This window comes from Sorex araneus, chromosome 6 (assembly GCF_027595985.1).
Source record: "Sorex araneus isolate mSorAra2 chromosome 6, mSorAra2.pri, whole genome shotgun sequence".
Classification (NCBI taxonomy): domain Eukaryota; kingdom Metazoa; phylum Chordata; class Mammalia; order Eulipotyphla; family Soricidae; genus Sorex; species Sorex araneus.
In genome coordinates, this window is record NC_073307.1 from 163,925,672 (window position 1) to 163,992,274 (window position 66,603).

Consider the following 66,603-nt stretch of genomic DNA (forward strand, 5'->3'; position numbering starts at 1 on the left):
AACATGGGCTCAGGAGGCCTACCCGGCCAGATTGCTGGGAGCACTGGGCTTAATGTATGAATAATCGCCTCCTGGAAGGAATTCGGGAACAGCGGTGGGGTTGGACAAAGGCACTTGGGGCCCAGAAAGGCAAGTTGTGAGGTTGCGAGCACAGGACAGCTTCAAGGAATTTAGCTGTAGCTCTGGCCAAGGGTACACTGGACTGGACGGAAGAATCGGGAACCAGGGGTCAGTCTGGGCCAGAGGGGTGGGGGGGGTGGGCACGACCACAGCCATGGGCAGGCTGGGAAGGTCAAAGAGGAGGAAGCTGCGGCAGGCAGAGGACGGGGCGGTATAGGACGACACTAATGGGGCGCAGGGTCTGAGTGGTATGGGCCTCACGAGCAGCTGGAAGCCGGGGCCTGCCTCTGGGGTCTCCTCTGCCCGCCCTCCCTGCCCTTTCCCAGCCTTTCCCCACTGAACCCAGACCCTACTGCAGGGACGTTTCACAAGGGATGCAAGCCAGGCCCGGCGGTGTGGTTTGCCTGTACAGTATACAACTGTATGGTTTGGTCATACAGTATACACACGTATGGTACAGTATACATGTGTGTCAACCAAAGCTGTAGCCTAGATGTATTGTTATTATGGCCCCAAACCAGAATCTGAAATGCTCAGTTTTACCTCTTTTTTTTCCTTTTTTTGCTTTTTTGGGTCACACCCAGCAATGCTCAGGGCTGACTCCTGGCTCTGCACTCAGGAATTATTCCTGGTGGTGCTCAGGGGACCATATGGGATGCTGGGACTCAACCCAGGTCAGCCACGTGCAAGGCAAACGCCCTCCCCACTGTGCTATCGCTCCAGCCCCCTCAGTTTTACTTTTTTATTGTATTTTCTTTGGGGGCGCTACTCTGAGTGGTGCTCAGGGACTACTCTTGGCTCTTTGTTCAGAAGTATCCTTAGCAGTGCTCAGGGGCCACATGTGGTGCGAGGTTTTGAGCTGAGGTTGCTGTGTGCAAGGCCAGTGCCTTGACCACTCTGCCAGCTCTCTGGGCCAGCTCTCTATTTCCCATTGTTTGCTTTGGGGCCACACGTGGCCATGCTAAGGGCTTACTCCTGGCGCTGCCTCAGGGATCCTTTTTTTTTTTTTCTTTTTGGGTCACACATGGCGATGCACAGGGGTTACTCATGGATTTCATGGATTTGCACTCAGGAATCTCAGGAATCACTCCTGGCGGTGCTTGAGGAAATCTTACCTGGGTTGGCCGAGTGCAAGGCAAATGTCCTACCCACTGTACTATCGCTCCAGGCCCCTCAGGGATCATTCTTGGAGGCCTCAGGGGGTTAGGCCTGGGCCATGTGCAAGGCACGTGTCCTGCACGCTGTACTATCGCTGCACCCCCGTTTCCACCGTTTTTGTTTGTTTTTGGGTCACCCCAGGTGATGCTCAGGGCTTATTCCTGGCTCTGCACTCAGGGATCACTCCTGGCATGCCCAGGGGACCATATGGGATGCCGGGGATCAAACCAGGGTCAGCTGCGGGCTCGGCCAGCGCCCTCCCTGCTCTACTATGGTCTGGCTGCCATTTGTAAGTGGAGACTTTAGTGGCACCGCCACCCTCTTTCTCCAGAGCTTTACTCTGCCCCCACGGAGCACCTAGCCTTGGAGCCCTAACTCCCTCCACCCCTTCCCTACCCCCTGCCATGACGTCTCTGCTCCTGCCTGGGACTGGGACTCCTCTAGGAACTGCCTAGAATTGAAGTCGCCCCCTACTTGGCTGCGAGCCTCTGCCCTGGCTGAGCCCCCCTCCCGCTCCCCTGTGCCCTGTGTGTCAGCGCCCTCTGCTGACGGGGCTGGAAAACTGCCCCGCTGCTCCCCTCACACTCCCCGGATGCCCGAGGCTTCTGCCTTCTGCCTCTTGGGAATCCTGCTGCTGTGAAAACAGACTTGCCAGTACCTGTCTGGGGCCAGCTCTCACTTCCATGGGGGCATTGCTGGGCCGTACGGCAACTCGGGCTTCATTTTCTGTTGAGCCACGGAACCGGTGATCCACGCCGCGCGGCGGCAGAGCTTCCATTCAAGAATTTTGTTTTGCAAAGCCCAGGGTCTCACACAGGCAAGGCAGGTGCCGTGCTGAGCCCAAAAGACTTTGTTTTATCTTTGGGTAGGGGAGGGGGTGGGGCCACACCTGGAGCGTTCAGGGGTTACTCCTGGCTCTGCACTTGGGCATCACTCCTGGCAGGGCTCGGGGAACCAAATGCTGTGCCGGGAATCGAATCGGCCATCCACATGCGAAAGAAGCACCCTAACCTCCGTACTCTGACACCAGCCCACTCTTCAGTGCATTTAAGGTTTTTTTCACTTCCTGGGGCTGGAGCGATTGCACAGCGGCAGGGCAAACAGCCGACCCGGGTTTGAATCCCAGCATCCCATATGGTCCCTCAAGCACCGCTAGGTGTAATTCCTGAGTGCATGAGCCAGGAGTAACCCCTGTGTATCGATGGGTGTGACCCCCCAAAAAATAAATTAAAAAAAAGATTTTTTTCACTTCCTCTGCTTTTAGTTTGTCTGCAGTGGCGGGGGGTGGGGGATGAAATGCCAAGCCAGGTGGCCGTCTCCGTCACCCAGCTACACCTAACAGGAAGGCTTCCTGGGCTTCATTTCTGTTTCTCCCTGTGTTACCTGGGCAACAGCCATCTTCTTTTTTTTTTTTTTTTTTTGCTTTTTGGGTCACACCCAGCGATGCACAGGGGTTACTCCTGGCTCTGCACTCAGGAATTACTCCTGGCGTGCTTGGGGGACCATATGGGATGCCGGGGATCGAACCCGGGTCGACCGCGTGCAAGGCAAACGCCCTCCCCACTGTGCTATCACTCCAGCCCCACAACAGCCATCTTCTTCCCCTGACCGGATAGAGCCAATCATCCAGCCAACAGGGGCACCTCTTTTGACATGGGAAACTCAAGATGACCCTGGGCAGTTTCGTCTCCTCACTAGGAGAAACCACATCTGTACCCCCAGCTGGAAACATCCCTCCCTCCCGTGGGAGGGCAAGGCTGTGGACGGCCCAGCGCCCAGGCTTGCCCGGACCGGAAGCAGTTTGTGAGAGCCGCTAGCTGAGATTGCCAGAGTTGACCGGCCCCCACTTCCTGGCTCCCATCTGCAAGAGAGGCGTCCTCTCCACCGTGCAGGCACCGGGCAGGAGAAGGAACGCGGATCGGCGACGGAGCCTCATCAGACTGAAAGAGCCGGAGTGCTGGGGCTGGGGCGACAGGACAGCAGGGAGGGCGTTTGCCTTGCACGCAGCCAACCTGGGTTCAATCCCTGGCATCCCATACGCTCCACTGAGCCTGCCATGTGATTCCTGAGCACAGAGCCAGGAGTAAGCCCTGAGCACTGCTGGATTGTTTGGCCCCCAAACAATCAAGAAACTCCCCAAAACTGGGAAGTTATTGCTGCTGGGGAGGGGAGGGGAAGCCTTTCCACTTTCTGGTGGTCTAGAAGAATCTATTACTTTTTGTTTTTGTTTTTTTTGGGTCACACCTGGCGATGCTCAGGAATTACTCCTGGTGGTGCTCTGGGGACCATATGGGATGCTGGGAATTGAATCTGGGTCAGCCACGTGCAAGACAAACGCCCTACCCGCTGTACTACACTCTAGTCCCCTATTATTACTTATTTTATTATTAGACCTGGGCCACATCTGGCTGTATACTGGGGCTACTCCCAGCATAGTGCTCTGAAGGTCACTGCCTAGTGGTGGTCGGGGATCGTGTAACGTTGGGGATGAGCCCAGACCTGGGGCAGGGCCTGTGCTTCAACGCTGATTCCTCTCCCGGCCCCTCGGCTGTTCACACTTTTCCTTGAAATATGCATGTACCTGGGGCTGGAGAGATAGCACAGCGGGTAGGGCGTTTGCCTTGCACTTGGCCGACCCGGGTTCAAATCCCAGCATCCCATATGGTCCCCTGAGCATGGCCAGGGGTGATTCCTGAGTGCAGAGCCAGGAGTAACCCCTGTGCATTGCCAGGTGTGACAAAAAAAAAAAAAAAAGAAATATGCATGTACCCCTGAGCACCGAGCCAGAACTGCCCCTGAGCATGGCTGGCTGCATTCCCACACCCCAGAATAACGATGTTCCAAAGTCAGAGAGCTAGCACAGGGGTCGACGCGCTTGCCCTGCACATGGCAGACCCGCTTCGATCCCCAGCACTGCCAGGGTCTCCTGAGCTCTCTCAGGAGCTCTGAGCACGGATCTAAGAGTAGCCTCTGAGAGCCAAACCGCTGGATGTGAACCCACTTGCGCGTTTCCCCGAAATCTCTCCGGCCTGCGGAGAGACAACAGTGGAAAGTGCTCCTAATTGAGTGGGTTTCGTGAGCGGTCCCGACCTGAGAATAAAACTGGTGAGGTTAGAAAGAAAGAGGCTCAAGACAACACATGCTGGTCAAGAGCATCTTTATTACCAATCAGGCTGGTTTTATACCTTTCTTAGCAGGGGGTTGGTACATGAGTTGTCAATCATCAGGGAAGTGTCTTCTCAGACCAAATAAGGAAAAGTTCGGAGTGTCTTTGGTGGGCTACAATATTCTCTAAGAGTCGGTTGAGAAATAGTGGGGAGGGGATGGAGCGGTCACGTGGACAAGGATTTATCTGGCAGGAACATCTGTCAGGCGGAACGTACAAGGTTTCGTAAGCTAGGGTATGGCTTTTACTGTCAAGTAAGGTATTCTACTCTACGGGCCCTTAGGGTCTCGTGGTTAACTGCCCTGGGCTACTTTTACTTCTTGAGTTTAGCTATTTCCTTTGTCACAATGGCACCTGTGCCTCAGGTTATGAAAACTATGAAAACGCTGGTAATGGAATTTTCCAGTTTGTACAGAGTAAAGGTTGAGGGGCTCCCTTTTGTTCAGGGTCCTAAACAGTCCCCAACACCCACTCCCTCCCAAATAACCAAGAGAAAATATGCCAATAGGAGCCTGGAGGAATCAAGCAGGGTCTTAGCCCCCTTGCCTGATAACACATGATCAGGGGTTCAAATCTGGGGGTCCTGTATGCACTGAGCCCTCTCCTGGCAACTCCACGATCTCTGGCCCTAAACACCTTCCAGCCACCCCATGGCAAGATGGCCAGGCGTGTGCCGACACCACAGGAACTGAGTGAGGGCTGGAACACAGGTATCACATACAGGAGGCCCAGGGTCAACCCCCAGGAACCTCATGGCCTCCCAAGAACTTCAAGACTTCAAGGAGTGCCCCCCAATACTTAGGTAGGAGTAGGCCCTAAGCACTGTTGGGTGTGACCCAAAGACCATAAAAAGGGGGAGAGGGAAGAGCCAGGAGATAGGATTGGATCCAACAAGTATGTACATTTGTACCTACTTTATGGGGCATCTATGCACCCCAGTTCAAAGCCCAGCACTACATATGGTCCCCTGAGCCTTGCCAGGAGTAAGTCCTAAGCACAGAGCTGAGAGTAAGCCTGGGGTGTGGTAAAACGCTAATAAAAAATATATTCAGATTCAAGGCTAAATTCTCAGTTTACAGGCATGTAGTTTTTTAGGGGCCACACCCAGAGATGCTCAGGGGTTCCACACTCAGGAATTACTCCTGCGGTGCTCAGGGGACCATATGGGATGCCGGGGATCAAACCTGGGTGGGCCTCGTTTAAGGGAAACTCCCTACCCCCTGTACTATGGCTCAGCTCCAGACGTGTCTTTTTTATTTGTTATTTGGGCTTCACAACGCAGAGTACTTATGGCTGGGGCGATAGCACAGCGAGGAGCGTGTTTGCCTTGCACGTGGCCGACCCGGGTTCGATTTCTCCGCCCCTCTCGAAGAGCCCGGCAAGCTACTGAGAGTATCTCGCCCGCATGGCAGAGCCTGGCAAACTACCTGTGGAGTATTCGATATGCCAAAAACAGTAACAACATGTCTCACAATGGAGGCGTTACTGGTGCCAGCTCGAGCAAATCGATGAGCAACGGGATGACAGTGACAGTGACAGTGATTTGGGCTTCACCAAACAGGTGCTCAGGAGTGACTCCTGGCATGTGTGGTGTCAGCCACATAGAAGGAAGTGCCTTAATTCCTGGTACTCTCTCTCTGCCCTGACATTGTACTGTTTTGTTTGGGGGACCACACAGTGGCTGTGCAGGGATCACTCCTATTGGGTTCAGAGGGGGCCACGCAGGCTGCTAGGGATTGGATGCTGGTTGGCTGTGTGCAAGGCAAGTACCCAACCCGCTGTCCTATGGCTCCAGTCCCTAACATCTATGTTCTTGTGCCCTCCCAGAGCCACTTTTCCTAGTGGAGAGAGGAGGGAAGAGGCAGGGGGCAAGGGAAGACAGTTTTTTTTTCCTCCCTTTGTCTTCTTACAGGGATTTAACTCTATTATGAGGGCTCCACCCTTTTGACTTCATTCAAATCTAAAGACTGGGGGCCTGAGCGATAGTCCAGCAGGCAGGGCACTTGCCTTGCACATGGCTAACCCAGGTTCCAGCGCCACATAATGGTCCCCCAAGCCCCTCCAGGAATAGGCTCTGAGCACAGAACCAGGAATAAGTCTTGGGCAATGCTGGGTGTGACCCAAAAGCAAACAAAAAGAAGAAAAGACACTAACCGAAATGGGGGATATAAACAGAGTATTTGCCTTGGAAGGGGAAACAGAAATGGGCTTATCGTCTGAGGCAGATGGGCTTACTGACCGGATCTGATTTCTTTTGTGTGGAACCCGCAGTTACTGTCACTGAGCCCACTGGCCAGTGCTGTGATTGCTTAGAGGCTATTAGGCCCAACTGGAACGAAAGCGAATGGCTCACTAATGATGGAGAAGTGAATGGTAAAGAGGCGAGAGGGGACGTGCAGCAGGGAAGGAGCCAGGGCGGGGGCAGGGAGAGAGGAGAGCTGAGAAACAGGTGGCGGAAAGAGCTGCACCGAAGCACCCTCAACTGCTCAGTTGTGGGCATTAATTTTTCCTCTTTGCTACGACTCACTCTTTTTTCTCTCCATTTTCTACTCCCTAAAATGGGTATAAATTTGGAAGCTCCGGCGCATATGCTGCCTGAGCCCATGTGCTGCTTGCGCACACGTGGCTGAGCACATGTGTCGCCCGCATCTCCCCTCTTGAGATGTGTACTTTCATACTTTTGTGTCTAAAGCTCGGTTATGTGTAGGGGCTTCCTCCACCCTTGGAGAAGCCCGTATTCTCTCTTGAGTACGTTATTCTTACTATTCTCTCTCCCACTTATCCCTTCTTCCTTCCCTCAGAAACCTCTAAATAAAATCTATTTACTTCACTGCTTGTCTACTCCTGAAATTCTTTTCTGAGAGCAAGACAAGAACCCAGTAACTCTGGGTTCCGGGTGGTAGAGGTGGTTGAGGAGAAAGTGACTGTCTTTCTCCTCCCCACTTCATGTAAGTCACCCGTGGGGCCCACCGACATCATTTTGGCGAGCCAGCCAGGAGTGCAGTGAAGAAACCCACGAGGAAGGAGGTAATCTGTGGAAAATCTGCTCTGGAGGTATGCTCCCTTGGAAATCTCTAGGGGGGATGAGGGAGGAATGTGATAACCTCTGTGTGAATGTGTGTGTGTATGAGCACTCTGATAGGGCCTCCTATCGGGCGTGATTTTGTAGCTTCACGACCTGGCACTCTTAAAGCCCCTCTAAGTCACGGAGCTCGAGTGGGCTGCCTGAGATTCCACGGAGAACGTACAGTCAAGGGTGGCACTGGCATAGCTGCCGGTCGCAAGTCACAATGCTGAACCACTAAGGATAAGTTCTCCACCTGCCAGGCAAGTACCTGAGTGGTCTCTGCAAACAGGCACCCCTCCTTTGTCTCATGTCACCGTTCACTATGGGAGGAACAGGAGGAAAGCCCACCAGTGAGAAGATTCTGGGAAACTAAAGTGAATCAACATCCAGGTAGAACATCCTTTCCCCACCCAGTTGCTGTCCGTTCAAAGGGTTAGCTAGAGAAAAAAAAAAATTTGGAAGCTCCAATGACCTGGGCCTGACACTTTCCTGCTGCCCCCCCCGCACCCCCACAGTGCCGCTTGTGAATCAGGGCAAGGGGTTCAAGGTCAGCGAGGAACCAGAACGCGCGCGCGCCGACCCCTAGGCTCATCGACACCCCATCAGACCCCTCGGACCATTCTTGCAAACGGAAGGCGTGGGAGTGCGCAGGCGCCACGGAGCGCGGGCGGCCACCTCTGCTACGCCTGCGCTGAGGCCGCCGGCCCCGAGTCTCGGCCAATGGGCGCGAAGCTCGTTCTCCGTCGCTCGATCCCGGGCGCGCGCCCAGGAAGCGCCTGCGCAGAGACTGGAGCCCGGCTCCCCCTCGTTCCGAGTGGTCCCGGCGCCTGCGCAGAGAGATTGGAGCCCGGCTTCCCGAAGCGGTTCGCGCCTGCGCAGAGCGACTGGAACCAGGCTACCCGGAGTGGTCCTAGCGCCTGCGCAGAGGGACGAGCCGCCGGGCTCCCCGGAGGGGTTCCGGCGCCTGCGCAGAGGGACGAGCCGCCCGGCTCCCCGGAGCGGTTCCGGCGCCTGCGCGCTGCGGGCTCCGGGCCTCCCGGCCTGAGGCAGAGCGGCAGGGAAGATGGCGGCCGTGGTGGAAAATGTAGTGAAGCTGTGAGTGCCCTTTTCCCCGTCCCCTAGGCCGGGAGGTGTGGGAAGGAGCCTGGGGAGTCGGGACGGGGCGGCGGGCAGGCGGGGAGGAAGGGCGCGGAGCCAGGGACGGGCCCGAGGCAGCCTGGGGGCGACTCCTAGCGGGGAGGGCCGCCGTGGACTCCGAGAAGACGCTGCGCTTCTTTGGAAACTTGTGGAGGCCCCGCGGGGGCCACACGGAGCCGCCGTCTGCGCGCGCCGGGCCGGCGGGGGAGAGCGAGTCCCGGGGCGGCCGGGCCGGGGTCGAGGGGCGGCAGCCCACGTCCCGGGGGGCGGCGGTGGAGCCGCAGAGGGAAGGGAAGGGACTTCGGGGGAGACGGCCCGGGCTCGCCCCCGAGGGCTGCCCCCGAGCTGCCCAGGCCGCCTTGGGTGGACCCCCGGGTGGGCGGCCTGGGGGGCGCGGGTCGGGCTCCCCGCAAAGTTAGTTGCCAGAGTCGGGGGCCCGTGAGCTGCGGGACTTGCTTTGCCCCATTCTCCCCCCCTCCCCCCGCCTCCGCCCCCCAGCTGAAGAGTTGAAGTGGGCTGGGAACCGGTTCCGGAATAGAAGGGGCTGGGTGCAGGGGGGAGGATGCGGGTGCGGGGTTGGGGCTGGATGACAAGGGCCTCGTGATGGTGGGGGGACGGTTGCAGGGGCCTCCCGGGCTCCTCCGCCTTTGTGTGGGTCTGAGCCCCTTTTCCCGGGAGCGGGTTCCAGGGCCCCCGGCTGCACCCCCGCCCGAGCCTCGCGAGGCCGCCCTCCCACTTCCATTAAGCTAAGTGCCTCCTCCTCCTCCTCTTGCGGTTTTTTGCCTTTTTTTTTTTTTCTCTCCCTGTGACTGGCTCTCAGCCTCCCGCTTGCCAGCGCTGTTCTCGCTCCCGGGTCTGCCCACTCCGCTCTCTTTCCCGGCGCGCTCCAGGCTGACATTTCCCTCGGTTTCGAAATGACGCTGTTGATCTACCCTCTATCCGGTCCTCCTTCCTGACTCAGACCCCGGGGGCAGGGGAGCTTTTACCCACGTTTCGTGCCCCCCCCCCCACCTCCCAGTAAAAGAGAATCCAAGTTTCTTACAGGGGGTTGGGGCAGGGCGATGGTCACTGGCCTGGGTGTTGAGGGTCCAAGTTAATGGGGTTTTCCGTGGTGGGAAGTAGAGCAGCAGGTAGGGCGGCCAGGGACCAGGACCTAGAGAGATGGAGAAGGTCCCGGGGGTCCGCAGCATCCCCTGTTCTGCTCCGTGGCAATGAGAAAGGAGCGATCTCCTCAATTCTAGCATTTCCTTGCGGACTTTCAGAGGTGGGGGCTTCTGCGCGCCCCCTGGGCCAGCTGCCTTTCTGCTCCGTCTTCAGCCTGCTGTGTCTTGTCTGTCACAGCTGCTTGTGGGAGAAGAATGTTCCTTTCTCTGAGGTCTCTGTCCTTCCCACAGGAGGGCTTGGGATTGACAGTCCTTTGGGCCTTCTTTGCAGTGAGGGGGATAGTCGAATAACTTTGGCTGGCAGGCTTTGAAACCTGTTGAATCAGGTAACAAGATTTGGAGCTTGACTTTCTTGGGCTTGGAGCTCTGAGTTCTGTTTGGTTTCCCGGCGCTGTGGTGGGCCGGCCCCGCTTGGTGCAGATCCTTTCCCTACGGCTCTTTTTCTGCAGGGGGCAGGGGAGGGTACACCCGACTGTGCTCAGGGGTCACTCCTGGCGATGCTTGGGGGACCATATGGAGTGCCGGGGAGTGAGCCCAAGTTGGCTGCGTGCAGACACCCTACCCGCTGGACTTTCTCTTCGGCCCCCTACTGATACCTTCTTCCCAGCTCCTGTGTGCCTCACCTTCTGAAATGTCAGATCCAGTGAGGGGCTTTGAGAGAACGTTTCTCCTCCATTTCCCTACACGCTGGCCTCCTTGCTGGGACTTTGCAGCTTCAGCGCCGGGGGCCCTTTCTTCAGTTTGACTCCCCGTGTCAGTACCAACTCCCTCTGCAGAGACTCCGGCGCTGCTGTGCTCAGCCTGGTCCCACTTTCCTGTGTAGTGCGGGCGGACGTGACTGCCTCCTCCAGGCAGGCGCTTGGGTGCCCGTGCCTTCGCTCCAGCAGGAGGTGCATGCCTGCCTCGAGTACAGTCCTTACAGCTCCTGCAGTCAGCGCCGCTCCTGTGTGTGCTGTGTCTCAGTGGCCGGGGAGCTGCGTGGCTGTCGGCAGTGACCTGCTGCGGTGCCCAGCGAGAGCCCCTTTCACAGCCCCGAGCAGGCTTTGCTGCTGTAGCTCAGCTTGGGGGCCTCATTCCCTGCTGTGCCCGCGTCTCCCTCACGGCCTGCCAGTGCGTTTGCAGGCTGCCTCCCTCCAGCAGAGGAGTCTGGATCTTGGGGGGCTGTTTATTCGCTCTGTGACTTGCAGCCCGACCAGTCTTTCCGCAAATCTGGGTGCTAGGGATACAGGGGAGCACAGTCTGCCCTGAGTGTATTGTAAGGCCGGCCAGTTGGGGCCAGGGAACTAGCCCAGAGGGCGGGGTGCATTCTTCACACGTATGTGGGAGGCTCAGGTTCAATCCTTGGCACTGCGCAGTTAGATCCCCCTGCAGTGCTGAGAGCAACCCCCAGGAGCAACCCTCTACACCACCAGGTGTGGCCTGAGGACTGGGGGGTGGGGGTCCTGGAGGGCAGGGTTGTCCCAGTAAGTGGGGATGTGCTGCTGTAATCAGCTCACGCTCCAGTATTTGTTAAATCCTGAGGGAGGGGGACAGGATTGGCTTTGTAGACTCACTTCTTAGAGCTGGAGGCTCTGCTGTTGGCTTACCGTATTCAGATCCCAAGGTGAGTGTTTGACGATGACAGTTCTTTCCCTTTTGATTTAGTGGTGTGAGAACAGCAAAGAGCCTCCGAGTGCCATTGAGAAAGCCGGTGTCTGTAGATTAGTACCAGTGAAAAGGCTGTGAGCACAGAGTATATTTGATTTCTGTTGACTGTAAAATTAGAATCAACCAGTTAAATACCTAATTCAAGATCCAAAAGCTAATGGGGCGGGGGAACTGGCTCGGAGAGTTGTGGAGAGTAGGCCTTGCCGGCTCTCTGGACCTGGCACAGCATGGTCCCCTGAGCATCGCCAGGGGTGATCCCTGAGCACTGCCAGATACGACCCGAAGAACAAAGACAGTAGAAAGCATTTAGAACGTACAGGGGCTGGAGGGAGAACACGGCAGGGCAGGCTCTTGCCTTGCAGGAGTAAGCCCTAGGCACAACCAGGTGTGACCCAAACCTCCCCCCCTCCCAAATAAATAAATAAATAACATAAAATGTGGGGCCGGAGCGGGTTGGGAGTTTGCCTTCCATGTGGCCAACCCGGGTTTGATACTGGTCCCCCAGCACTGCCAGGAGTAATTCCTGAATGCAGAGCCAGGAGTGACTCCTGAGCATTGCCTGGTGTGACCCAGAAAGAAGAAAAAAAAAAACATATAAAATGATAATATAGAACAGAGTCCTATAGTCTGTTTTTTCTGAGAACCTGCAATCTCTTTTTTGCCACATACACGGTAGCTCCCATTGCACTTCTCGGCTTGTCACTCTTGGAGATAATTTAATATTAGTAGATGAAGCACTTTCCCCTTTTTATTTGGGGTAGGGGATGGAGTTAGGCCACACCCAGGATGCAGGGCTTGCTCCCAGCTCTGCGCTCAGGGGTCACTCCTGCCAGTGCTCAGGGGACCATGAGGTGGTGCTGGGGATTGAGCCGGGGTCAGCTACATGCAAGGGAAGTGCCTTTCCCCCTACTCTGTCTTTGTTATCTCTCTGGCCCCATACTCTTGTTTTTCTTTTTTCTTGTAAGTGACAGAATTTTATGGTACAGCTCTAACACAGAGTTATATGTTGCTTACATATATTGAAGTTTGTATTGTTTTCTATAATATATGCCGTGTATATACATTGTTATATACTGTATGTTTTGTTTGGGGGCCACACCCAGTGGTGCTCAGGGCTTACCTCTGCTCTGCACTCAGGGGTGACTCCTGGCGTTTGGGGACCATATGGGATCAAATCCAGGTTGGCAGCATACAATCCAGGCGCACTATAGTTCTGGTCCCACTTTTATATTTTGAAACTTGAACCAAACCTGGTGGTGCTCGAGCTTCACCTCAGGGTGCTTAGAGGTTGCTCCAGGAGCCATGCAGTGTTGAGGGCCAAAACTTGGGGCTGGTGCATGCAAAGTGTGTGCTCAGGTCCTGGGGTCGTCTCCCTGCCCCCGCTGTACAAGATCTTGATGAATTATTTCCCCCATTTTTTTTTTTTTTTTTTTTTTGCTTTTTGGGTCACACCCGGCGGTGCACAGGGGTTACTCCTGGCTTTGCACTCAGAAATAACTCCTGGAGGTGCTCAGGGGACCATATGGGATGCTGGGAATCGAACCCGGGTCTGCTGTGTGCAAGGCAAATGCCCTACCCGCTGTGCTATTGCTCCAGCCCCCCCAATTTGATTTTCTAAAAGGAGTGGATGGCTGCCCTCTGCTGCCGAGTCAGGAGGGCAGAGAGAAGCAGCATCTGGGCTAGCACAGGGAAACTGGCCGCGCGAGAGGCCCGCAAACGTGGGTTTCTGCCCGCCTGTGGTTCAGACTGAAGTCTTGAGTAGACACATGATGAAATCATGTGTTCCCGGTGGTAATTTATTTGTAAAGTGCCTTTCCTCATAATGGCTGGCTGAGACGCTGGAGGTCTCACGAGGCTGAACGGCAGGCAGGTCGAACTAAAGAGCCAGACTTGCAGTCCCTTGGGCCTGAGAGAGAAGCAGATGGCGAGGGCGAGCTCGGTGCCAGCCCCCCTCCACCCTGCCTGATTCTGCCTGCAGCCTGGGGGAGCAGTACTACAAGGATGCCATGGAGCAGTGCCACAACTACAATGCCCGCCTCTGTGCCGAGCGCAGCGTGCGCCTGCCTTTCCTGGACTCGCAGACAGGAGTCGCCCAGAGCAACTGTTACATCTGGATGGAAAAGCGGCATCGGGGTCCAGGTGAGGCTCCGCGCTCAGCATCCTGGGAGAGAGCAGCCGCCGTCGCTTAGGGGATGTGCCGGGGATTGGGCTCCTTGCTGTCTGCCCGTGTCCTGAGCACACCGGATCCCTCCGACTTGCTCATTTTCTGTCCTGCAGCGGCTTCTCGAGTTATGTGTTATCCAGTCTCTTAAGCTTACACTGTCTCAAAAAGGGGGTGGGGGAGGATTGTTTTGGGGGGTTCTGGGAGGAAAACTGTATGTTTTGGGTTTTGCGGTTTTTTTTTTTTTTTTTAAATAAACTTGTGTTGTTACTGTTGGACTGGAGAGATAGCACAGCGGGTAGGGCTTTTGCCTTGCACGCGGCCCACCTGGGTTCGATTTCTCCTTCCCTCACAGAGCCTGGCATGCTACCGAGAGTATCCCACCCTCATGGCAAAGCCTGGCAAGCTACCTGTGGCATATTCGATATGCCAAAAACTGTAACAAGTCTCACAATGGAGACATTACTGGTGCCGCTCCAGCAAATTGATGAACAATGGGACAACAGTGCTGCAAATAAACTTCGCCTCTCCTCTCCTCACTGTCCTGACTCCTGGTGTTCTGTGGAACTCAGGGGCCCTTTTGGCCACTGATTGACAGTAGTTCTCATAGCTGGCTTAGGTCTTGATCTCCTTCTCCCCCCTTGCCGTAGGATTAGCTTCGGGGCAGCTGTACTCCTACCCTGCCCGACGGTGGCGGAAAAAGCGGCGAGCCCACCCTCCTGAAGACCCAAGACTTTCCTTCCCATCTATTAAACCAGGTGACGCACGCGCCTCCCTGAGGGGCCTGGCCGTAGCTAGTGAGAGCCCTCGGCACGCTCGCCGTGCCCAGGCATGCTGAAGTGGGAAAGGAGTAAGATGTGAATCCTGCCGAAGAACCCACTTTAGGGCCGGAGTGATAGCACAGTGGGGAGGGCACTTGCCTGGGTTCCATCGCCAGTGTCCCATATGGTCCCTGAGCACTCTAGATGTGGCACCAAAAACAGAAGAACCCAGTGTAGTTGGGAAGACAGGGAGATTGAGACGCTCGGCTACCGAGTCCTCGTGGTGTTTGGTTCTGGAGAGCCAGAAACTTGAAGGCAGCGAGTGGCCTGAGGCCGGGCCGGCCCTGGAGCCCCAAGTGGGCGCCTCACACTGAGCCCGCCCTGCCCGACTGCCTGCAGACACAGACCAGACCCTGAAGAAGGAGGGGCTCATCTCTCAGGATGGCAGTAGCTTAGAGGCGCTGCTGCGCACGGACCCCCTGGAGAAGCGAGGTGCCCCGGATCCCCGAGTGGACGACGACAGCCTGGGCGAGTTCCCTGTGACCAACAGTCGAGCACGAAAGGTACGAGACTAGCACTGATGGTGCCAGCCAACGCCTCTGCCTCAGAGGCTACCCGTGAATGGAATGGATTCAGCAGCGGGGGGCCAGGTGCAGACCCCTGCACCTCTGTTCCTGTGTCGTGACTATTGGAGCCCTGGCCACTTGGCTGTCTCTGCCCAGTCTGTCCCGCTCTTTACCTCCGTGTACAAACGCGCTGACTCACTTTCTTTTCCACAAGAGGTTTTGGTACATTGGTCATGCAGACGACAGGGAAGGTAATGTCTACAGGCGAGGGAGACTGCTCAGCTGACTAGGAAGGAATCTCAGATTTGATCCCCTTAGTACCGCTGGGAGTGGCCTCAGGATACTGAGCCAGGAGAAACTTCTGAGTACTAGCAGGTGTGGCCCCCGACACCAAACTAAATGAGCTAAAGGTAGGGGTAGTACCGGGGGGGCCTGTGCTCGGCAGGCAGTAGCCCCAGCACTAAGACCTCTGAGCACTGCCGGGAGGGCCAAAAGATAGGAAGGTAGAAGAGCTACAAACCTGCCAGGCACCGTGCTAAGTGCCCTCTCTGCAGTCATATGGGGGCTGAAGTCTTCATTTCACACCTGGCAGCGTTGAAGGGAGCAGTTTTAAAATCCTTCCTGACTGCTAGAGAGCTCGCGCCGTGGGTGAGCCGCCTGTCTTTGCAGCCAGCCTGGGTGCAGTCCCCAGCAAGGCAGAGGGTTCCCCAAGCCCCGCCAGGAGTGACCCCTCACCACAGCGACAGGAGGAAGAGTCCTGACATCACAGTCCTGGCTCAAACCCCTCGATGCCTACATAGAACCATCCCGTGAGCTCATACTTACCTTACTCTTGAGGGCTGCACCTGGAGTGGCAGGGATGGGAGCTGGGCCTCCATGGCCCCCTGGCCATCTCCCTGGCCCCACGGCTCTAAGTTAGAGCTGAGAAGTGAGACTGGGAGGGGACAAGAGTCAGGAATACCCCTGGCATCACCTGCTGTCACCCCTAACCAGACAAAGAGGGGCTAGAGTGATGGCACATCGGGGAGGCCGTTTGCCTGTGGCTGACCTGGGTTTGATCCCCAGCATCCCATACAGTCCTCTCGGCACCTCTAGGAGTGATTCCCAAGCCCAAAGCGAAGAGTAACCCCTGAGCATCACTGGGTGTGGCCAAAAAAAAAACCCCATAAAACCCATCCTGCCCTCTCAGCGCATCCTAGAACCGGATGATTTCCTCGACGACCTTGACGATGAGGACTATGAAGAAGACACTCCGAAGCGCCGCGGCAAGGGCAAATCCAAGGTGAGGGCCCCAGTTCGGCCTCCGGCACGGGGGCGGGGGAGGGTCTGCAGACTGCTGCTTCATGGCTTTTTGTGACCTCTGTCCCTTTTCTTGGGAGATCTGCTGCTTGTTCCGGGGGGTTGGGCCCCCGGGCCCTGACAGCCTAGTCAGGGCATCTTGTGGCTCTTGGCAGGGTAAAGGTGTGGGCAGTGCCCGCAAGAAGTTGGACGCTTCCATCCTGGAGGACCGGGACAAGCCCTACGCCTGTGACAGTGAGTGCCTCACCGCGGGGAGGGGCGTGCTCAGATGAGAGGAGGGGGGTTGTGTCCACGCTTAGAGGGGAAACAGCCTGGGCTCCTGTCCTGCCTGGCAGCTTGTGCCCTCTGAGACCCCGCAAGGCCCTGGCCTCTGCTACTGGGTGGGGGCCTGCATGCTCTGGGCCAGATTCCCGCTGTCCTGGGGGCTGGGGGGGTGCGGGGGGGGTGCACACAGCAGGCCGGTCGACTTCCAGGTCTGCCGGCCCAGCTCCAGCCACGGCCCCAGGAGTTGGCCCAGGTCCCCCGTGTCTGTTCTCACTCTCCCCTCTCTGACTCGCCCCACCTCTGTCCCTCCACTCTGAGAGCACCATCGCCGCTGGCCTCTCTCTGGTCTGCTCCGCTTTCCTGCCGCCGCCGCTCCTGTCTCGCGTGTGTCAAGGCCTTCTTCTCATGACTTTTCTTTCTGTCTTTCAGATAGTTTCAAACAAAAGCATACCTCGAAAGCGCCCCAGAGAGGTAGCTCTCTCCACTTCTCAGACTTGTGGTTTTCCTTCCCTTTTCCCTCCTGTGTTTGTCTGCGCCTCATCTGTGCTGCTGGTTTCGCAGTCTCTGGGATGGCGGGGGAGAGGCGGGTGTCCGCTGTGCGCTCCCCGTCACCGTCTGGACGCGCCCCTCCCGCTGCTTGGCCCCGCAGGTCACTCCGGGGCTGCTTGGGCCCACTGCATGGGGCGGCTCAGCAGTGCAGGGGCCGGTTCCCAACAGCCCTCTGCTCCCTCTTCCCCAACACACACCTGGTGGGCGGCTCATGTCCCTGCCTCCCGCCACCTCCTCACCTGTCCTCTCCCCTCTGTCCCCTGACCTGTGGCCCGTGCTGTCACTCTGGAGGTTTCCAGATGCCTCTTGGGAATCTGCTCCTTGCTCGTCGGTGGGGCTGGGCAGGGCTTTTCGGCAAGTGGCAGGCGAGCCTGGCCTCACGGGCTGCTCCCTGCGCCTCTGTCCACTTCAGCAGAGCTGGGTTCTGGGTCAGTTGGGAGTCTCCTTCCCCTTCCCACAAGACTCCAGATACTCCTTCCAGGACCATTCCCAGGGCGAGTGGGGGCGGGGCAGTGTGGACGGGGAGAGCTGGCCGTGGGCTGGGCATTAGCTGAGAAGCAGGGCGGGGGCGATGCAGGGGCCTGCTCCTGGCCGGGGGGAGGTGGCCCTGTGAGCGTCACGTCCGGGCAGGTCAGTGGAAGCCCCCGCCTGGAGGGTTGGGTGAGGCGCGCCGGACCCTCACTGGTTGCATGTCTTCTCCCTGCTCAGTTTGTGGAAAGCGCTACAAGAACCGGCCAGGCCTCAGCTACCACTACGCACACTCGCACCTGGCTGAGGAGGAGGGCGAGGACAAGGAGGACTCGCAGCCCCCCACCCCGGTCTCCCAGCGGGCCGAGGAGCAGAAATGTAAGCTTCAGGCCAGGGCCAGGGCCAGGGCCTGCTGCCAAGGGGTGCGGGTGGCTTCAGAGTTCTTGCTCTCTCCCTGTAGCCAAGAAGGGCCCCGATGGCTTGGCCCTGCCCAACAACTACTGCGACTTCTGCCTGGGGGACTCCAAGATCAACAAGAAGACGGGGCAGCCCGAGGAGCTGGTGTCCTGCTCCGACTGTGGCCGCTCAGGTACCTCCACGCCCGCCGCCCGCACCGCTCCCGCAGGCTTTCCCCAGTGTCCAGGGGCTGTCACGGTCCACCAGGCGCCTTGCTCCTCCCGCCCCCGGCCGCCTGTTTCACTTGCTCCCCCCCCACAGGGCACCCGTCTTGCCTGCAGTTCACGCCCGTGATGATGGCGGCAGTGAAGACCTACCGCTGGCAGTGCATCGAGTGCAAGTGCTGCAACATCTGCGGCACCTCCGAGAATGACGTGCGTGTCCCCCCTGCACGCTCCTTCTCAGTCCCCCTCCGTGGGCTTCCTTGGTCTGGGGAGCGAGGCCCCCCCGCACGCCCCTCCCCAGCGTCCCAGCCAGAACTGGGGTTGGTTTGGCAGGTTTTCATGGCACGCACTGGGTGTCAGGCGCACTCCAGGCGCTGAGGCGCTAAGCTAGACCAGGGAGGGCCCTGCCCTTACCACGTTCACATTCCGTGGGGACAGCAAGGAGCATGGATGTCAGTGACATTCTGGTGATGCGCTGTGAAGGAAAGGAAGCGAGTAACGTTGCAGAGTCGCTGGGTAGCTAGGTTAGGTAGTCAGGGGCCTTCCCACGGAGATGGCGTCACAGGAACCCGCATGCCACTGTGACGGAAGAGTATTCCCAAGAAAAGAGCAGCCTGCGTGAGGCCTGAGGCGGCTATGTGTCGCCAAGTGTCCTGGGGCCGCAGGAACCGGCCCGCCGGGGCTGCAGCCTGCCCCCTGCCCTGTTCTCTCGGATGTAGCCGCAGTCTGCAGCAGCGTCCCCGCTGCTCACCCCACTGCCTGCCTGGAGCCCGTGGTCACTCGCCCCAACCCCTCCTCTCTACAGGACCAGCTGCTCTTCTGTGACGACTGTGACCGCGGCTACCACATGTACTGTCTCACTCCGTCCATGTCGGAGCCTCCTGAAGGTAAGCTGGTGCCACCCGTCTCTGCTCCAGTGCACCTGTTACCAGTTGGGGGCTTTCTCCTGGCCCTGCACTCAGGGTCTCTCCTGGCACGTGGCACTGTATGGGTTGCTGGGGATTGAACTCGGGAAGGGCACTTGCAAGGAAAGCGCCCTGCCAGCTGTGTTCCCACTCTGGCCCTGTAAATCAATTTTCTCAGCAGTTTTTTATTCCAAATTCAAGAGTCCCAGAGCTATAGAGATAGTGTTGGGAGTAAAGTGCTCACCTCTATCCCATTTTTCCTGCTTTGTAGCCAGAGGCTGCGTATGGTCACCTGAGCACTGTGGGTATGGTCCAGTACTCCTACCCCCCAAAAAATCAAATGGTAGGAGTTGGCACTTTAGTTGCTTGGTTCAGAGGCTTTTCTTGCATTTTAGCATCCCGGGGTTCCCACTTGTGCATTATCACCAGGGCTGTGTGGCCTTGTTGAGAGAACGGTCACTGGGAGTGTTGTTTCTTCCTCATCCCATCCAAAAACTCGGCTCAGAGCTTGTCTGACGGACACTCTGGTATCGGCTCTCCAGACTTGATGGCTTAGTGCTCACTGCTCCGTGCCTGACACTTGGGGAGGGACGTGAGCCTGGCTGGAGCCTGCTCCCCGCCCCACGCACTGGCAGTTCAGTTCCTGAAGCTGTGGGTTTAGGGAAGCTGCTGGCAGTAGTGGTGCCACCAAAAAGTTGGGCAGCCACGCACAAATCTTTAAAGTGTGTGGGGGGATTTGGAAGTTGAGCCAAGGAGAGGGCTCTGAGATTTGGAGCATCTCCTAAGCAAGGGGGAACACTGGCTTTGATACCTGGCACTGCATGGTCCCCTGAGTACCATAAGGTACGGGCCAAGGATCATCTAACAAAAATCAGTCCAGTGGTTCCCCTTAGCTGTCAGTGTCCCCAAGGACAGCGTAGTGTCATGAGGAAGCATGCTGAGAGTGGCCAGACTGCTGTCCCATGGAGGGAGGCTTCTGATGTGGCAGTGTGTCGGTGCCCTGCCCGGTTTACCAGTCTGCTTGCGGACAAGTGGCGTGTTTTGTCTTTAGCAGTGAAACAACAACATGCAGGGGCAGAGAGTACAGCGGCTCAGGTGCTTGGCTTGTATGCGGCTGACAAGCACGCGTGCCGCTATGGTCTTCTGAGCCCACCAGGAGTAAACCCTGAATGCAGTGGGTATGGTCCGAAAACAAAACGCAAAAAAAAAAAAATTGCACAGAATTTTATATTAATCATATATGGGGGCCAGAGAGTAGGCCACTGGCCTTGCACACGGCATCCAGCATGGTCCCCCAACCCTCGAGCATCACTGGGTGTGGTCCAAAAAATATAAAACCAACCCGCTGTAGAAGCAGCCTCTCAAAGAAAAGCGTACATCTAGGCCTTCCTGGGGATTGCCTTCTTGGGTTCGGTCCTCAGCACCGCATGGTCCCAGGAGCAGCCCCTAAACCACCAGGTGTGGCCAGCCTTCCCCCACCCCCATGTATGCCTCTCCCAAAAAAGGAACATTCTGGTTCTGGTTTAACACAAGGATCAGGAGGCCCGAGGGGAACGGGCCTCCAGGTGAAGCCAGCTTGTCTCTGGGAATTGTTTCTGGAGCTACTTGAAGACGCAGAGGTTCTTTGGGGCTCGGGGTCCCCGGGCTTCCGCGCTCCTGGAGGGCGTCTGTCCTCCTGTAGCTGACAGCACTGTTGGGGTGGGCTGGGTGTGTGCGATCCCCTCTTACCCGTCTGCTTCCCCGCAGGGAGCTGGAGCTGCCACCTGTGTCTGGACCTGCTGAAAGAGAAAGCGTCCATCTACCAGAACCAGCACTCCTCCTGATGGGCCGCGCTGCGCGCACGCGTCTAGGGCTCTCCTCCTTCTCTCGTCTTTCATACCCACTTCATCCTTCTTCCTCCTCTTTCACAAGTCCAGAGAACCTTGGGGTGGTCGTGCCAACCTGCCTTTGGCAGCAGCAAACTGAGGTGGCGGCTCTGACCGCCTCAGCCCCAGGCCGTCGGGAGAAGGCCAAGGCGCACTGCCCCAGCGTCCCCGCGGGCCCAGCCTCCCGCGCGCTCCTGAATGCATTCACTCTGCCTGCCTTGGGCCCGCGCCCTGGCCGCCACAGGGGCTGCTGGCCTCTGAGAAAGGGTGGGAGAGCAGTTCTCTTCCTTCCCGCCTCCATCTGGTGGCCAGGCGGGGCTGGGCAGGCCAAGGCCATGCTTGCAGGAGCTTTCCTTGCCCATTGCGCTGCTTAGCCTGACCTCTGCTCCCCAGGATCCTTGGCTGAGCCAGGATGCTCTTGGTGACCCCCAGGCTCTGCCCCGCCCCACTGCACCCCAGCGCTGGGGAGTCGCAGCTCACCCAAACTCTGCCTTTTGCTCACCTGACTCGCTCTCACAGGTGGTCCCTAGTGACCGAAGCATTTGGCACCCTTGGAACTTGCTATCTTCTGCCCTCCCCCCTTATTCCTTTGGCTTTGTGGGGACGGGGAAATGTCGGGGCCAAGGCAGCAACTTGGGGGCCGCAGGGAGATGTTGGATAATGTGCCTGTTTTTTAACTTGATGAAAAAGCCTACCTCCGAAATCCCCTTTTTTGTTCTTCCTGGACCCGGGCACTCAGCTCCTGCCCGTAACTGAATTGGAAGCTCTGCCTCCTGCTCTGCCCGGCTCCTGGCTCCCGGGGCCGGCCCAGACAGTCCCTTCTGCCCTTGCACGCTCACTAGCAGCTGGTAAGGTATTCACACCCCAATTCCGCATTTTCTGCCTGGTGACACTGATGTGAAATAGTGGGGGGCCAGTTCCTCCCAGGGTACCCTGGAGCCATGTCCCCTCGGCAATGGGCAGGCCCTAATTCACTTGTTGCTTTGGAGTTGAGGTGTCTTTTTCTTTTCTTTCTTTCCTTAGTCCCTGTACTCTGAACATTAGTACAAATAAATGTTTTTACACAGAGCCCGTGCTGGATGCATTCACTTCAGACTCCCTTTCCTGCTTCGGACAGCTGCTTTGCAGATACCCTGCTGGGGATGGCGAGTTGTTTTGAGTTTGCTTAGTGTAGGAGTTAGTGGGTTTCAGATGATTTGAAGTGCACCTCCCCTCACCCCCATAATACAGCAGTTTTTAAATTGGGTATATTGGTTAATCTCATGGAAAAATTCAAGATATATCCATATCTTATTAAAAGAACTATGGAGGGGCTGGAGCGATAGCACAGCGGGGAGGGCGTTTGACTTGCATGTGGCCGACCGGGGTTCGATTCCCAGCATCCCGTATGGTCCCCTGAGCACTGCTAGGAGTAATTCCTGAGTGCATGAGCCAGGAGTAATTCCTATGCAGTGCCGGGTGTGGCCCAAAAAACCAAAAGAATAATAACTGTGGGGCAGGAGAGCGTACAAGAGATAAATTGCTAACCTTGCATGCTGCTGACCCTGCTACAAATCCCCACACCTGATGTGGCCCCCATGAGCACCCCTGAATATGGAGCCAAGCTCATCCCCCCCCAAAGAATCATAAACATAGTTGTTCTGACTACTACAATATTTAAGTTAGAATCATATTTAGCATCCTGTGTACTTCAGTCTTGGTTGTTTTAAAGAGAAAATTGTGCTGGATTTGATGGCATATTTTTGGCAATGGGTTGACCTTGCAACTTCATAGTTAAGATGTTTCTAGAAGCCTGGTTACTAAGTAGAGAAGAATGATATAAAGAAACTAAGGCCTTCCTTAGGAGCCGAACTAGACAGGAGAGAGTGAGGAGTAGGGCTGTGCTTGAACCCCGCCCTGGAGCTTGGGCGTGTTTCCACGCAGGAATGTTTCTCTGCCCTGCAGCCAGCATCCTCACATGTATCTCACTAGACATGTTGTGAAATTCTTTTTTTTTTTTTTTGGTTTTTGGGACACACCTGGCGATGCACAGGGGTTACTCCTGGCTCTGCACTCAGGAGTTACTCCTGGCGGTGCTCAGGGGACCCTATGGGATGCTGGGATTCGAACCCGGGTCGGCCGAGTGCAAGGCAAACGCCCTACCCGCTGTGCTATCGCTCCAGCCCCCTGTTGTGAAATTCTTAAAAGTTTTTAGAGGCAGACAAGCAGCAGTGGCAGAGTATCCTGAGAGGTTTGGGGAACAGTCTGGAGGTGGCTGTTAACCTGGTGAATGTTGGGAGCCTGTTTGGACCATTCAGAAAAGATGCAGGATGCTCAAGGTTGGGGTGGCATGAGGGGCAGGCCAGGTTCTGGGAGTCGCAGTGGTCCCTGACACCGCATGGTACCATCAGTTGTGGGCAAAAATACAAGTCAGAAAGTAAGTAGAACTAAAACCCAGCCCTGATGGTTGAGTAGACTAAGCCAGAAATGACGGGGGAAAGGGAAAGGAAATTTGGAAAGAGCTTGTGAGAGTGGAGGTTAACAGGACAGGAGGATGAAGGGGGTGGCCAGAAGATGGGGGTTCCCGTTTGTGGCCCCAGCCTTCCACCCTGAGGGGCAGGGAGCAGGCTTAGCTGGGACGCAGAAGCCGTCCGCTCTGGGAGCACCAGACCATGGGTTAAAGGAGCCGTCATCGCCAAGAACATGCAGAAGCAACACCGCTGCCAAGACAAGAAGTGACTGGGGGTCTAAGAACCTGGGCCAGCCCGGCTGTGGCTCCAGGAAAGTTTGTCATAATTGGACTGTTGACCCGAGGCCAGCGCCGGCCCCTAAAGCTTCGCCCGTTTTCTCAGCCACGTTAGCCCGTTTGGGGAAATGAGTCTGAGGCCGCCCAGGGACGCCGCCGGTGCCCCAGTGGCCTCTGGCGAGGACTGAGCTGGGGTCTCCCGCCGCGTCTGAGCTCCGCCCTCCGCCTCCCGCCCCCTCCGAGCTCAGCGATCGTCGCTTCGGAAGCGTCCAATGAGGGCGGGGCGGGGCGGGGCGGATCTGCGTCGGAGCCAATTGGGGCGGGCGGGGGCGGGGCTGCGGCGGTGGAGCCGGGCGGCAGCCCCGCGGTCCTGCAGCCCGGGGAGAGCCCGGCGCGGGCGCTCGGGTCTTCTGTGCGCGCACCCGCCTTCCGCCCGGCCTCGGGACTGGGAGCCGGGGCAGGGGGGGAGCTGCGGGACGAGCGCCTGAGGTGGGTGCGGAGCGGGAGGCCGGGAACGGGAGGCCGGCCGGCGGGCGGGTGTCCAGGCGCCGGGGCCGGCCCGCCGACGGGCCCCGCGTCGAGGTGGGGAAAGGCCGGCCCGGGTTCCGAGCCCCGCACCCGCCCGCTGCCTGCCCGCCGCTCCCCTCCCGCACCACCACGCCCCTCGGGACACCCCCTCTCGCTGTCCACAGCCCCATCACCCCTCTGCTTTGTCGCCCGTGCACCTGCCCTCCGGGCCTGCACCCCCACGCCGGAAGAGACCCTCAAGCTTAGGGCCTCGGCACCCAGGCCCAGATGAGCTGCGCTCCGTCGGCGCCCCCGCCCCTCTTTGTCATCTGTACACCTGTGACCTCAACTCCTGGTCCACTCCCTGACAAGGCCACCCCCGCTCCCTCTCCGGACCAGCTCCCCTCCTCCAGGGCCACTCCCCTTCCTTCACCTGCCCTGCTGAGCACCAGCCAGTCCTGCTGGGCCATCTCCTTTGTTGTCGCTGCAGCGGTCCCCTCCGCTATTCATCCTTCTCCCCCAGTCCTGCTCCCCCCTCCCCACCCAGATCCCCCAGATCCCTTCTCTGACCAGTGAGCTCCCCCGCCCAGCTCAGGGGACCACATCCCTCGCCTCCCACTGTGCGCTCGGGGCCAGCGGGTCTGTCCCCTCCGGGGCTGCCCTCACCTCCAGCCTCAGCCTCTCCCAGCCACCCCAAGCAGCCATGGAGCTGAGCCACAAGAAGAAGCTGCACGCGCTCTCCCTGGCCGAGAAGATCCAGGTGCTGGAGCTGCTGGACGAGTCCAAGATGTCACAGTCGGAGGTGGCGCGGCGCTTCCGGGTGTCCCAGCCGCAGATCTCTCGCATCTGCAAGAACAAGGAGAAGCTGCTGGCCGACTGGAGCAGCGGCACCGCCAACCGGGAGCGCAAGCGCAAGCGCGAGTCCAAGTACAGCGGCATCGACGAGGCGCTGCTCTGCTGGTACCACATCGCCCGCGCCAAGGCCTGGGACGTGACGGGGCCCATGCTGCTGCACAAGGCCAAGGAGCTGGCCGACCTCCTGGGCCAGGACTTCGTGCCCAGCATCGGCTGGCTGGTCCGCTGGAAACGCCGCAACAACGTGGGCTTCGGGGCGCGCCCGGGGCTGCTGCCCCCCTGCCCTCCCGAGCCTCCTCCCCCCAGGCCCCTGGCCCGGGCCCCGGGGCCTCTCTCCCTCGCAGACTTCTCCCCGGAGGATGTGTTTGGCTGTGCCCAAGTGCCCTTGCTCTATCGGGCAGTGCCCGGCGGCCGAGCAAGGGCCTGCGATGAGGTCCGGGTGCTGCTGTGTGCCAATAGCAGGGGCACAGAGAAACGGCGCCTCGTGATCAGTGCGCCCCAGGCGGCTTCTGGATGCTTCTTCGGGGTCACGAGTGAGGCTCTGCCTGCCTCCTTCCACCCAGAGCCGGGCATCCCCTGGTCAGCGTGGCTGGCACAGTTTGACCGGGACATGGGGCGGCAGGGCCGGCAGGTGGCCTTGCTGCTGGCTGCCCACGCCGGGGAGGAGCTGGCAGGTGTCCCCAGGCTCTGCCATGTGCGGCTCTTGCCTCTGCCGGCCGGCGCTGCCCCCTCGCTGCCCAGCGCCGTGGTCCGGGCCTTCAAGACCCATTACCGCCTGCGGCTGCTGTGCAAGCTGGCCGCAGCCCGGGGCCAGAGCCCCTGCACATCACTGGCCCAGGCGGGCGCCCGTCTCACCATCCTCGACGCCCTGCACATGGCCGCGGCGGCCTGGGCCAAAGTCCCCCCCCAACTCATCGTGGGCAGCTTCATTCAGGAGGGGCTGGCGCGGGGCAAGGTGCCCCCGGCCCCAGCCTGCGCCTCTGCGATGCCCTCGGTGCCCAGGGGGCTGAGCCCGGAGGAGTTCGCCCGCTTTGTGGACCTGGAGGGCGAGCAGCCCGCGTCCTGGACGTGCAAAGAGGAGGAGGGCGCCGCAGACCAGGAGGACAGTGCAGGCGACGGCCCGGAGGCCCTGCCCACCCACGCCGATGCCCTCCGCGCCCTGGGCACGCTGAGGAGGTGGTTTGAGTGCAATGGCGCCTCCCCGGAGCTGTTTGAAAAGTTCTACGCGTGCGAGGAAGAGGTGGAACGGACCTGCTGTCTGTGAGGGCTGCGGGGAGCCCTGCAGAGCACCCCAGGACCCCTTCTGTTGTGTTTCCCATGGAAACGCCCAGGGGCTGGTCTCTTTCCTGTGGAAATGGAGCTTTGGTGAAGGGTGCAGAAGGGAGACGGGTGGGAGACTAAGTAGAAGGTCTGGGTGGAAATTTGTCAGGCCCCCTGAGAGAAAACCTGAAGATGGGGTGCCCGGTAATGAGGAGCCTCGGGAGAGAAAGGCCTGACTTGTTTGGATTGTCTGGTTGGGGCCCCACCCAGCAACACTCAGGGCTTACTCCTGGTGGCGGGGATTGAACCCGGGTCGGCAGCTGGCAAGGCCCGTGCCCACCCCGCTGTGCTAATCTCCAGCTCCGACGTCCTGGCTTTTGGAGCAGGGAACTGGAGTCTTGCTGACCAGGCCGATTCCTGAAGTCTGGATTGAAAACACTTGTGCTTCTGGAAACCAAGTTTGGGTTTGGGTCGGCACTTGCTCTTCTCAGGGCTTACTCCTGGGTGCGTGCTCAGGAACCACTCCTGGCGGTGCTTGGAGAAGCATATGGGGTGCCGGGGACCTTACCCGCAGCGGCCGTGCACAAGGCAGGCGCCCTGCTCTGTACTCTCGCTCTCTCTCTCTCTCTGCACCCTGGAAATAAAGTCTTTAGACAACAAGAGGCCGGAGTGGTAATTTAGAGAGGCCGAGGACCACTGCAGGTGGCTGAGCTGTCTGTCTCCAACCCCAGCCCTAACCAGCATCTCAGCAGGAGGGAGCCCAGGGAAAGTAGAACCCCGCCCCCCGCGCCTCAGGAGCCCCCAGTTCTGCCCCCAGTTCTACCAGCCGTGGCGAGGGCTGTGACCGGGAAGCAAAGGAGTGAGGTCCCAGGTGATTGGCTCAGACCTGCATGTGTGTCTCTGTTGCAAGGACTAAAGGGGACTCCTGGGTCCGTCAGCCTGAGGGCCTCCTAGAGGAGGTGGGCAGAGGGGAGGGAAGGAAAGGCCAAGTTTAGCAGCTTGCCTGGGGGAGGCACAAGAGGCCCAGGGAGGTACAAGCACTGCAAGGTTGGTGGGGTGCCCCCCAGGGGGCGGGGCCTGCAAGGCAGATTGTTGGGGGTCTCCTCAGATAGCGGAGACTGAAGGGCTAGTCAAAGGTGTGAGCCCTAGAGGCGGAAGTGGGCTTGAGGCCCAAGGTCCGGGGGTACCTTCCGGGCCATCGCGTCACTGTTCTCTCTGACAGGCCCGGGGCAGCCCCCCTTGCATACCCAGGCCCACTGCTGACGCCCCAGAACCGCTCTGCCCGGCCTCGAATGAGGACCTGCCAGCCTCTCTGCTCAGATTTGGGGGCTCTGGAGTGACCAGGCGTGGCTCTCTGGGGCAACCTCGGAGTTAGTGCCGCTTCCTGCCTCTGGCTGGCTCTGAGAGCCGTCGGTGTCAGCCTGGAGGTTCGTGCTTACCCCAGTACCTGGCTACTGGCTGGAACCAACCCCTCCCCCAGCTCCCTCCTATCCCCGTTTCAACCCCCCTGACTGCCCCCAACTTTCTGTCTCTACCCCGCCACCCTTTCACTCTCCCCCAGATCCACTTCAACAAATTTTGTTTTGGTTTTGTTTTGGGGCCACTCCCAGCGATGCTCAGGCCTGTATGGGATGCCGGGGATCGAACCCAGGTTCGTCACGTGTAAGACTCGTTCTGGCCCTCCCCTCCACCTGTAGCCATTTAACGGCTCACTTTTCTGGAAGCATCTCACCTCAAATCTACCTCTATTTTTTCCCCTTTTGTTTTTGGGGACATACCCAGTGATGCCAGGGGTTACTCCCAACTCTGTGCTCAGGGATTGCACCCTCCAGTGCTGGGGGAACTCAGGCCTCCTGTACGCCACACACGCTCCAGCCCTGAGCTCTGCCTGGCCCCACCTACCCCTTCTTTTATTTATTTTGGCTTTTTGGGTCACACTGGCGATAGTCAGGGGTTCCTCCTGGCTCTGCACTCAGGAATCACTCCTGGTGCTCTGCCGGTGATTGAACCTGGGTCGGCTGCATGCAAGGCAAACGCCCTCCCCGATATACTACTCCTCCGGGCCCCCACCCCCACCCCTTCCGAAACGCTGAAACCCAGCTGATGCCCCCTCAGAAGGTCTGGCCACAGCAACGAGGAAGAGGCGACAGAAGCACTTCCTGTCCCTCGGGTCCCATTCCTGGGACCTCCCGAGTTTCTGCTGCTGCCCGTGACCCGAAGGGCCGGTTTCAAAGCCACAGTGACCTCTCCTTCCGCCTCATAGGCAGCCCTGACCACACTTTATTCGATGGTGACTTCCTGGTCTTACTCCAATTTGTTCCTGAACTTTATTCACAGGTCCAGCCCTAGTCCAGGACTGTAAGTCAAACATGGCAGAAAGCCCCCCGCCCCCAATAGGCCTTGCAGATCTGAGATCAGTCACAGGCCACGGGCAGGGGGCCAGGCAGTCTCGGAGAAGCACCGTCTGTCCAGGAGTGGATCTGGGAGGCCTGCGGGCCAGATGTCCCCAGCCCTGCACGGAGAGACTAAGGACAGCAGCAGCAGCTGGGGAGTGTCGTGCCCGAGGGTACTTGAACTTGCATGTGGCTGACCTCCAGCCCTCAGAGTTCCCCACGCACTGCCGGAAACTAACCCTGAGCTCAGAGTAGGAGTGAACCCCCACTCGACTCTCTCCAGCCTCTTGGGACTCGCTGAACCCCAAGTGACTCCTCTCTTCTTTCCTGTTCTCCTCGATCTTGAAGGGTCAGTTCTGGAGGTTTTTAATTTGTCTTGCTTTTTGGGGTCATGCCCGGCGATGCTCAGGGGTTACTCCTGGCTCTCCACTCAGGAATTACTACTGGCAGTGCTCGGGGGAACTACATGAGATGCTGGGGATTAAACCCTGGCCAACTGGGCAAGGCAAACGCCCTCCCCACTGTACTATTGCTCCAGCCCCAAGGTTTTTATTAAAAATAGAAAAAATTAGAGAGCCACACCTGGTGGTGTTTAGGGGTTACTCCTGGCTCTGTGCTCAGGGGTCACTCCTGGCAGGTTCAGAGGACTTTGGTGTGCCAGGGATTGAACCCGTGTAAAAACCAAGTGCCCTACCCGTTGTACAATTGCTCCTGCAGAGACATCTTCCACAATGAGCACCACCTCATATTCATTTGGGGGCCAGACCCAGCAGTGTTTGGGTCTACTCCTGGCACACTCATTGCTTGGGGGTTTCACCTAGCAGAGTTAGGATGACTTGCAGTGCCAGGGATTGAGCCTGGGGCCCCAACATTCAAAACAGGTGAGTGCTTCACTGTTGAACTATGTTCCCAGCCCTCCATTTAATGTTTTATCTTTCTCCGGGGGCTACACCTGGTGGTACTCAGGACATATTCCTGGCTCTGCACTCAGGGGTCAGTTCTGACAGACTTAGGGGACCATATGGGGTGCTGGGAATTGAACCGGGGTCAGCTGCATGCAAGTACTATCGCTCCAGCACCTACACAATAATTTTTATACTCTTGTTTCTTCTTTTATTCTTGTATATACACTCAAGTGTTTTGTTTTAATTAAGAAATTTCCTTTTTTGTGTGTGTTTTTGTTTTGGGGTCACACCTGGCTACTCGCCAGCAATCAAACCCCTTTAAGGGATTGAATCCAGGCAGGCCGTCTGCAAGGCATCGAGTGTTTAATGCCTAGTTATTTTATATTTTCTGCCAGATAAATCTGATCCCTGGAGCCCTTGGGAGGTGGGTTGTTTTTGCTTCTATACCCGGCGGCCTTTCCCCCTGTGGGTCTGGTCATTTTGCCTTTGTGGGAATATCTTGATTGGTTGCACTAATCTGAGATCTTGAGACGTTCCCTTAGAAAAGCCTGTCGGGCCGGAGTGATAGAACAGCGGGTAGGACGTTTGCCTTGCACACGGCTGACCTGGGTTCAATTCCTGGCATCCCATATGGCCCCCTGAGCACCTCCAGAGATAGTTCCTGAACGCAGAGCCAGGAGTAACCCCTGTGCATCACCGGGTGTGACCCAAAAAGAAAAAAGAAAAGCCTGTCATTACTACCTCTAGACACGAGGGGGCGCCATGTCACGATAATTTAATTTCCCAGAGCAGGCAGCCTGACCTGAGGGTGTAGGGGGTTGTAGAGGAACCTAATTTTATTTTGTTTGAGGGCCGCATCCGGAGGTGCTCAGGGCTTACTCCTGGCTCTGTGCTCTAGGATCACTCCTGGAGGGCTCGGGGAACCATAGGGGAGCAGGGAATTGAACCAGGGTGGGCCGTGTGCAGGACAGGTGGCTCTTATATTGGTTGACGGGGGTGCTGGCCCATCTGTGGCTCCACAGGGGGAGCTCTGAGGAGCCCAGGACAGGGTGTGACACGGAGATGAGAACCCCACAAGGGGTCTGACTCAAAATAGGGGTGCACATGACTTGCGGCCCCAAGTTTGATCCCTGGGCCTGAGCACCTCAACGCAATACCCTTACAGCTGGGAGGGCCCCCCAGCTCCTGGGCACAGCTGGGGAGCCCCCCTCAAAAGGATCACACAGTGGTTTGGGGAGGAGACCCCCAGGAATCTGGGGGGCCCAGAGGTGGGCTCAGGCTGGTTGGAGCAGAGGAGGACCCGGAGGGAGACTCGCTTAGCTTTATTGCCGAGGGCCACTGGCTGCTGCCCGCTGGGCAGGCCCGCCCCGTCTAGCCCCCTCCACAGAGAAACCCCTGAAAGGCCCCGGCAGGCAAACTTGAGTGGGGGGTTGCAGTCCGAGGAAGTCAGAGCGGTTGGGTTGCAGGGAGATGTCGGTGGTGGCACGTCAAGGAACAAACACGGAGGCATGAGCTGCTAGCGGGGGCAGGACCCGACCCCGAGCCCGGCGGCACAAAGCTCACAGTCTCACCGGAAGCAAATCCACGAGGAGGTAAAGTGCAGGTTGGTGGCGGGGAGGGGCCCGAGGACCCTGTCACCCCTCAGTTAGGGTGTACGGTAGGCACGAGGGGAGCCGAGACAGGAGCTAGTGCCCCGTAGGGGGTGCCAGAGTCACTCTGTGGGGCTCTGCCAAGGCCACAGGGCGGAGGGAGATTGCAGGGTCCTGGCTGGGTCCCAGGGAGGAGACAGGGGCGGCTGCTCAGTTCCACGGGGACACACAGGAGGGGCCACCAACGACCCGTCGCTGGAATCCGGGGCAGCTGGCACTCAGGTAGCCAAGCTGGGCCCCCGCAGATGGGCTGGCAGAGTCCAGCCTGGTCCCCGGCTGGCCCTGGAGGGGTGTGGCCGGAGGGGCTCTCCGTCCGCCCCGCGGGCTCACCCTAAGGCGTGCAGGATGTACTCATAGCTGAGGAAGGTGACGGCGTTGACGGGGAAGGCGCGGGCACTGTTGATGACGAGCCCCCGAAAGAAGACCCCGAGCCCCTCCTGCCGGGCGCTGCTGACCATGCAGTCCAGCACCCCGCGGTAGGCCCGCTGCTCCAGCCCCGCCATCTGCATCCGGGACTTGATCACGTCCAGCGGTGTGGCCGTCACCCAGGAGGTGATGCCTGCCAGACCGCCGGCCACCAGCACGGTGGCCGAGCCTGGGGGAAGGAGAGGCGGGGTGAAGGGGACGCCCAGGGACAGAGTCCCCTGCCCCCAGTGGCCCACCCTGCCCTCTGCCCCCCCAGCCCCTCCTGACACCACTTCACTTACTGGGATTCTGGCCATCGGGCGTGTACTGGCGACAGAACCACTCGTAAGTGACAAAGTAGATGCCCAGCGTTGGGGTGTCTCTCAGAGTCAGGGCCCAGGCGCCTCGGAACAGCCCCCGGGGCCCCTCCTCCCGGAAGATGGAGCTGGCGCAGTGCATGGGCCCCCGGTACCGGGGAAGGGGACCCCCTCGCTGTGCCCTCGGCTCCGTCTGGTTCTGCAGTCGGACTTTGATGAGATCGAAGGGGGCCAGGAAGTAGGCCTGTGGGAGGAAGCCGCGCGGGGTCAGCCTGGCCGGCCTCTGCCGGAGGGAGGAACCCGCAGGGCTGCCGAGGGGAGCTGTGGGCACCCGCCAGGATGCTGGGCCTGCGGCACTCGGGGGCACCAGCCACGCCTCGAGGAGCCGCTCGATCTCTTTCCATGGCTCCATCTGACTCCCTGGAACAAGCCGGGCTACTCCCAGGATGGGGGGAGTTTTGCAGCCGCCCGAAGCCAGGGATGAGGAGAACCTGCAGAGGCCGCAGCTGAGGAAACACTTGAGCAACCCACCAGTGCAGGAGCCCCGGGCGGGAGAGAACAAGGCTGGAGCTCGGGCTCCGCCTGCAGAGGTCCGGGCGGAGTTCCGGGTTCAAACCCTGGTGCCACCTGGTCCCCCAAGCACTGCCAGGAATGATGCTCAATCTGGAAGCCGCTCCTGAGACCCCAAGCATGCCCCCCCCCGACCAAAACCAGAACAAAAGGTCCCCTCAATTCAGTGCTCCTCCCTCCCCACCCCTAACAACCGTGTGGAGGGCGGTCTCAGGGAGGCGAGTGCAGGGTCCTCTTGCCTCTGACAAACTCCCACAGCAAGACTTGGGGCACGGCGGCTGGGGGCGTCGAGGTCAGGGTCAGCGGTCTATCTCCCATGCAGAGGAGGTCACCCAGGGCCATTCGTGAATTTGTTTCTTTTGCAAAGATACAGCTCAGCGCCCACATTCTGGGTTCTGCAGGGAACTGGCAGGAGGGGGAGGGGCCTGCCCACCTTTGTGGGGACAGGCCACTTGCTTCAGCTCCTGTCCTGCAGGAACAGCAGGGCTGGGGACGCTCCCTGGAACATGGCGCTGGGCCCCCGCTCCAAAACCTGCGGGGAGCGGAGCGCTGGGCTTCCTCAGGGCTGTGTGCTGAGCCCCGAGATGGGGGAAGGAGCAGGACGTGGGCCATGGGAAAGCTAGCGGGGGGGCGGGGACAGAGGGCTGAGCCCACAGGGCCTCTGCGGAGAAGGCCAGGGCCCTGCGCACCCCCAGGCCGCTGCGGTCCACCACCCAGAATCACCTTTTCCTCCCAACCCCTCGGACCCAAACCCCCTGGCTGGACAAAACATCCAGGCTCGAGGGCCCCCTGGCCCTTGTCCTCATCATGACCCCCCCCCAGCCCTGCTTTTGGTTCTGCATCCCAAGGAACTGGAGTGGCTGGGCAGAGGGGTGGGGCTGCCCCGTCTCCTAGCCGGTTCTCAGCTGCTCTCGGTTTTTGCGGGGTGCCGGGTCTCAAACAGGCATTCAGCCCAAGGCAGAAGATCTGGGGGCTGGAGCGATAGCACAGCAGGGAGGGCTTCGCCTGGCATGCGACCGACCCAGGTTCGATCCCCGGCATCCGATAAGGTCCCCTGAGCACCGCCAGGAGTGATTCCTGAGTGCAGAGCCAGGAGGAACCGCCGAGCATCACCAGGTGTGACCCCCCCCCAAAAAAAGAGCTGGGGCTTTAGCGGTGTCCTGAACCCTGATTTCTCCTCAGGGCCCCTGGTCCTTTTTGTGAGTAGGGACAGAGAGGAGCATCAGAATAGATGGCCATGCAGGGGGATGCGGGTCTGGGCCAGGGCGAGGCATGGAGTGGGGGCAGGCTGAGGCTCCAGTCCTCATTCAGCTGGGGCTCTCAGGGGGACCCGAGGCCTCTTTTCCCTCCACCCACCCCCAACCTCCATCACTTCAGTTCTGAGAACAAAGACCAAAGCCCAGCAATGCCGGTTACTTAATGATTAATACCCTGCCACTCAGCAGAGCTGTGCCCTGGGCCAGGGACTGGGGGGGGCAGCACCTGGGCAGGACGCCCCTGCGGCTGGCCGGAAGCCCTGGGGGGGTGGTGGCCCTGGCTCTGGGGTGAGGGGCTCCTTGGAGAGCCCCACAGCCTGATGGCACCTGCAGCCTCTTCCCCTGCAGAGTCTGCCCCTCGGTTCCGGCTCCCGGGACCCTCCCCCACAGGCCTGAGGCCTGGAAGGTCACCGGCCAGGGTGACCAAGCAGCGCCCGTCTGGCCGGGGAAGGCTGCGGCCTGGGCTGCGTGCAGTATGGAGGGTGCACAGCATGGGGTGTGTGCGTGTGGTGTGGTGCATGCATGATGCGGTCCATGTGTGGTACGGTGCGTGTATGGTATGGTGTATGTGGTGTGTGTGTATGGTATGTGTTGTGTGTGTAGTGTGTGGTGTATGTGGTGTGTGTGTATGGTATGTGTTGTGTGTGTAGTGTGGTGTGTGTGTGTGGTGTGTGTGGTGTGTGTGTGGTGTGGTGTGTGTGTGTGTGTGGTGTGGTGTGTGTGTATGGTATGTGTTGTGTGTGTAGTGTGGTGTGTGTGGTGTGTGTGGTGTGGTGTGTGTGGTGTGTGTGGTGTGGTGTGTGTGTGGTGTGTGTGGTGTGGTGTGTGTGTGGTGTGTGGTGTGTGTGTGGTGTGGTGTGTGTGTGTGGTATGTGGTGTGTGGGTTTGTGTGTGTAGTGTGGTGTGTGTGTGGTGTGTGTGGTGTGGTGTGGTGTGGTGTGTGTGTGGTATGTGGTGTGTGGGTTTGTGTGTGTAGTATGGTGTGTATTGTGTGTGTGGTGTGGTGTGTGTGGTGTGTGTGTGGTGTGGTGTGTGTGTGTGTGTGGTGTGGTGTGTGTGTATGGTATGTGTTGTGTGTGTAGTGTGGTGTGTATGTGGTGTGTGTGGTGTGGTGTGTGTGTGGTGTGTGGTGTGTGTGTGGTGTGGTGTGTGTGTGTGGTATGTGGTGTGTGGGTTTGTGTGTGTAGTGTGGTGTGTGTGTGGTGTGTGTGGTGTGGTGTGGTGTGGTGTGTGTGTGGTATGTGGTGTGTGGGTTTGTGTGTGTAGTATGGTGTGTGTGGTGTGTGTGGTGTGGTGTGTGTGTGGTATGTGGTGTGTGGGTTTGTGGGAGAGTAGTGTGGTGTGTGGCATGCGTGCGTGTGCCCGAGTGGCTGCGTGTACCTGCAGGAAGCCCCCCGTGCAGCCGGCTATGAAGACGTGGGTGTAGCTGGGCGGCTGCGCGCGCCGCTCGTGGTGGGAGGTGGCCGTGAGCGCCAGCAGCGCGTTGCTGTAGACGCCGAACAGGACGGAGTTGACCACGGCGATGCTGGCGATGGGGAAGCTCATGCCTTTGAAGAAGCCCAGGATCTGCACGGAGACCCCGAGTGAGTGGGGGCACCGGCCCGGCCTGGCCTCTCCCCGCAGGCCCCCCGGGCAGGTGGAAGAAGGCTCGGCTCTGCCTGGGCACCCAGGCATCACCCAGCACCCGTGGGCCCCCGTCGGGGGCCTCTTCCTTCCTGGGGCTGGGGCGGTGTGCGGGAGGGAGGTTCCCGCCGAGGCACCCACCGATTCATGCCGGTAGGTCTTGAGCATGCAGTCCATGATGCCCTGGTACGCCATCTGCGTCTGCAGCCGCACCTGCGGGCACACGCGGGAGGCATGGGGCTCGGCTGCGGGCACACACAGCAGGCCCGGCCTGGCTCACCCCCACCCGGGCCTGAGCACTGCACCCCGGGCAGAAGGGGAGCGGCCCAGCTCGGGTGTGGCCACGCTCATTCCCCCGCAGCCTTCCCGGACTCACCTTCACCGTGTCAAACGGGTGTCCCAGGACCAGGCCCAAAGCGCCTGTGTGACAAGAAGGCGCTGAGTGAGGCCCCTGAGCCAGGCCCGGCTGTGTGAGAGGACAGAGGGTTCAGGAGTGACGGGAGAGACGGGCCTCCTCAGAGCCCCGCAGCCCCCTCCTCCACACAGCTGTGGGGGGGCGGGGGGCGCCCGGCGCTGGATGCAGGATGCGCGGGAGAAGCGCGGTGCCCGCCTGGCGCGTGCTGGCCCGGCGCTCCGGCCCTTATCTAACCTTGGGACTCTGGAACTGTCTCAAAGCGGCTCCTGCCGCCCTGGCCTCACTCACAATGTGGGGGGGGGGGCAGGGGTCCTGCCAGCACTGGGCCCAGCCAGACCCCCACTTCCAAGCCTGGCTCTGCAGCTTTCGGGGAGAGTGCACCCCTGCAGGCGGGTCCTGAACGGCCCCCTTTTTCCCCCAAGAGAAATGTGGCCCCAAGCCGGGTGGTGTCCACAGCCCAGCTGTGTCCAGGCCAGGCCTGCTGCCCACAGCTAAGCGGGCAGAGGCCCAAAGGGACTGGCGGGGCGCAGGTGAGGTCAAAGGCCAGCTTCCTTGCTGGGCCTGCACGGGGTGCAGGTGACTCCGGGACATGCGTGCGCTCCCAGCTGTGCCCTGCCACAGGTGTGTGCTGTGTTGGGGGTCTGTGCAGCCTCCCCGCGGCCCCCCTCTGCCTTTCCCTCGGGCCGCTCTGGGCGGGAGGGCGGGTTCCAGCCTCCAGCCCAACCAGGACCAGGAGCTAATCCTCGATCCTCCGCTGCTCTCCCCTTCCCCAGGAAGTGCCCGGCCCTGGGGCTCAGGTAGCGGGAGAGGGGACGGTGTCTCACCCGAGATCCAGCCGGCCACGAACTCCTCAGCGGGCATCTTCAGGGGCACTGGAGGCTGGAGCCCCGGGACGCAGCTACAGCAGCGGCCGGAGAGTCAATTTCCCTCGTCCTCCCCCGCACCCCAGGCTGATAACCTCCCACTAATGTTTAACCCTGGGTGCTGGGTGCAGGCGATCAGTGGCCTGGTGCCCGGACAACAGCGGGGCCAGGAGAGCGAGCCAACTCCAGGGGCCCTGAAGGCCGGAGAGGTGTGCACCCGGCGAACCCTGGGGGGGCCAGACACCCTGCCCTCCCCCCTCGCAGCTGGAGCAGCCTGCCCTGAGGGAGACCAGGCCCAACTGTCCCCAATACCAATTGTTCCCACACTCCAGGCAGCAGGCCTGAGCCTGGTCCTCAGGGAGTAGGCGGGGCCAGAGGAGGCCTGGAATAACCCCGCCCCTGACGTGAGCCCCTCCCACAGAAACCCCGCCCCTGACAGAAACCCCGCCCACATAAACTCATATTGGAATAAACCCCGCCCCTGGGATAACCCCCTCCCTCTCCCCGCCCCCACTCTGCACTGAACCCAATCCACATAAGCGCACCTCGAGATGAACCTGACTCCTAACATAAGCCCCGCCCCCAACTCAAACCCCGCCCACTCCGCAGTGATACCCGGGATTTAGTGCTCTGCTCCCAGACTATTGAACACTCCGACCTGCTGCTGTCCACAGTAGAAACAGCCTCCAGGGACCCGCTTCCCAGGGGGAATGAAGAGCTTTAAAGTGGACAAAGGGGGTGCTTGGGGTGCCCTGGCCACAGCTGCCTGTTTCCCACTGGGAGTCCTGACTCCCTCTCCCAGGAGCGGGGTTGGGTGGGGCACCCTGGACAGTGCAGGAAGGAATGAATGGATACAACAGGCCTCAGCCTCCAGACGTATATACAGGCATGAGCTCAAATCCCTGGTGTCCCACGTGTCCCAGGCCTGAACCTGGAAACTGTCACTCCCAGCACTGCCAAGCAATTGTGGCTGTTGGTGTCACCAAAAGGTGAGCACTGAAACTAAGAAGAGTGAGCACCACGGCCAGGAAGGGTGGCCCCTGGGGGCATGTGTGTGAGCACTGCACAGCCTCCGGGCGAGCTCCGCCACCACTGGGGGGGGGGGGCTCAAGCATAAGAGCCCTGGCAAGCGCACGAGCCAACACCTCTTCTGAAGGAAGTAAACCTTGGTGAGTACTGTGGCCATGGGCGCGGGCACCACAGCTGACGTGTGAACCCCACAGGCACCCCGGCCAGGTGTGTGTGCCACCCAGCCCCGTCATCATGAAGTGGGACAGTTAGAGGCAAGACAGCTGTGTGACCCTTTCGAGGAGTTGGGCCAACAAGAAAGGCCTGACGTCACCAAGCAGAACAGAGCAAGGAAGCAAGTCTGGTTTCTTTCTTTCTTTTTTTTCTTTTTGGGTCACACCTGGCGATGCACAGGGGTTACTCCTGGCCGTGCACTCAGGAATTACTCCTGGCGGTGCTCGGGGGACCATATGGGATGTTGGGAATCGAACTCGGGTCAGCCGCATGCAAGGCAAACGCTCTAACCGCTGTGCTATCTCTCTAGCTCTGGTTTCTTTCTAATGTTTTTTGTCTTTTGGGCCACACCTGGTGGTGCTCAGGGCTTACTCCTGGCTCTGTGCTCAAAGATCACTCAGGCATTGCTTGGGGACCATATGGGATGCCAGAATCGAACCCAGCTTGACTATACGCAAGCGCCCTGTCCACTGTGCTATGACTCAGGGCCCTCTGAGGGGACAGGTCTGATCAGGTAGGCTTCTTGAGCAGAGAGTGAGTCACAGAAACAACTAGTCAATGTCTATATGAAACTTATGTCACTTATATCACTTATCATCCTGTTGATCTTTGATTTGCTCAAGCGGGAGCCAGTAACATCTCCATTCGTCCTTGTCGCGTGCTAGTGTATCCCAGTGGTATCTGCTTGCTCCAGGAACAGGAAGAGCCTCAAATCGTTCATTCAGGGTTTTGGTGAAAAAGTCTGACCATCTCGTAGGTGGGCAGCCACGCGGTCTTTTGTCGTCCTGTGGAATCCAGTCAGTAACAGCTCTAGTCTAGCGGTCATCTCTGAATCGCATTACGTGTCCAGCCCATCTGATTTTCGACGCCTTGGCAAACGAGACAGCATCCCTGATTCTTGATTGTCGACAGAGGTCGGAACTCCAGATTCCTTCTCTCACTTGAGTGAGACGTGATACTCCAAGCATAGCTCTCTCGATTCCTCTTTGGGATACCCGAATAGCGTTTTTATCCTGTTTTCATAGGTCCCAGGTCTCTGAGGCATATTTTAGTGCCAGAAGAATGGTGGAGTCGAAAAGATGTGCCCGAAGCCAGAGGTTCTTCTTCTTCTTAACCACTTCTTCGACACTCTTGAAGGCGTTCCACGCTGCTCTCTTCCTCCTGCACAGCTCAGGTGCCATATCATTTGTCATGTTGAGTTCTCGACCCAGGTACACATAACTGCTGCATTCAGAGATGTTCGTTCCATTGAGGACAAATGGAACATCAAGAACTAGTCTGTTTCTCATGAACATTGTCTTTGTGCGGTTCAGCTGCAGTCCGACCTTTCCACACTCACGGTCAAAGTTGGCCAGCATTTGTGCCGCTTGGCTAATGTTTGGCATTATGAGAACGATGTCATCAGCAAAGTGGAGGTGGTGTAGTTGCTGACCGTCTATCTTCACTCCCATTCCTTCCCATTCTAGTCTTCGCATGATGTTCTCGAGGGCGGCACTGAAGAGTTTCGGTGAAATGGTATCGCCCTGCCGAACCCCTCTCTTTATGTCAATGATCACTTGTAGAATGGTGAGATCCTGGTGGTGAATCCGCAATACAGCTCGCGGAGGATCTTGATGCACTGAGCCCTGTTTGGCTAGGGCTTCGATGACCGCTTCAGTCTCGACAGAATCAAAGGTCTTCTATAAATTGATGAATGTTAGACAGAGCGGCATCTTGAACTCACAACCATTGCATGTGTCAAATGAGAAAACGGTCTGCCTTAAAGGCAATGTAGTCTGTCAAGCTCTTCACGAGCCGTGCTCTTTCCTGCTGACGGCCAGGTGGAGTTGGCTTGTGAAAATAAACAGGAGGCCCTCCCTCTTGGCTCTCCAAGTGCCAATCTTCTGCATCTTGGTCAAATTTTTATAACCATCACAACAGCAATAGAAATTGAATTATAAATACACAAACGACTAGTGAAATATCGGAGAACCTTAAATAAAGGGTGGGGGGTGGGCTGGAATGACCACACAGTGCGTAAGGTGCTTGCCTTGCAAGTAGTCGAGCTGGGTTCGATCCCTGGCATCCCATACAGTCCCCCAGGCCTGCCAGGAGTTAATTCCTGAATGCAGAGCCAAAAAGAACCCCTGAGCACCTCCAGGTGTGGCCCCCACACCAAAATAAATAAATAAATGAATAAAGGTGTTTTATTTTTCTTTTTTGGGTCATACCCAGCAATGCTCAGGGGTTACTCCTGGCTTTGCACTCAGGAATCACTCCTGGTAGTGCTTGGGGGGACCATGTGGGATGCCAGGGATTGAACTCGGGCCAGCCGTGTGCAAGGCAAACACCCTCCCTACTCTACTATTGTTCTGGCTCCAGTGAATAAAGATTTAAAAGTAATAAAAAAAAAAAAAAAAGGAAAGTGCAGGAGAGCGCACCCGGCCCACCGTGCAGACCCCCGCCTGCCCGGCCGGCTTGAATCTGAAGACACAGCCAGTTCTGGGTTCTCTCTGCTCCTGTGTTCAGGCAGAGGCAGCACCTGGTTGCCGTCCTGGGTGCCAACCCTGTTAGCTGAGCTTCAGGGCCCATCTCGGCAAGTTAAGGTTAGACAAGAGGCATGCGAGGCGCGACCCACCCGCTGCTCCGCCCCAAGCTGTTATAAGTGGTCCTTTCCCCTTGCTTCTTTTCTTTTTCTTTTTGGGTCACACCCAGCAATGCACAGGGGTCACTCCTGGCTCTGCACTCAGGAATCACCCCTGGTGGTGCTCAGGGGACCATATGGGATGCTGGGATTTGAACCCGGGTCGGCCTCATGTAAGGCAAACGCCCTACCCGCTGTGCTATCACTCCAGCCCCTCCCCTTGCTTCTTTCTCCTCCCATCTCTCAAGCCCGCCCGCCTGGTGAAACCAGAATCCAAGCTTCCTGAGGGCAGGGCTGAGAGAGTGAAGGCTCTACCTCCTGGTCTAGTTAACTGCCTACTTAACCCCTGTCTGGCCGCCACCTCCCACCAGCTGGTGCGGGGAGTCACTCTGGGCAAAAAGTCCCTGAGAACCAGAGGGGATGCCTGTCCCCGGCTCCTGCCACAGGCCCTCAAGCAAAGAAGAGGCTGAGGAGGGTGAGTAGAGGCATGAAGAAGGGGTGCGGGGGTCCTGGGGCGCAGGGGAACAGCTGTTTGAAATTCTATGTGAGAGTGTAGGGCTTCCTTTGGGGCTACAACTGGTGGTACTAGGGGGAGGGGTGCTACTCCTGGCTGGGTGCTGGGAGATCACTCCTGGTAGTGCTCAGGGTCAAACCAAGCCACCTTGCCTGGGAAGCATGATCTCAGCTTGCTGAGCTATCTCTCTGGCCCAAGAGTTGCCTTTGTTTTTTTTTTTTTTTGTTTTGTTTTTTTGTTTTTTGGGTTACACCCGGCGATGCACAGGGCTTACTCCTGGTTCTTCACTCAGGAATTACCCCTGGCGGTGCTCAGGGGACCATATGGGATGCTGGGATTCGAACCCGGGTCGGCTGCGTGCAAGGCAAACGCCCTACCCACTGTGCTATTGCTCCAGCCCCAAGAGTTGCCTTTTTAAAAAAACACGCTTTTTTATATATATTAAAGAGTTTTTTTTTTTAACTTTTGGGGCCACACTCAGCGGTGTTCAGGGGTTCCTCCTGGCTCTGCGCTCAGAAATCACTCCTAGCAGTGCTCGAGGTCCGTATGGGGTGCCCCGGGATCAGACCCAGGTCAGCCGCGTGCAAAGAAGTGCCTTACCGCTGTACTATTGCTTCAGCCCTATATTTTGGAGGTTTGCATCACACCCGGGCCGTGCTTAGGGGCAATTCCTGGCTCTGTGCCATGCTTGGGTGTGTGTGTGGGGGGCACAGGCGGTGAGGGGAAGGAAAGACTCTTAGTCCCTGCGCGGCGCAGCCTCCTAATGCCAGTGAAATCGGGGTAGAGTGAACGCACTACCCACCTCCCTTCACCCAGCCCATTGCTGTCTCTCGGCACAACTGGCTCCTCGGGCTCAGAGACGCTCCACGCGCCCCGGACCTGTTTTTCTTCCTGAGATCGATACCCCAGGCACGCACGTGTGGCCATTGCCAGGACCTGCCTGTCTTCCATTCCCAGCCGGGGAATGCCTCCAGTCCACCGCCTCCTCAGGCAAGCGCATGCGCCTGACCTGGGTTCCCGGGATAAGATTAGGGGATTCCTGGGGCCCACCGAGTCCATCCTCCTCAGGAGGGGGCTTTTGCAGAATGGATCAGGAGAGGGGCCCGTCTGCTCTCTCGGGACCCACTGGGGCGCTTTTAGTAGGACGGTGTCTGCATCCCCCATCCAGCGCCCGGCACACTGGGGAGATGCCCGATGTCCTGCGCAAAGCCCCCAGCTTCCTGGACGCTCGCCACATCCTGTAAAGGTCAACGGTCGGGGCTGGAGTGGAAAGCCAGCCACTAGCTCTGGGACACTCCACCAGCGACTGAGCTAGATCAAACTCGCTGCCCGCCCGAAGGGCACCGCCCTTCCCGACGGGGGCGTCCTGCGCGTGCGCGGGCCGGCGCGAAGGGGCGTGTGCGCGTGGGCGCCAGCCAGGGAGCGGGAGCCGCAACAACAGGCTCCGATTGGTTTCCGTGTGGCTGGGAGGCGGGGCCTCCGCACGCGGCCGAGGGCTCCCATAGGCTTTCTTGAGTTGCGGGGGCGGGGCCTCCGCGCCGCGCTTCCTCCGCTTCGGCTTCCGTGTCGCAGCCCCGGGAGCTGGAGCGCGAGCTCGGTCCCGGGTCGGAGCCGGGGTGCCGCTGGGAGTCGGGTGGAAGCCCCGGCCAAGCGACGGGCGCTCGGTTCCTGCGAGGTGAGAGCACGGTGATGCGGGCTGCCCCGGAGCGGGGTGCCCTGTGCTCCACCGGGGCATCCCCCGGACCTCACCCCCCTCCCGGCTGGGCTCGGTGCAGCCCGACCTCTGCCGGCCGAGGGCTGCCTCCCCCCGCCCCCCCCGCCCCCGCGAGTCTGCACTGGAAGTGCGCCAGTCGGCATTGTCCACCGTCGCCAGTCCCACTGGGACCCCTCAGTTCCTCAGTGAGAGCCTCGCTCCCCGGGAACCCCAGTAACCGCACTCTTTCCCTCGGCAGATGGACCGGACGGAAGGCAACGCCGTGCAGCCCGGCCCCGCTGAGCGGTCCCACCGGAGCAGCGTGTCCTCCGTGGGCACCCGAGGTGGGTCCCTGTCCCCGTGCCTCCCCGCCGGCCCCTCCTCGGCCCGCGCTCAGGGGAGGTGACCCCGCTTTCATCTCTGCCAGGAAGGATAAGCTCATGTGTTTAACCCGTGGGGGTGGGGGCAGTTGAAGCGTTGGGGAAGTGACCGAAGCCATAGGACCAGGCTCTGTCCCTGGGTTGAGCCGCTTCTCTGGACTCTCCTAAACCAGCCGCGACTCGCTCACGCTTGGTTCCGTTGTAGTGAAACAGACCGCGGGCGTCATTATGTTCATTTTATAGGGTGGCACTCGGGCCCTGCGCAGGGTAACTGCAGCCCGAAGTCTTCAGTATCTCTGTTGTTCCTAAGGAGTGGCCGCGAGTCGCAGCCTGCTGGAGATGACCATCTCTTGGGTCAGCAGCTGCTGTGGCCAGCGGATGGGCTCCCGGGCCAGTGCTCCGACTCTGCCTGCAGGGTCTGGGTTCCATTCCCGGCCTTGCACCCTTCCCGAAATGCTGCTGGGAGGGGCTTCCAGCACCGCAGGGGGTGGGGTGCCCTCCACACCCAGAATAAGCCAGAATAAAGTGGCTTCTGGAGTGGCACTAAGCAGTGACACATGAGCACCTTGGCCTTGTTCATGAGCCTGTCTGCAGGCCCGTGTGGGCTGTCCCCCCCCCACCCCAACTTCCCTGCCGCTCCTCAAGGGGTCTGGCTCAAGATGTGCTCTGTGGAGCACTTGGGACACACCCTGATGTGCCCCAGTGGCCCCCAGTCAGGGGGTCTCCTTATGACTCTGGGCTGTAGGCTCCCAGCGAGGTGCTCCTTTGGGCGTCAGGGTGGTTGGGCTGCCCCTGGCTTTGAGGCCAGAGGCTGGCGGAGCTCAGGCTTGACGTGGCTTCAGCCGGGGGTGGCCTTCGGGATCGTCTGTTCCCGCCTTGGCCCCAGGTGAGAGGGCAGGTGAGAGCTGGGCCCCCACCGCACCCCTGCCTGTTCTCCAACCCTCTCCCCGGCCCTATCTGTGGAATGTTCCCCTGCCCTGAAGGAGCACAGCAGGGCCCGGAGCTGCCAGGGAGGCTTGGGGGTGAGGGGGTGGCCAGCCCTGGCTGGAATCTGGAGGTGTGGCGGTTCGGGCCCTGGGCCAGAGGTTTTGGGTTTCTGCAGGTTAATGGGCCGCACTGTTCACAGGTCCGGTGGGGGGGTGCCGGGTGCAGGCAGCACCGGCTGACCCTGCCGGGCCTCTTGCAGTCGCAGACGTGCTGGTGTACCTGGCGGATGACACGGTGGTGCCACTGGCCGTGGAGAACTTGTCCTCGCTCACTGCCCACGAGCTGCACCGCGCTGTGCGGGAGGCCCTGCAGCTCTCGGACGTCGCCCTGGAGGCCTTCGCGCTCTGGCTGGTCTCCCCGCTGCTGGGTGAGGCGGGGCGGGCGCTGGTGGGACCCCTGGCACCCAGAGCTCTGAGCACCCCCATTCCTGGCTGCCGGTGGCAGAGGGGGCGCTGGATGGCAGGATGGGGGTGAGGCGCAGCTGGCACCCGCAGTGGAACCACCGGGCGTCTCCACAGGGGGCTTCCCGCTTGCTGCCCTGCCCTTGCGGAGGACAGGAAGGGGTGGGCACGGCTCCCCGTCGGCTGGCCTTTCGGGGTGACGTTGCTGCTGGTGGGGGCAGGCCAGTTTCCTGAAGGTCACTGGTTTCCTTCCTTGAATGGGGGCAGCGAGGATGGGACAGGCAGAAAGTGGGTTCACTGGAGACACGCTGGCCTTGTGTGTGTGAGAGCCGGGGTTTGACCCCTGCATAGCCCCCCGAAACCCAACATGGATGGATCCCTGAATAGGGCCGGAAGCAGCCCTGAGCTCTGCTGGGCGTGACCCCCTCCCCCCCCCCCCCGCCCGCCAAAAGAAAAGAGGACAAAACAGAAGGACGTTGTCCCCTGATGGTTCTGCTGGGCCGGGGCGTGTGGCCGTCCGGGAGCGCAGCTGCCTGTCCCCCGCCCGCCCTGCCCCGGGCCTCCCGCCCAGCTGCTCTCGCCCCCTCTTCCTGCCGCTCCCCCGCCTCAGCTGTCCCCACTTCGCGCTCAGACTGTGGGTGCCGGCGGGGCCCCCGCCTGTGTCTGGAGCGCAGCTGGGTGCCTTCCTCCCACTCCTGCACCCCCACACCCTCCTGACCCCGTTCCCGCCCCCTTGCGGGAACATGAATAGCTGCTCTGTGGCCACCGGCCCTGGGGCGCCGCCCTGTCCAGGAGGGGGCCCGGCCTGGGGCTAGCACCCACTTTGTTCCCAGGCTGGATTGCCGACGGTCAAGGCCACTACGGCTGTGACTCGGGTCCCCAAGAATCCGGTGCCCACCCCCACAGAGGGGGGGCCCCAGAGCGGGGAGCGGGGAGGGGCGCCCGGGAAGTGTCCCCCGAGTGCCCTCTGCCCTGCTGCCCAGTCTGTGCGGGGCTGGCGGCGAGGCCCCTCTGCTGGGCGGTGACAGATGGGGGTGCTGCTGCAGTGGGGTGCAGGAAGTCGGGGGGAGCCTCCATTCTGGGCCTTGCCACGCACACCTCGTTTTGGGGGACACATTTGTGCTTGCTCCCCACTGTGAAGGGTGAGCCCCCTGCTCCCGGCACTGGCTGCCTGCGTGGTCCCTGAGGGCCCGAGACCCTGATGGTCTCCCGAGTCCCCCAGGAGTGACCCCGAGGAATCCCCCAGGCCGAACCGAGCAGTGGCTGCTGTGTGGGCTCAGATAGACAGGCCCGGTCACCCGCGGGTGGGATATGAGGGCAGTAAAGGGGTCTCGGGGTCCTGGGGGCGTCCCTCCCATGTTTACCTGGCAGATGCGATCACGCTTGCCCCAGGGGCTCTATTAGGGGGTCCCCGAGGCCACTGTGGGGGGCAGGAGGGTGAGATCCAGCCGGTGTTGCTGTGGGCTTTGCTTGGCCCATAGGGGTGTACCCTGGCACCGAGGGGCCCCAGGGTGAGCCGGGCAGCAGCTGTGCCTGGTGAGGGTGCAGGTGCCATCCCAAGGGGCCCCCCGAAAGTGCAGCCTGGTGGTGGCGCCATTTCTGGATGCAGGATAGGAAGGTGGCCCCAAACTGAGACGGGCCAGTGTGAGAATCGGGGTCCCTGTGCCAACGCCTGGGGCACTGGGCTGCTGGAGACCCTGGGCTGTGGGGCGGCGGTGTGTCCAGGTCGGGGGCGGGGTCTCGCAGGCCCCCCGGAAGGTGGGAGTCGGGGTGCCCTCCTGCCGCAGCCCCTCCCCTCCTCCCCGCAGAGGTGCAGCTGAAGCCCCGGCACCAGCCCTACAAGCTGGGCCGCCAGTGGCCGGAGCTGCTGCTCCGCTTCACCGACGCCCCGGACGACGAGGTGGCCATGGGTGAGTGGGACCCCGCGCTGGTGCGTCGGTGGAGCTGCTGTGGGGCGCCCTCGGGGGGCGGGGGCGGCGGGCGCGCGCAGTGTTGGCGTGCAGGCAGTGACACCCCCACCCCCCCCACCCCCCCCCCCCGTCCCCGCAGATGAGCCGTCCCTGCAGTTTCGGAGGAACGTGTTCTTCCCCAAGCGCCGGGAGCTGCAGGTAGGTGGCCCCGCACGCCCCGCTGCCCTGGGCTGCGCCCCTGCCCAGCCTGAGCCCGCCCCCGCCCCCCCGCCCCCCAGGTGCAGGACGAGGAGGCGCTGCGGCTGCTCTTCGAGGAGGCCAAGGGCAACGTGCTGTCGGCGCGGTACCCCTGTGACCCCGAGGACTGCGAGGCGCTGGGCGCGCTGCTCTGCCGCCTGCAGCTCGGCCCCTACCGGCCCGGCCAGCCCGCGCCCGGCGCCCTGAGGTGGGCAGCCTGGGCGTGTCCTTGCGGGGAGCAGCCGCGTGCCCCTAGTGACGGTGAAGGCCGGGAGGAGCCCCCACGGCGCCTTCTGCCCGGAGGATTGTTTGTCCCCGGATACTGGCCAGCGGGGTGTTGACCTCAGACGCTGCCAAAGCGGCCGCGGGAGGAGTGAGGACAGTGGCCCGACCTGGGCCCGAGGGCGCCCTGCATCTGGCCCCGGGCGCGGCGGGGGTGTGTGTGGGAGATCACAGTCCCTAGATGTTCCCGCGGGCCTTTGTGCCGTGCGGGGCTGCAGGAGTCACTCTGGGGCAGCCCGCGGGGCGGAGCGCTCACTGCGGTGGGGACACGGGTTGTGTCTCCTGGCCGGGGGGTGGGGGGGGTTGAGCCTGGAGCCCACCGGCCTCCCCCTCGCCCGGCAGGGAGAAGCTGGACTCCTTCCTCCCGGCCCACCTGTGCAAGCGCGGCCACGGGCTGTTCGCTGCCCTCCGGGGCCGAGGGGCCAAGGCCGCGCCGGGCGAGCAGGGGCTGCTGGACGCCTACCGCCGCGTGCAGGACGCGCCGGGCAGCGCGCCCGAGGCCTGCCTCAGCGCCCACCACCGCGCCTACCTGCTCAAGTGCCACGAGCTGCCCTTCTACGGGTGAGAGCCTCGTCCCTGTCCCGGCCGAGTCCCGTTGTCCACGGCGCGGGGACGCCCAGACTGGGCACTTGTCACTCCCGGTCCTTTGGCCAGCCTCCTTTCGGAGGGACGGGGCAGTGAGCGGGAGGGAACCGTGCCGGCCGGGGGCTCAGCTGGGGTCGGGGCGTGGGGGGAGGGTGGGGCAGCTGGATGGGGCCCCGAGGCCACCAGCCTGGCCCTCTCCTGCCTGACCCTGTCCACCCCCAGGTGTGCCTTCTTCCACGGCGAGGTCGACAAGCCGGCGCAGAGCTTCCTGCAGCGCGGCGGCCGGAAGCCGGTGTCCGTGGCCATCAGCCTGGACGGTGTGCATGTCATCGACAGCCGGGAGAAGGTGCCCCGATGGCTCCCCGTCCGTGTCCCTCCGTCCCTGGGACACCCCCCCACCCTCGGGAGCCCAGGGGGGCTCCCAACACTGCCCAGAGCTCTTGCGTAGAGGAGTCTGATGGTAGCCATACTGGCCGGGGGTTTTCTGGAACCCTCCGTGGGGGAGCGCCCTCCTGGGCTGCGTTCTGCCTATCCCTCTGGGGGGGCAGCCGCTCCACCCCCTAGTGAGAGCCCCTCTGAGGCCAGCGGAATTCGGGGTGACCCCTGATCTCACAGGGTTGCCCTCCCCACCCGTGCTTTGCTGTTGATTGGTTTAGGGGCCACACCTGGCGGCACTCAGGCGTGCTCATGGCTGTGTGTCCACGGGTCACTCCTGGCGGGGTGCAGGGAACCCCAATGAACGGTGCTGGGGCCGGGACCGGGGTCAGCCACGTGCAAGGCGAGCGCGCCCTCGTCCCCCGGGACCTCCCAGCTCTGGGGCTTGACCCCTGGGGCCCTGTGGTTCACACGCAGCGCCGCCCTTTGTCCGGGACTCGTGTCACCAGCCAGGGCTCCCTTCTTCCTCTGTCTCCTCACAGCACGTGCTCCTGGGCCTGCGCTTCCAGGAGCTGTCCTGGGACCACACGTCCCCCGATGACGAGGAGGCCGTCCTCTGGCTGGAGTTCGACGGCGACAGCGAGGGCACCCCCGTCAACAGGCTCCTCAAGGTCTACTCCAAGCAGGTAGCGGCAGGTGGCGTGTCCACGGGGGGTGGGCGGCCCCGGTGAGGCCCAGCAGGGTCGCCCCTGTGGGGGGTCACCTGTGCAGGGTCACCGGGGACGTGGCCTTGCCCTAGCCTGGCTCCCCTGGGCTCCCTCCCGCACGGCCCTTGGCTGCTCCCGCTCTGTCTCTGGTACTGCCATACGGGAAAGGACCCCACCCCGAGTGGGCAGCCCAGGGGGTCCGGCCCAGCCCTGAATAAGCCTGCAGGGTGCCTTCCGGGGGCGGAAGTCAAGTGGGGACCCCTGGAGCCCCCTGGAGCCTCTCTCAGCCCTCCCTCTTCAGGGGGATCCTGGCTCTGCACCTGCCGTCCCGCACCCCTCATTGCTCAGGGTTGGTCCCCAGCAGTGTTGGGGACCCCTCGGGCCTGGGGCTCTCTCCCGGCCGCCTGCGGCGCCTGCACGACCCTTGCGCATGTCACAGCGGCCCTGGGAGCAGGGAGGCGTCGGGCTTTTTAGTTTTCCCTTTGGCCCCGCATGTGGTGGCGCTTGAAGGCGCTTCCTGGCTCTGCGCTCAGGGTGGCTCCTGGCGGCCTGTGGGGTGCAGGGATTGAATCCAGGTCTGCTGTGAGCAGGCAGGCGCCTTCCCCGCCACACTCTCGGGCCATAATTGTGAGGGGTTTATTGGTTCGTTTCGGGGGACACCAGGCGGTTCTCCGGGCTTATCCCGGCTTTGCTCAGGGATCCTGGTGGTGCTTGGGGGGGCGAATAAAGTGCCGGGCTGGAACTGGGTCGGCCGTGTCAAGGCAAGTGGCCTCCAGGCCCTGCTCCTGAGTTTCGAGCCGGGACATGCCGCGGTGGGCGCCAAGGAGCCGCTCCTGGGCCCTCGTCTGTCCTGAGGAGTCGCCTCTGTTCAGATCCTCACCCACATCCCACTGTCCCGAACACCTTCGGGGTTCAGTTGGCATTTGCCCCTCAACGACACGGAGCCCCCGCGTGGTTAACTCTCTCCCTATCTGGAATCTTCTGCTAGTTTTGCTTTGGGCTTTGTTGGTAGGTTAAGGGCACAGACCTGGAAGTGCTTGGGGACACCAGGAGGACCCGGCAGTGCTTGGGCACCCCCCCTTGGGCACACACACACACTCAGGGTGGCCTCATATCGTGGGTGTACCCGTCTCTTACACAGGGTGGCCTCATGTCGTGGGTCCTCCCGTCTCTTTGGCGCTGGTATTTGGGGCTGTATCGGGCCAAGCCCAGCAGTGCTCAGGAATGACCCTTTGTGGCGCTGGAGGTTGAACCAGGGTCGCGCAGTGAAAGGCAGGTGCCTCCCTGCCGTCCTCTCTCCCCAGTGTCTGTTTTGGTTTTGGGGGAGGGGCGGCCTGGCAGTGCTCAGGGTGTGTTCGAGACTGCTCAGCGGACCCTGTGTGGCGCCGGGAATCGCCCCGGATGGGCCACATGCATTGCTGAGGTCTTCCCTGGTGTCGCATGTTCATCGTGTGTACAGGAGCGGGCGGTGCTGGGGGTCAAACCCAGGATCTCTCGTAGGCAAGGCCTGAGCCCCAGAGACCAGATTCAGGCCTGGGGTCTCGCTTTTGCCCATCGTGGTGGGGGACGGAGGTGTCGCTTCCAGTATTGGAACTTTCTTTTTTTTTTTTTTTTGCTTTTTGGGTCACACCTGGCGATGCACAGGGGTTACTCCTGGCTCTACACTCAGGAGTTACCCCTGGCGGTGCTCAGGGGACCATATGGGATGCTGGGAATCAAACCCGGGTCGGTCGCGTGCAAGGCAAACGCCCTACCCTCTGTGCTATCGCTCCAGCCCCCAGTATTGGAACTTTGACTTTCGCGGCTCCAGGCTTTCATAAACAGCCGTGTTTTGTCTCACACAAGCATATGTGTGAGCATATGTTTTGTCTCTTATAAACATACATGTGGGCATATGTCTTGTCTCATAAACATATGTGTGGGCATATGTCTTACAAACATGCATGTGTGTGTATGTTCTGTTTCTCCTAAACACGGAGGGGCTGCTGGTGTGTGTTGAGCCCGCCGTTGCCCGGCCTGACTTGAGTGTGAAGTCTTCGGCCCTGTCGATCCCTGTGCTGCCCCGTGTGTGACTTCTTCCCGCTTGGGGAGGGTGCAGTTGGGGGCTCGCTGCTCCGAGACCCCTCTGTGGGCCGGGGGATCGGTCCTGGTGATCCATTTCTCGGACTCCTGATTTCTTTTGCACTATTTTTAGATACTAACACACATACACACACACACACACACACGTGGGTTTTTTTTTTGGGGGGGGTCACACCTAGCAATGCACAGGGGTTTCTCCTGACTCTGCACTCAGGAATCACTCCTGGCGGTGCTCAGGGGACCATATGGGATGCTGGGAATCGAACCCTGCTCGGCCGCGTGCAAGGCAAACGCCCTACCCGCTGTGCTGTCGCTCCAGCCCCAAGATAGGTTTATTTCTAAGGCTTTGTCTTTTCTTCCCTTTGGGGGTACTCCTATGAGAGGTACTAGTTCCTTGTTGGGCCACACCCACCTGCTCAGGGGTACTCTTGCTCTATGCTCAGCGGTTGCTTTTGGCAGTGTTTGGAGACCAAGTGGTTCTGGTGACTGAACCCAGGCGTCCTGCTCGGCCTGTGTCCAGACCATTGAGCTCACTCCGTGGCCCCCGTGGTTGGCCTCCTCCTATCCTACAGCCATGCTCAGTTCACTAACTCTTGAAGCGTCTTTGCCATGTGTTTTTAGGGTTACTCCTGGCTCTGCACTCAGGAATTACTCCTTATGGTTCTCAGAAAACCGTGTGGGATGCTGGGAATTGAACCCGGGTCAGCCGTGTGTGAAGCAGCCTTCCTACCTGCTGGACTGGGCTCCGGCCTGCTGCTCTGCCAGCATTTGGGGGCTTTCTCTGGAGACATTTACAGTGTCTGCACGTCCGGTCAGAACTTGCCTTTTCTCTCCGGCCTAGGGCAGCTCCGGGTGCGTGAGGGGCCGTGGGCAGCTCCCCTGGCCCTGGCCGGAGCACTCTCAAGCCCCAAGCGTGCTGTCGGGGCCCGGTGCCTTTCATTCCTCACTGCCTGAGATTCGTGGTCTTGGTCTTGGTTTTGGGGCCACACCCAAAATCACGGGGGTGATTGTAGGTTGCTCCCAGCTCTGTGCTCTGGGATCACTCCAGGCTGTGTGGCATCGTGCAGTGCTGGGAATGGAACCCGGGTCTCCTGCGTGCAGAGCTGCACTCAGCCCTCTGAGCCGTCCCTCAGTAGATTCGGGGGGGCTTTGGGTTTTTGTTGTAGTTTGGGGGCTGCAGCTGACAGTGCTCAGGGCCCCCTGCCCCACACCTGTGCCTTATGGAGCTGTGGACTCTGGCCCCGGGCCCCTGCGGGTTCCCCCCTCCAGGGTTTGTGTCTGGGACAAGGCTCGTGTCCTCTGGGTGGACACAGCAGGTGGCCGGCCTGCCCTGCCCCTGCTTTGTCCCTGCCGTCCTCGACAGCGGTGCCCCAGCACCAGGCCTGCAGCTCGTGGTTACTCCACGTCAAATGCTGTTAGGTGACAAGCGCTCGGGGCAGGCCGGGGAGGTGGCCCAGGGCCGAGTGCAGGCTCTGTGTGCTGCTGGCCTGCCGGCCATCCCTGGCACCGCGCGGTTCCCCTGAGCACTGCCAGGTGTGGCTCAGAACTTTGTGTTAAGTTTTTTATTTTATTTTTTTGCTTTTTGGGTCACACCCAGCGATGCTCAGGGGTTACTCCTGGCTCTGCACTCAGGAATTACTCCTGGCGGTGCTTGGGGGACCATATGGGATGCCGGGGATCAAACCCGGGTCAGCCGCATGCAAGGCAAACGCCCTACCCGCTGTGCTATCGCTCCGGCCCCGTGTTAAGTTTTTTGAAGAAAAATCAAAGCAGGAACAACAGCAAAGTAAAGACATAAGCATCAGGGGCTGGAGCAATAGCACAGCGGGTAGGGCGTTTGCCTTGCAAGCGGCCGACCCGGGTTCGAATCCCAGCATCCCATATGGTCCCCTAGCACTGCCAGGAGTAATTCCTGAGTGCAGAGCCAGGAGGGACCCCGGTGCACTTGCCAGGTGTGACCCAAAAAGCAAAAAAAAAAAAAAAAGAGAGACATAAGCATCACTGTAAACGGAAACAAGCCCAGGTTAGCCTGGCTGGACTCAGGCCGGGCACACAGAAGGCCCGTTTGGTCCCCAGCACCTCACGGCTCACGTTTCCGGGGAGCCAACGGCTGTGGCCTGAGCAAATAGTCCAGAAACGTTGAGCACTTCACTTAAGAGTCCAGGCAGCAGCAGTGCACCCGACACCCACTGGCAGTGGCCCCGAAACTTAAAACCAAACACAAAACCTAAAATTCCCCAGAATCTCTGACGGACAAGTCAGAGGGCAGAGCGCAGCTTGCACGCAGGAGGCCTGGGTTCGATTCCCAGCACTGCACATCACCTGGCTGACTGCTGGGACCCTGCTTCCACTGTCCCCCCACTGCTGGGCCTCCTGTTCCCCCCATTGCTGGACCCCCTGCCCCACGGTCCCCCCCATTGCTGGCCCCCGGCAGCCTCACTCTAGCGCTTCTCTCCCCGCAGGCGGAGCTGATGAGCAGCCTCATCGAGTACTGCATCGACCTGAACCAGGCCAGTGAGCCCGCAGCCCCCCCGGATGGCGAGGCCGACCCCGCCGCAGCCCCGGGCTCCCTGCCCGCCGCCCCCCAGCGCCCCCGACTGCGCAGGCAGGGCAGTGTGGTGTGCAGCCGGCTCCAGCACCTGGCCACCATCGACTACGTGGAGGAGGGTGAGCGCCCCCTGCTGGCAGCTGAGTGCGAGCCCTGTGCACAGTTTCACTCCTGTGCATATGTGTGTATACATGTGTGTGCTCACATGCATGTCCACAATTTGGGGGCACCAAGGAGACTCGGAGCATTTCAGCCACCATGTTATCCTCCCTGCGGGTGCTGGCTGAGAGGGTCGCAGGGGGTGCTGGGGAGTCTCGCCCTTTTTGAGTTGTGTGACCGGCCGGAAGGCCCGGTGGCCACTACCCCCTCCAGCCACGCTGGACCTTCTCAGACACCCCATTTACGTGCCCCGGCGTGACTCAGTTTGTTTTTGTTTTTTTTTTTTGCTTTTTGGGTCACACCTGGCGATGCACAGGGGTTACTCCTGACTCTGCACTCAGGAATCACTCCTGGCGGTGCTCAGGGGACCATATGGTATGCTGGGAATCGAACCCGGGTCGGCCGCGTGCAAGGCAAACGCCCTACCCGCTGTGCTATTGCTCCATCCCCGGCGTGACTCAGTTTGAAGGCCGGCCACACACCCCACCTTCCTGTCGGAGTGGGGGTGCGGCTCTGAGGCTCAGCACGTGGAGGGGGCTGGGGTGACGGAGCCAGGCGTGGGCACCCGGGCTGTGCCCTCACACCTCTGTGTCCCGCAGGGGAGCACTTGAAGCGAGTGAAGCCGAAACGCACGACGTCCTTCTTCAGCAGGCAGTTCTCGCTGGGCCAGGGCAGTTACAGCGTGGTGCAGCCGGCTGACGGCGCGGAGCAGGGCTGAGCAGCCCACCCGGCGCGGGGAGTGACTCTGGGCCGGCCCCTGCGGGGAGGGGGCGCCCTCCCCCGGGCTCGTGTCCCCACTCTGAGGGCAGGTGCCCGAGGACAAGCCTGTGTCGCCCGTCCCACCTCACTGCTGACTGCCTCCCGTGGCCAGGCGGGCCGGTGCCCTGGGGGACGAGGCTCCTGGATCTGTCACAGGAACAGGATGGTGCAACTGGAGCTGGCAGGCCAGCCCCCGGGGGTCTGCAGGCAGGTGACACCAGAAGTGCCCCTTCGCAGCCCCCAGTGCACACCCTGGGCCACGCGCCCACCTTCCTGTTAGGCCTTTTTTCCATCCCTTTGTTCCTGTAAGCCCGAGTCCTGTGCCTTCTCTTGGGCTCTGCTGCCCCAGGCCTGGCCTTGGGGCTGCCCAGCTCCCTTGCTGGCCACTGGACGCCAGGGGAGGGCCTGCACAGCCCTGGGACTCCTCCCTGAGAGTTCTGGAACTTTCCACAGGAAGGAGGCCAGCACTGGGTGCCAGACTGGGAGGTGCCCGACCACACGCCTGCTTGGCTTAGGCGCTGCCTTTGGTCCTTGTGAGCGGGTGTCCCCTTCCTCCAGGCGCCCTGCTCCAGGATGCTGGCACGTGTGTGTATGTGCTCACATGCGTGGGCATGTATGTGCTCCTGTGCATTGTTACATGTATGTTCTCATGCACTTGGTTATGTGTGCGTGGTTGTGTATGTGCTTGTGAGTGCATGGTAGTGTGCATGTGTGTGTGTGTGCGTGCGTGTGTGTGTGCGCGTGCGTGCATGCGTGTGCTCACTGCGTTGGTGGTTTTGCTCTTCCTCTGTCTTCAGCCTCCTGGTGCCTTCACCGACTGTGCCCTCCAGACAAGCAGTGTTTCACAGCCTCTGTTCACGCTCACTCTTGTATCATGTGACTTCCTAATAAAATCCTTTCCCAGCAGCTTTTTTGTGTGTATGGGGGGGGGGCGGTGGAGGGAGTGGGCCACACTCAGTACTCGGGCCATACTCGTGCTCAGGGGTCACTCCTGGCAGTGCTCAGGACCGCATGGGGAGCTGGGGGTTGAATTTGAGTCGACTCGTGTAAGGCAAGTGCCCTGCAAGTGCCCCGAGTGAGGCTGGGCTCTGTGGGTTTGTGCTGGTGGGAGCTTGGGGTGCAGCGACAGGGGACTCGTGGCATACCAGTGTGTCCCCTCTCACCCCATGATGCCTGAGACGTGGCTGGACTCAAGGGCCGCAGGTCAGGATGAGGAACTGGAAGGCCAGGTCTGGGGGTCTCTGGCCTGCAGAGTGCTGGGGCCTGGAGCTGGCTCCGAGGGCTGGAGTGCGCAGGAGCCCCGGGTCGGTCCCGGCTCCACATGACCCCCTGAGCACGGCCATGAATGGCCTTTAAGCACTGAGGGGAGGTAGAACCTGGAAGACCCCCTCCCCCGAGAAAGGGGCAGAGTTCCAGGGAAGTGACAGTGGCCCAAGAGGGTGTCAGCTCAGAATCCAAAAGGCTTTTCAGAGGACACTAGGGGGAGCAGGCATGTAAATGCCCAGGAAAATAGGTCTGCACGCACAGATGTGTGCTTGAAGCCACCCTCAGCCGAGACCAAGGAGACAGACACGGGGTGGGGAGGAGCAGGATGAGTGATCACGGAAGGCTTCCTGGAAGAGAGGGCTGACAGGAGAAAGACCGCAAAGAGACGGCATTAGGGCAGGGTGCAGTGCCGACCACAGCCTGACTGACCTGGAGCCTTGTGGGCACTGACAGCCCAAGCCAGGGGGAGTGTAGACCTCAGCACTCTCCTTCCTCAGAGTGTGTGGTGGGGGGGAGGGGCTTTTGGGGGTCTAGTCCAGGGCCTCCCAGTGTAAATGTTACTGCTGGGCTACATCCCCGGCCCAGGAAGCCACACTGTAGCCTGGTCACGGCCCTGCTCAGCCCTAGACTCAGAGGGGGGCCGATGGCCGCAAGTCACCAGGATCTGCGGTGTTGCTGGTGGCCTCAATGCGTCCGGATCACCACTTGGTCTTTTTTTTGTTTTGTTTTTGCTTTTTGGATCACACCCGGCGATGCACAGGGGTTACTCCTGGTTCTACACTCAGGAATTACTCCTGGTGGTGCTCAGGGGACCATATGGGATGCTGGGATTCGAACCCAGGTCGGCCGTGTGCTAGGCAAACGCCCTACCCGCTGTGCTATCGCTCCAGCCCCACAACTTGGTCTTTTGGTTTGGGGACCACTCCTGACCGTGCTCGGGGCTTACTCCTGACTACACTCAGGGGTCACTCCTGGTGGGCTCAGGGGACCATATGAGGTGCCAGGAACCCTGGTGGGCCGCGTGCAAGGCAGGTGTGAAACCGCCAGTCTGGTGGGGAGCCGGGCTGCTCCCTGCCGCGGGTGGAAGCTGGTGGGTGGGTGTCGCTCTCGCCGTGGCCAGCAGGGGGCAGCTGAGCCCGCGGATTCCTCCAGCTCAGCCTCAGAAGCGACCTGGAGCCACGCGGCCGGAACCTCCGCGGTCTGCAGCTGCAGCCCCTCCCCCTCCTACCCCGGGGCCGCACCCTACTTCCTGCATCCCACAGTGGGGGCCCCTCCCCCCACCCTGCTCCCCACTTGCTGAAGGGACCGAGATTTTCCAGATGTAAATAATCTGCTTTCCATTTATTTTCCCTTTGGACACGGTGCCGGGAGTCCGGGCTTTCCAAGGGAGCCTGGAGGACGGTGGGCGCAGGCCAGGCCGGCTCATCTCCCCCCATGGGCCCCGGACCCCCTTCCCAGCTGTTGGGGGGGCCTCAGCACCACCGCGCCACTCACCATGCTGAGGAGGAGGCCACTGCCCGCCCAGCTCGCGTCCCGGACTCCCTGTCCCTGTGGGAGAGGGTGGTGTGACTGACAGGGCGGTGACAAAGGCCACCTCAAGGTCAAGGTCAGCAGCTGATGGGGAGTTGGGGGTGGGGGTGTGCCTAAAGGGATTTGGCTGCCCCTCGGAGCAGGAGAGCAGGATGTTCCCAGGGGCAGAGGCAGTGCCCGTGGGGTGGGGCGGGGGGCAGGGCAGTCACAAGGGAGGCCAGTGTGGACTCTGGTCCGGGAGCTGTCACCAGCGTGCCCTGTGGGTGGGGCTGGGCACAGGCCAACGGGTGGGGCCCCAGAACCCGGACTAGCTCAGTTGGCAGCAGCGAGCCTCATGTGTCCCCTTGTCCCATGTCCTTTCTGTGGCAGGGAGGGACAGGTGCTCTGAGGAGCACTTGGGAGTGGAGTCTGCAAGGGCGCTGGCAGGACGCCAGCCTCTGGGCAAGGCGCAGTGAAGTTGGGGGGGGCCCAGGGTCAAGGGCAGGGACTGACCGTCACACTTGTCTCCTGATGCTGTGGCGGGGGGCAGGGGGCAGCAGGACCTGTAGGGGGCTCCCGATCCTGCGGCCCAGGGAAGGTCGTGGAGTGCGTGGGAGCCCCCCAGCCCCTTACCTGTCCCCCTGCTCTGCTGCTGCCCAGTAAATCAGGTCTGAGAGGTCTGCACCCCCAAACCCTTCCAGGGTCCCCTCAGCCCTGCCTGGGGCTCTGTGCCCCCAAGGTGCCAGTCGTCTCCTGGGCTGCTAACCTGAGGCCCCCCCACTCTTGGCCTTGCGAGTTTGTGGGGCTCATTTCCTTTCTCCCTTGGGGCCCAGAGGCATGGATTCACGGGGACAGAAGGGCCCTCTCGGTGGCTGCCCCCATGCCAGCCTGCGGGGTGCGGATGATGTAGGCAGGTAGATAGGGAAAGGCCCTTGGCAATGAAAATTGAGATTTAACAGTCTCTGGGAAGGGGACTCTTAAGATGTGCAGATTCAAGAAAACAAAAGACCCGGAAGAAACCATCAGCAGACCCTGAGGACAATAGACCCCTCCCCAGGGGGTTCCCCAAAGAAGGCCATTACCACTCCCAACCTCCCTGGTAACCTCCTTAGCAACGGACTTTTACCTGGGAAGAAGCCCCCACGTGGGGGCAGGTTGGAGAAACCCTATAAAGGCCACCTTGAACAAAGGAAGGGCGCGCATATGCTGCCTGAGCCCATGTGCTGCTTGTGCCAGGTGGCCGAGCACATGTGTCGCCCGCATCTCCCCCCTTGAGATGTGTACTTTCATGCTTTCGTGTCCAGTGCTAGGATGTGTGTAGAGCTCTCTCCATCTTTGGAGGAGCCCGTGTTCTTTCTTGAGCGCGTTACTCCTACTGGTTTTCCTTTTCCACTTATCCCTTCCTCCTTCCCTAAGACCTTCTAAATAAAGTCTGTTACTTCACTGCTTGTCTACTCCTGAAATTCTTTTCCGCGAGCGAGACAAGAACCCAGTAACCCTGGGTCCCGGGTGTTTGAGGCGGTTGGAGAGAAAGTGACCGTCTTTCTCCTCCCCGCTTCACGTAAGTCACCCGTGGGGCCCACCTACATCACGGAGACCTGGCAGGACAGACACCCTGGGGAGCTTGTGGGGGGGGGCAGTCGGCAGGAGGCCACTGGGGGAGCAGGCCCCCTCAGAGGGGCAACGCTGGTGGGAACCTGGGCTGGGCTGGCCAGGAGCTGGGGTCTCAGGGCGTGCCCTGGGCCAGGAGCTGGGAGGCTGGGGGGGTGTCCTGGGTCAGGAGCTGGGGGCTGGGGGGGGTTCCTGGGCCAGGAGCTGGGGGGCTGGGGGTTGGGGGGGGTGTCCTGGGCCAGGAGCTGGGGGGCTTGGGGGTGTCCTGGGCCAGGAGCTAGGGGGCTGGGGGTGTCCTGGGCCAGGAGCTGGGGGGCTGGGGGGCTGGGGCGCTCCCTGGGCCAGGAGCTGGGGGTTTGGGGGGCTGGGGCGCGCCCTGGGCCAGGAGCTGGGGGTTTGGGGGGCTGGGGCGCGCCCTGGCCTGGAACTGGGGGGCTGGGGCGCGCCCTGGGCCTGGAGCTGGGGGGCTGGGGCGCGCCCTGGGCCCAGGAGGCCAGGCGGCCCTGGCCAGCCCGCATGACTGTGCAGTTCTGGCCCCGCCTCAAAGGGCCCCGCCCGCCGGGGAGGGGACGGGGCCTGCCCGGCGCCTTCTCCGTTGGCAGCAGCCCCGGGCATGCCCTTGACCTGGCCTTGGTAAGAGCCTTCGCCCTCTCCTCTCCCGCCTGCCTTCCCTCCGGTGGGTTCTGCCCTGTCCGCACGCGGAGAGACGAGACCGCGGGGTGAGGACGGACCAGGCCGGGCAGCGCGTCCCGGGCCCACTGCCCCGCTCCCCCCGCCCCCGCCGTTTGTTTCCCCAGTTCCAGGAACAGCCTGTTTGGCCCCGCCCGGCCTCCCCCTGCGCGGGGCAGAGACCAGCCGGGGCAGCTGTGCCGCACCGCCTCCCCCTCCCTTCCGGCTGCCGGGAAAAGGGGGCAGCGCGGAGCCATTTTGTTTGTTTGGGGTCTTTTGAGGTTTTCTTTCGGCTTGGAGGCCACCACACTCAGCGGTGCCCGGGGCTTACTCCTGGCTCTGTGCTCGGGAATCGAAGGTGGCGCATGCCAGGCGAGTGCCCACCCTCTGGACTAGGGCTCAGGCCCTTGGAGCCATTTTAAACTTGGAGGCGGGGCAGGGGGGCGACCGGGAACATGTGTACCGACTCCTGGAACTGGAACTCGGCCAGAGACTTCTTTATTTTTAGTTGTATGGGTTTATTTTTATTTTTTATATTTCTTAACGCGTCACCATGAGATACAGTTACAGACTTACCCCGTGATTACGTTTCAGTCATACAATGATGGCGTACCCATCCCTCCGCCAGTGCCCATTCTCCACCACCAATGTTCCCAGTATCCCTCCCCCCACCCCCACCCCACCCTTCCCCCCTCCCCCCAGCCTCTGTGCAGTCACATTCCCTTTTACTCTCTCTCCTTTTGGGTGTTACGGTTCGCAGAACAGGCACTAAGTGGCCATCATGTTTGGTCCATACTCTGCTTTCGTCACACATCTCCCATCCTAAGCGGGCCCTCCAAGCATCATTCCCTTAGTGGTCCCCTCTCTACCCCAGCTGCCTCCGCCCCCCTCACCCCCCACCAGGTGAGGCCGGCTTCCAAGCCGTGGAGCGATCCTCCTGGCCCTTATGTCTATTAGCCAGAGACCTTTAGACTGGGCCAAAAGCAACTGTTTGAAGAAGCCACTGAGCAAGCAACTCTGAGAACTGGGAAGCTGCTAGCAAGCGGGTAAGAGCCGCCCTTCTGTCCTGACTGAAGAACCAGGAAGCATGAGCCCGAGTAGCTGCAGAGTAACAGGGCCCGACGCTCAGTACGGGGATAAGGCCCTGCCTTGCGTATGTCAGCCCAGTTCCAGACGACACCTATGGTCGCCTGAGCTCTGCCACAGTGACCCCCGAGCACAGAGCCAGAAGGAAGCCCTGAGCACTGCCGGATGTGGCTAAGAGCCAAAAGTTACTCCCTCTCCTCCCAGAACTAACTCTTCTCTTTACCCGTGAGCCTGCCCTGGCTCTAAGCCTCGGGATGTATTTCACATTTCCTAGCTCCAACCGGATACCCCAAATTACAATTTTTAGGTGGCGGCAAACAAATGCATTTACCCTATAATTGTCCTCTGGGTCTTTTTGTTTTCAGGTCACAGCTGGGGGTGCTCAGGGGTGGTGGGGTGTGCTGGGGACCACCGTGCCTGGGGCTCTCACCTGGCCTTCCCACGGGCTGGGCCTCTGCTTAGCTCTGACCCACCCTCTGAGGGTTGTTTTTTCCTGGTTTTGGGGTCACACCCAGTGGTACACAGGGGTTACTCCTGGCTCTGTGCTCAGGAATCACTCCTAGTGGCCAAGCACCAAGCAGGGACCATACAGGGTGCCAGGGATCGAACCCGTGTCAGCCCCTGCAAGACAAACGTCCTGCCGGCTGTATTATCGTTCCGGCCCCCTCCTGAATTTTCAGGCTAGGAAAGCTCCACAAGACAACTGCAGAAGTCAGAGCAGGCTTCCGGGTAGACTGTGCGACCTCTGTGCCACCTTGGGCCTGAAACGGAGGCGTCGACACGGGCGCAGGGGACTGCTGGCCCCCTTTACTGTGGAAAGCCTGTGCTCGGTAGAATCCCAATGCTTTACTTTGGGTTAGATGCACATTCCTCCTAATTTTTGTTGTTATTGAGGGGAGGCCACACCTGACTGTGCGCAAGGTTTACTCCTGGCTCTGTGCTCACGGATCACTCTTGGTGGGGCTCAGGGGGACCATAGGTGGTGCTGGAGATTGAACCCAGGTCAGCTGTGTGCAAAGCAAGTTCCTTATTTGCTGTACTTCTCTCTGGCCCCATTTTATTTATTTATTTTGCTTTCTGAGATGCTCAGGAGTTACTCCTGGCAGTGCTCGGGGGAACCATATGGGATGTCGGGGATCAAACCTTGTGCAAGACAAACGCCCTCCCCACTGTCCTGTTGTTCTGACCCTTTTGTTTTTGTGGACCACGTGCAGTCATGCTCAGGGGACCATATGGGATGCCAGGGATCGAACCTGGGTCAGCCAGTGCAAGGCAAGTGGCCTACCCACCATCATCTCTCCTGCTCCCCTGCCCCATCTTTTGAAAGATAAAACTTAAAATCCTGGGATCTGGGAATGAAGATCTGGGACAAAGGGAGAAAAGCAGCAATTTTCACCTCCCAGGCACCTGGTAAATGAGCTTTAAACTAGCTTTAAACTTTATAACATTTTGCCTGAGAAAGGCTTGCCTTGCACAAAGCTGACCTGGCTCAGTCTCTGGTACCACATATGGTCCCCTGAGAATTGCCAGGAACATTCCCTGAGCCCAGCGCCAGGAGTGAGCTTTGAGCACTGTAGGGTGTGACCCAACCCTCCACCCCAAAGAAAAACATACTTTTTTTTTTCATGTCCCCACATGGCACTGTGGAAAAATAGCTGACCACAGGTCTGACCTGATACAAAAGGGACGCTGGATATCAGACACCTCCCAGATTTCTAGAACATTCCCTAGACAATTCCCTCATTGTGGAACAATTCGACAATGTTCAGGTCACACGGTCCCCGGCCCACAGCAGGAAATGCCACCAGGACAAGACCCCTGGGGAGGGGTGAGCTTTCTGCGGCCTTCGAGCCTGGGACAAGCCGGGGCCTGTGCCGGGCCCACCACGTCATCTGTTTTCCGAGAACCGCAGGGACTGGGTGTGGCCCGGGCCGCCTCCAGATGCCATCCTGCCCAGGCAGGGAAAACAGACGCCCAGTTTCGATCGTTGCCAAGGGAGCCTGTTGACACAAGCAGTTTTATCACGGGTGTGGGTGGCTACCTGGCAGGGAGGTGGCACGATGCGGGCCTCAGTTCTGCTGACTCACTCCAAGTCCTTCCCCCACCCGCCAGCAGGGTCTCATGTTCCATCCACGCTGCTGGCATTATATCCACCCCCAGAGCCCAAATCTGCTTTTCTCTTAAATGATGCTCCTTCAAACTCCGCTTTTCAAAAGTTTTTCTACACTGAGCAGTGCGGAGAGCACAGGGTTAAGGCACTGGCCTTGCAGAAAGCAGTTCAAATTGGGGGAGCCCAGAAGACCCCCAAGCACCTCCTTCTCCTCCGTCACCACACCCTCCGTTGGAGGGGACAAGAATTCCCCACAAGAATTCCCCAGGAACCCGAGAGAGAGCACGGTCCCTCAACAGGAATGACCCTTGTGCCCCACCCAGTGCTAGGAATAGCCCCTGAGCACCCGGGATGGGGGCGGGGTGGGTGGGCCTGTGGATTAGCTAAAAGTAAACAAGCGTTCATCAGCCCGCCAAGTCATTAAATGGGGGTGAGGGGGGTGGGGTGAGGGGGGAGGGGGGCTCCCTAGAGGCCCTCACAGGCTGCAAACTGCCTTAACAAAGGAAACTGTGAAAAAAAAATCACCCCACCCCATCCCCCAAGTCCGCCCCTTTGGCCTTGTGGGCTAGCAACAAGAGGACTTATAGAGACCCCGCGTCCCTCACTGGACACTGCACGGACACCCCTTCTTCCTTCCGCACTCGGCCCCAGAAGGGCTGGGTCCCCGCTGAAATCCCCGGGGCCCCCGGGAGAACCACGCGCTCAGGGACAGGGGGACAGGGCTTAACTCCTGCTCCCGGCCCTTCCAACGCCCACCCCCGGGCTGGAACCCCGCAGGCAGGTGCCCCCCGGGCTCAATCCCCAGGGCTGAAGCCTCAGGGTCCCCGCGCACCGCAGGGTGTGGCCCCCAAACTAAACAATCTAAGACCCGCAGAGCGCGCGCCTGGGGTGGGGGGTGAGCGCGCGGCCCCGCCCGCCGCTGACGTCACCGCCCTCACGTGGCCGAGCCGCGCGCAGTCACGCGCCTCCCGCGGCCTCGCCCAGTGACGCGCCCTCTGCAGAGATCCCTCCGCCACCGCCTGGAATTTTCCAGACCTTTCGCCGGCCCTTCTTCCAGCCTTCTGCAGGGCGGGGTGACCCGAAGCGACCGGGACGGGTCCCTCGCCGCCCCCTCGCCGAGGTGGCGCCAGTCTGGGCTCCTCCACGCAGCCCATCCCCCCATGATAGGAACCCCTCCTTGCACCCCACTCCAGAGGAACAGGGGCGCCTCGCCGTGGAATCCACCCCCCCACCAAGTGTGACCTTTGAGATCTGACCTCGATCGGGCCAAGGGGGAAGGGGGCGGACACCCCCCCTCCTAGACCTGAAGCAGAACCCGCCCGAGTGGGAGGGACTTATTTTCCGGTGGCAGTGGAGGAATCGTCCCGCTGAGTCATGCCCCGAGTGATGCGGCCCAGGCTATAAAAGCCAAAGTTGGCCCCCGGCTGGCCCCAGGAGTTAGTGACAGGCAGGGACTCTGCGCGCTGGGCTTAGCTGGGCCGGGCGGAGAGGGCCAGTTTAGGGACTCAGGCCTGATGGGGGGTTCGATAAGGGGGAGTGGGGGGCTTGGGGGAGGAAGGGTAGGAGAGAGACTGGACCTGGGGCCTTGTCTGGGTAAAGCTGCGGGGACTTGCCCGCAGGAACCTGGGAGGCGCGTGGCCTGTTGCCCCGCTGAAGATGGGGCTCTTGGCTTCTGGGAGGGCGTCGCCCCGACGTGAACCCGCCGAACCCCCAGCGCCCAGGCGTGTGTGGACGCAGCAAGGCAGGGAGAACCCGAGGTTCTCTGCACCCCAGATGGAGACGAGACAGCTTGGCGGTTGATCCCCTGCAGTGGGGTGTAGGGCCGGGCTTGGGGGGGCGCAGACTTTAGCCTTGGGGAGACCAGCAGCCCCCCTTTTTTTGCAGACCGAGGGTCGTGAGCTCGCCTGGCGACGCGGCCTGGGAACAGCTTGGTCTCGCGGGCTGAGTGCTCTGGCCCCGGGTGGTATGTAAGGTGTGCATGGCCACTCCCGGCCCGGTGGAAGCCGGGGCTGGGAGGCTGCACCCTGGTTGGAAGCGGGGTGGTGTGAGCGACTCAGGAGGTGCGGTGGCCGGTGTGGCGCCTAGTGTGTTTGTTGCCACAATTGACGCACACTTTATTTTCCAGGTGGCAGTGCTCCCCCCCTCTTGGGATGCTCTGGGTGCCTGTTTAGCCTCTCCTGTGACCCCTTCTGCCCCTCCTCGCTCTAACCCTTCACTTTAACCTTGCTCTGGGCACTGGTAAGCTGGGGAAGCCGCCCAGGACGCTGTTGGAGTCGGCACTGTTGGTAACGGTGAAGGCGAGCTGAGACTGGCACGGGGAGCCAGGGGGGTGGGGGGCGCTTCCCCGACGAGCGGGTGGGCCGCCGCAGGTGGTGGCCCCAGAAGTGCCCAACATGCTTCATGGACGTGGTTTGTTACCATAGTGCTCATCCCAGCGACCCGATGGCACCAGGAGACAGTGGAGCCCCTGGCAGTGTGAGTCGTAGCGGTGCAGGAGGGGAGTCCCAGGAGCAGAGCCCGGCCTAAGTTGCTGCCTGCACGTTGCAACCCAGAGCTTAGGAGGAAGTTCTCCACGGTCCGGTTTCCAGGCCTGGCTGTTCTCAGGAGGTCGCCACTGAAAGCTTGCAGAGGGGCTCTGAGGGGCAGCCGTGGAAGGCCGCTGCTGCAGATGTGTTGGATGATCCAGGAGCACCACCCTCTGGGCGTCTGATGCCAGCAGCGCCCCCTCCTCCCGTTCTGGGGTGGAGGTTTTCAGATGCTGCGTCTTCTAAGTTGAGCCTCCTGTCCTAGTTCTGTGCTACCAACAGCTTCCAGAAGAGTCTGAAGCTGTAGGACATTTAACCTTGATGACAGCACCCCCGAGCTGCCTGCCTGGTAGACTGAGATTGCGGTGGAGCCCAGTGATCCTTTCTCATCCCCGGCGCCCGCAGAGGAACGATTAGTGTCGCCCTACAGTCGATGTGATGGGACAGGGACGGGGTTCGGGGTGCTGAGGCAGAGGCTTAGATGATTGGCAAATATGGGCAGGTAGTGTTGCTAAGAAGTCGGTGCACAAATTTTTAGCAATGGTAGGTCAGGGCTGGAAGATGGGCTTGAAGGGTAGAGTTTATTCTGTGTTGGGAGGCCAGGGGTTGATCCCAGGCACCACCGGGTTCACCCCGGCAATGCTGGGTGTGGCTCTAAAACAGCTGCCGCCAAAAACTACAGGAAGAAGTGGCAGGTCCCGGGGCGCTCCCGGCCCTCTAAGGGTCACTGTAGGGCGAATGCTCCGGCTGTCACTGGGCTTTGATTCACCTCGAGCTTTTTGAAGCCTGAATTTTACTTGGTTAGATCTCAGCCATCATTGTCTGAAGGGGAAGATGGGTGGTGAGGGTTACATAGGGTGGGAGAGGGAACAGCTTGGTACTGGGGGGGCTTGGGGTGAAGAGTCATGGCGGAGGATGGGGTGGTCGGGAAGGTGGCTTGACAGGAATTGGGAGGAGTGGTCGGTAAGGCAAACGATCTCATGGGCAAGAGAGAAGTTGATACTGGTCATTAATAGTCAAATTCCAGCATGGAATCACGAAGCTTAATCAGAAGCTAAGTGCTTAGAGCCCTGTTAAATGCAGGGCGGAAAGCAAAATTGTTTTGCTGCAAGGTGGAGAATAGGTGTAACTGGCAACCTGCGTCAGTCCCTTGAAGAGGGTGCCAGACTCACACCCCAGTGAGTGCCATTCGCTGGACTGAACCCACTTGCTTCATCTAAAGTTGCAAGGGGTCAGGCTGCGCCCAAATTGTGTGCTCTGAAAGTATGTAGTTTGCAGCCTTGGGGTGCTCTTTAGATGAGGTGCGCTCGTTGAGCTTTTGACTCATCTTTATTGGCGGATATTGTGACTTAAGATTCTAAGCCATGTATATGACTAACAAGTAATTTCATGTTATGAGTTGGGTCTTAAAAACATACCTGGGCTTTGGTCAACATGGATTACAGCAAAGTTTTTGTTTATTGCTGATAGTCATTGTAACAAGGAGCAGCAAATAAGATTTTATCGCCACTATAAAATGACTAATTTGGTAGCAAGCAGTCGATACTCTCTTGCGAAGACTAGCTATTTCTTTAGCTCAAACATGCTTTAAATGTTTCAATATTAGAGAACAGCTATCAGCCAAAATCAGTTTGGGGAATAAGCAAACAGGGTGGGGGGTGCCTTTTCTAAATGTTCTGTTTGT

General features: G+C 60.1%; 4 protein-coding genes and 1 long non-coding RNA gene across 8 annotated transcripts in view; 4 read left to right on the forward strand and 1 right to left on the reverse strand.

Annotated features, from left to right (window-relative positions):
• The first annotated feature begins 8,452 nt into the window (after positions 1–8,452).
• On the forward strand, positions 8,453–21,984 carry DPF2 (double PHD fingers 2). Of its 2 annotated transcripts, XM_055142829.1 has the most exons (12): positions 8,453–8,606; positions 13,437–13,597; positions 14,270–14,377; positions 14,780–14,943; positions 16,136–16,228; positions 16,401–16,479; positions 16,939–16,980; positions 17,767–17,904; positions 17,987–18,115; positions 18,244–18,356; positions 18,952–19,033; positions 20,798–21,984. In XM_055142829.1, exons 1-12 carry the CDS (start codon positions 8,575–8,577, stop codon positions 20,872–20,874), a joined length of 1,218 nt encoding a protein of 405 aa, XP_054998804.1. In that variant the 5' UTR covers positions 8,453–8,574; the 3' UTR covers positions 20,875–21,984. The 2 variants fall into 2 exon arrangements, with proteins under 2 accessions (XP_054998804.1, XP_004618471.1); XM_004618414.2 differs by lacking the exon at positions 16,939–16,980.
• A 2,014-nt stretch (positions 21,985–23,998) lies between these two features.
• Positions 23,999–26,899, forward strand: TIGD3 (tigger transposable element derived 3). Its single transcript, XM_004618415.2, has one exon. It carries the CDS (start codon positions 24,852–24,854, stop codon positions 26,265–26,267), a length of 1,416 nt encoding a protein of 471 aa, XP_004618472.2. The 5' UTR covers positions 23,999–24,851; the 3' UTR covers positions 26,268–26,899.
• Positions 26,900–30,963: 4,064 nt separating this feature from the next.
• On the reverse strand, positions 30,964–36,743 carry SLC25A45 (solute carrier family 25 member 45). Of its 3 annotated transcripts, XM_004618523.2 has the most exons (6): positions 36,621–36,743; positions 35,758–35,801; positions 35,523–35,594; positions 35,139–35,324; positions 31,918–32,176; positions 30,964–31,805 (listed from the first exon to the last, which is right to left on the reverse strand). In XM_004618523.2, exons 1-6 carry the CDS (start codon positions 36,655–36,657, stop codon positions 31,537–31,539), a joined length of 867 nt encoding a protein of 288 aa, XP_004618580.2. In that variant the 5' UTR covers positions 36,658–36,743; the 3' UTR covers positions 30,964–31,536. The 3 variants fall into 3 exon arrangements, with proteins under 3 accessions (XP_004618580.2, XP_054999301.1, XP_054999302.1); XM_055143326.1 differs by lacking the exon at positions 35,523–35,594; XM_055143327.1 differs by lacking the exon at positions 35,139–35,324.
• Positions 36,744–42,583: 5,840 nt separating this feature from the next.
• FRMD8 (FERM domain containing 8) lies at positions 42,584–55,049 on the forward strand. Its single transcript, XM_055143996.1, has 11 exons — positions 42,584–42,713; positions 42,991–43,075; positions 44,298–44,465; positions 46,308–46,409; positions 46,549–46,607; positions 46,688–46,854; positions 47,271–47,489; positions 47,736–47,859; positions 48,431–48,574; positions 53,140–53,344; positions 53,984–55,049. The coding sequence occupies exons 2-11, from the start codon at positions 42,991–42,993 to the stop codon at positions 54,100–54,102; spliced, it is 1,392 nt and encodes a 463-aa protein (XP_054999971.1). The 5' UTR covers positions 42,584–42,713; the 3' UTR covers positions 54,103–55,049.
• Positions 55,050–63,898: 8,849 nt separating this feature from the next.
• Positions 63,899–66,603, forward strand: part of LOC129405757 (uncharacterized) — a 3,169-nt gene continuing 464 nt past the window's right edge. Inside the window, exons 1-2 of the long non-coding RNA XR_008630756.1 lie at positions 63,899–64,366; positions 64,520–66,603. The exon at positions 64,520–66,603 is cut by the window's right edge and continues 464 nt beyond it. This is a non-coding gene — a long non-coding RNA (uncharacterized LOC129405757). The remainder of the gene's footprint in view (positions 64,367–64,519) is intronic.

What these genes read in the sequence shown, in the direction of transcription:
- DPF2 (XM_055142829.1), top strand. Translation starts at nt 8,575, where the DNA reads ATGGCGGCCGTGGTGGAAAATGTAGTGAAGCT. An exon ending in CTTCCCATCTATTAAACCAG is followed by an intron (nt 14,378 to 14,779) that starts GTGACGCACGCG and finishes GACTGCCTGCAG; the next exon opens with ACACAGACCAGACCCTGAAG. An exon ending in CATGTCGGAGCCTCCTGAAG is followed by an intron (nt 19,034 to 20,797) that starts GTAAGCTGGTGC and finishes GCTTCCCCGCAG; the next exon opens with GGAGCTGGAGCTGCCACCTG.
- TIGD3 (XM_004618415.2), top strand. Translation starts at nt 24,852, where the DNA reads ATGGAGCTGAGCCACAAGAAGAAGCTGCACGCGCTCTCCCTGGCCGAG.
- SLC25A45 (XM_004618523.2), bottom strand. Translation starts at nt 36,657, where the DNA reads ATGCCCGCTGAGGAGTTCGTGGCCGGCTGGATCTCGG. An exon ending in ACCCGTTTGACACGGTGAAG is followed by an intron (nt 35,595 to 35,757) that starts GTGAGTCCGGGA and finishes GTGTGCCCGCAG; the next exon opens with GTGCGGCTGCAGACGCAGAT. An exon ending in GCACGGGGGGCTTCCTGCAG is followed by an intron (nt 32,177 to 35,138) that starts GTACACGCAGCC and finishes TTCCTCCCACAG; the next exon opens with GCCTACTTCCTGGCCCCCTT.
- FRMD8 (XM_055143996.1), top strand. Translation starts at nt 42,991, where the DNA reads ATGGACCGGACGGAAGGCAACGCCGTGCAGCCCGGCCCCGCTGAGCGG. An exon ending in GGACGACGAGGTGGCCATGG is followed by an intron (nt 46,410 to 46,548) that starts GTGAGTGGGACC and finishes CCGTCCCCGCAG; the next exon opens with ATGAGCCGTCCCTGCAGTTT. An exon ending in CACGAGCTGCCCTTCTACGG is followed by an intron (nt 47,490 to 47,735) that starts GTGAGAGCCTCG and finishes GTCCACCCCCAG; the next exon opens with GTGTGCCTTCTTCCACGGCG.